Source organism: Lolium perenne, chromosome 1 (assembly GCF_019359855.2).
Source record: "Lolium perenne isolate Kyuss_39 chromosome 1, Kyuss_2.0, whole genome shotgun sequence".
Lineage (NCBI taxonomy): Eukaryota > Viridiplantae > Streptophyta > Magnoliopsida > Poales > Poaceae > Lolium > Lolium perenne.
In genome coordinates, this window is record NC_067244.2 from 218,480,943 (window position 1) to 218,553,031 (window position 72,089).

General features: G+C 43.9%; 3 long non-coding RNA genes across 4 annotated transcripts; all 3 read right to left on the reverse strand.

The window, feature by feature from the left end:
• Window positions 1–1,404: 1,404 nt before the first annotated feature.
• Window positions 1,405–35,916, reverse strand: LOC127327367 (uncharacterized). Of its 2 annotated transcripts, none has more exons than XR_011749004.1 (2): window positions 35,819–35,916; window positions 1,405–2,129 (listed from the first exon to the last, which is right to left on the reverse strand). It is a non-coding gene; the product is annotated as an uncharacterized lncRNA (long non-coding RNA). The 2 variants fall into 2 exon arrangements; XR_011749003.1 differs by having other exon boundaries at window positions 35,400–35,910.
• Window positions 35,917–54,300: 18,384 nt separating this feature from the next.
• On the reverse strand, window positions 54,301–60,385 carry LOC139835137 (uncharacterized). Its single transcript, XR_011750849.1, has 2 exons — window positions 60,192–60,385; window positions 54,301–54,789 (listed from the first exon to the last, which is right to left on the reverse strand). It is a non-coding gene; the product is annotated as an uncharacterized lncRNA (long non-coding RNA).
• Window positions 60,386–61,093: 708 nt separating this feature from the next.
• LOC127327369 (uncharacterized) lies at window positions 61,094–62,522 on the reverse strand. Its single transcript, XR_011749011.1, has 2 exons — window positions 62,001–62,522; window positions 61,094–61,890 (listed from the first exon to the last, which is right to left on the reverse strand). It is a non-coding gene; the product is annotated as an uncharacterized lncRNA (long non-coding RNA).
• Window positions 62,523–72,089: the final 9,567 nt, after the last annotated feature.

Sequence of the window (72,089 nt, forward strand, 5' to 3'; positions counted from 1 at the left end):
GCTACCACAAGACCGCAAGACTCGGGAGCCTGCGCCGCCGCCAGGGAACATGCCACTTGGGGCGAAGCTGGCTATGGATCCTTTGCCGAGGTTGATGAAAATCCTCCGCATCGGCACATTGGCCTGGAGGAAGAAAAAGCTCGGGCCGCCTCCGCACCCGAGCTCGAAGTGGCTCCCTTCGTCATGGATAGCGGTCTGGCTATTCCGCGACCGCTTGGGATCTCCGAGAAACGCAGCACACATAGCACCGCCCGCATGCCGGCACCCTATCCCTACCGAGAAGAAGCAGCAGACCACTCGCTGCATCGGCTCCTCCCCTCGCCTTCACGGCTGGCCAGAGGAGATTCCGCAACACAACGACTCCACTCTTCAAGAAGGCTACGAACCACAAATTTATTCGAGGAAGCATCGTTTGTCTCCTCCCTGAGCTGCTCCGACCAGAGGAAGAAGATGAACCCTAAAGTGCTCCAGATCCGGCCGCCAAGATCCGGAGACCCACTCCACCAACCGGGCATGAAGCCCACTACCTGGAGAGTCCTAGCCGAAATACAAGATGCCTAACTACGAAATATTACATTGCCTTGCATGTTAAGGATCCACCTTTCCTTATGCACCGTACTGGATCTGGATACTTCATGGACCTTCATGGATCCGACTATCTGCATAGGTCAGTTCAGATCCGGCTCCTGTTCCTAGACTGGACTTCATCCATCTTCTATCAACATCAACTGGACCGCCCGACGGGCCATATGCCACCATCACCATCTATGGGTCACCCGGGCTTGCCGGATCTATACCACGTCGTTGATATACCCATAAAGTATACCCACAACAGTAACCCCCGAAGTTCTTCAAGATTCATCATTCCTCCGCCTATCTTTGTCCGGATCCGAAGAGAATCTCGAAGAGCTTCCAAAACTTCATCGTTTCCGACTTTATTCATCCGGAAATCATTTGTTTCTTCTCTAACGGTAACTTACAGATTTATTGCCCGTGTTGTACGTAACTTCCTCTTTTCCTGCGTTAAATTTTAGGATCTGCGAATCTTCAGCTGGAAATTTCGGAGACATTCAGTTTGGTCACCACTGCGTCCATTTCACCGCTTTTGACTTAGGACACGTGGCGATCATCCAACGGTGTGATCGTTCCGTTTCCACTGTAGGTTCTGACTCACGAATTCAAATGGATGTCTGCAAAAACATAGAATTACCACCAAGGCAGAGAAATTTTTGTATGGGAAATAAAATAGTTGTGGAGTTCGAAAAGATGTTGAGGTCACGAAACGGAAAACCAGAAATTCCGCCCAGACGCACATAATATTCCAATTCTGGAGAACAACCGATGAACCAAATCAGACTAAGTGTGCACTAAAATTGAACTGTGCAGACAAAAAAATGAGGAGAGTGGATTGTCCAAACAGCGATTTTCTGATACAAATTATCACATATCCAATGCAGCTTCAACCACATAACTTCAGATCAAGAGTATCTGACCAAACCAAAATAACCATAGAACCATAACAAACAAAATTAGCCATTGAGCAGCAAGCAAACCTCCATCCTCCAATTCATCTATCAACAACCATTGTCCTCCTGTGCATCTCAAGGAGCACAAACAAATACCAGAAGCGAGATCAGCTGTTACAATAATATAATCAACGCAGGGCCTCGAATCAACCTCAGATCAAGGGACATGGCCACCAGAAGAGAATGCCAGGGAGTCCAGAGCATTACACTGCTAATCTATATTCATCTGTAATCACCGAAAAATAAGTAACACAACCAACGAACTGATCTGATGGAGCACGGGAAACTGACCTCCTCATGTTCTCTTTGCCATGTGATGACTAATATCTAGTTCCAGATAAGATCACACTCCTGCAACCAATGCATGGTCGAGGCGAACACTAATGAACCGAACAGACTGCCCACGGAACACTAACCTTACTCCACTTACAAAACCCAGGTAGGTCCAACTTCCGACTTATATCCTGCAGCCAAGCATAGCAGACTAATAGACCGGGCGTACATACAACGAATAAAACTACAAAGAGATAGATACCAAACCAAACGATTTAACAGATTTGATGCCACTACCAAGCTAGCAGGTATGTCCCGGGTGAAAAGGATCTGCAATATGTTGGGCAGAAACAATAAACCTTAATTAAAGCTATGAACAGAGGCAACTAACTAAAATAAACAAACAGATGGACTCTAAATAAGAGGGACATAAATTGAAATAGAGAGAACGGTGTTTTCTCAGTTGTTGGGTGACGTTAATTTGAAGCTCTAGATCATCTTCAGAGTGCAGATCAATCTGAATGTCCAAATATTGTTCTATAAGATAATTTTATCACCATAAAATTTATGATGAATTGAGAAGAGAAGTTGAGTAATTTAAAAAAAATCCTGAAACAGGTTGTACTCATCATCGGGTCAGACTTGAATTCGGCAACTAGAACCTGTAATAGCAAGAGACCGCCCTATGAATTTCTAGTTAAGGGCGCCAGAGCTTAAGAAAATAGAAAAAAGTATGCATCAAACGCTGAGGGTGATAGTGAATCAAGCATAGGCAGGGATCAGGCAGACGATGGCCGCTGTTTTAAACTGCAAATTACCTTCTGTGGCAATATCTGCAAGAGTTTAGTGTTACTGACGAAGGGAAAAAGCTGATGTATCATCGAAGAATTAATTAAGTTTGAAAAGTAAGATCCAATAAGGAACGCTGAACCAAAATAGACCTCCTGGGCTTCCACTAAGATGTATATTACTCCAATTTCTGAAGACCAGCAAAAATTGTCACAAGTTTGGGAACAAAAACAAACTACAGAGAAGGAAGTTGAGTTTGGGGGCTGGGTTATCCATAGGCAGAACGGAAGTTTCCGAATCCTACGATCACTGGTCCAATCTGTGTATTTTAATTTCTGGAGAGGCAGAGAAGTCCAAAATCAGAATTGATCAATCTTTGAAAGTACAGGGAATGAAGTTCAGTTTGAGAGGGGCTATCCAAAACGCAGAACAGAAGCTTCCCAATCCTACGGTGGTCTGATATTCTGATCCTTATAAATTTAGGCTCTGGAGAATCATTAATAGTCCCCATGTAAGGATCGACGGATATTAGTGCAAACCAAGAGAACTAAATTGAGGAGGGGAGGAGAGAATATCCAAACACAAATCCCAACCAGGGCTCCGATCCTATGATGAGCAATCCTATGCAACTTCAATCTAGCACCTCCTCTCGAAATCTGACCATGCCAAAATAGGTGAACAATAACCTCCACGCGCCGATTCATCTCTCCAGGACGATCACCATCCTGCTGCTGCATCTAAATAAGGAGCAGAGGAACACATCCCACAAACTCAGTTTTTACAATAAGAAACCGACAAGGGCGTTGAATCCACACCTCGGTTCAACGAACGACGGAATTCATGATCCATATAGGCAGGGAGCAGATTGGATGGAAATCTGAAATCCATAGACGCAGGGGGTGACGGAACCAATGAACCGATATCGCCGAGCAGGAGAAACTGACCTGCCTCGAGCACTCAATCTCCGTCCGACGTGGAGCTCCGATTCAGAAACTATATCTAGTCCTGCAACCGACGAACACGGGCGACCCAAATCGTAACTAGCGATGCGCAGAAATCAGTCTCAGGAGGGCAGAGTTCGCAAACCAGACAGGTCCATCGATCGAAACACCGATCGAGTCCGTATCCCTCGCCTTCCAATATCCATCGCCGACAGTCGCGACGACGACCGGGCCGAGGAATCTGCGATGCAGAGGCGACGAGGAGCAAACATCAATTCGACGCTAGGCGACTTGATCGAAAGGAACCGGAGGAACGGGAGAAGAGACGAGGAACAGCTCCGCAATCGCTAGGGAGGCGAGAGCGAGACGCATTTGCTTGGGATGGGCCGCGTCAACGCGACGTGACGCGGACGCATTTGCTTGGGATGGGCCGCGTGGGTGGAAACTTCTGGGCTGCTCGCCAGACGGGCGATGGCCGATACTCTGTGCGGCTGCCGTTGATTGCTGTCCTTGTCCGTGAGCCACGACCAACTCGTGAATGAGAAGATGGAAAGGCGGTGCGGAGGATCATTGTCTCTGGTGCACGAGGTCCGCGGAATCAGCTAACTAATGTGTTTACGCAATAGATTGGCTCACAAGCTATTTTTTTTGTAATCTAAAAAAAAAGCTATTTTTGTTGTTTTTTTCCGATCAGACGTCATACAATTGTTGGTGTTGGTTTCTCAGAAAGCTCATGCATACACCAACTTTTACGTACGCACGGCATCCTACCCTAAGAGTACATCTGAACGCTATTTAGGGTCATGATAACACGTCCCTCTACAATTTGGCGCCTAGTGACTAACCCTAATACCAAACAAAGTACTCCTCAACCAAATGGTAGTACACTTGACCCATGTAGTGCTACCTTTATGAACTGACGAAGAAAAACTTATGTATGTTTGATTAGGACGAGAATGCTATCATGTGTACAGACAATTTAGGTAAACACACTCACAAATCCCGATGCTTCTAACTCCTACGAATGTATTCGATCGGGTCTCAACAACACCACCGGAGCAATTCGAACCAAGTCCAAGACGATTGTACATTACGTATGGTGATGTGACTCCTAGCAACAACTACCTTCTACACATTTCTCAACCTTAGGTATGTAAGCATGGTGGTATTTTTTGTGAAGTAGGATCTCACTCCATCTACCTTCTCACGTTTTAATAGGAGCAAATGTGGGGCAAGGACCATGCAATTATGCTTTCACCCTACTATCAGAGGGAGCACATGGGCAATATCGTATAATTGTGAGCATCCCTTTCCTCATTGATGTAGCTCCCTCATAGATATATCGATATATTGTATTTCAATTATCTATATTGAGCTATAGTTAGGCTAGTGACTGTATTAATTTGCTTGTAAACTTATTTTACTTTAAAAAATTGATGTTATGCTAACACAGCTAGTTACCGCAAGCATCTTTTTATTTAATGGCATGACATGCCATCAAGATGTCTAGTTGGCACTACACATGGTTGCCATGTTATTACCTCCGTTCTAAAATATAAGCCTATTTAGAAAGTTAGTTTAGCTTTTAAATTGGTAATTTAGCTTTCTTAAAAATGTTATTTATTGGAATGGATGTACTAATATCAAAATTACTTCCACTATAGCTAGCCTTGAACTCTTGGTTTTATTCTAAAACAAAACTAGATTTATGCTCATCAGAATGATCTCAATTTTTCGTTTGGCACATATCCTGACCTAAATTGACTATTGGTTTCGGTAAAATAAAAGTTCATTTCGATCAGCATGATAATTTTCTCTCAATTGTGACACATCTACTTATTTAGAAAAGTTTGTTGATTTTTGTAGTTGGTCGAGAAGTTGCATGCCTTAGATGTTGTTTGTTGTTGTAATGGTTTCTTTCAAGATTTCCATTAATTAACTAGGCATATATCTTCTTAAGTAATAGATTAGGGAAAAGTGTTCCGCAATCGCGAGGAGGCGAGAGGACCCGGACCAGAACACGGGGTGGAGAGGGGCGCAACTGGGCGTCTTTTATAGCTGTGGACGGAGGCGGTGGGCGAGAGGTAGCGTGTATGGCCTGGCGCCAGCGAAATCCTTCCCGGACACGGCTGTGTCGTCGTCGCGCTGGCGTCGCCGCTGGATTAGGAAAGCCATTGTTGCGCGTGATGGGGCGGCGGAAACCAAATCAAATGCAGGTGGGATTGGTGATCTGGTCGGATCCGAACCGGTGGGCGGTTAGCAGGTCGGCAACGCAACGTGACGCGGACGCATTTGCGCGTCCGTGGGATGGGCATGGGAAAACGTCCTGGAAATTTTTGGGCTGCTCGGGGAGACGCGCGATGTGGCGGCCATATCATATACTCTGTGCGGCAGCTGTTGAGTGTTGACCTTGTTCTTCTCCATGAGCCACGAGGAACTCGTGGATCAGAACGTGGAAAAGGAGGTGTGGAGGATTATCGTCTCTGGTGCAGTGATACGTCTCCGGCGTATCGATAATTTCTTATGTTCCATGCTTGTTTTATGACATTACCTACATGTTTTATTCACACTTTATGATGATTTTATGCGTTTTTCGGAACTAACCTATTGACAAGATGCCGAAGTGCCAGTTCCTATTTTCTGCTGTTTTTGGTTTCAGAAATCCTAGTAAGGAAATATTCTCGGAATTGGACGAAATCAACGCCCAAGATCTTAAAATCCCACGAAGCTTCCAGGACACCCGAGAGCCGCCAGAGGGGGGCCACAGGCCCACCAAACAGTAGGCCGGCGCGGCCAGAGGGGGGGCCGCGCCCCCCTATTGTGTCGTCGCCTCGTCAGCCCTCCGACTCCGCCTCTTCGCCTATATAAAGGTCCCTGACCTAAATCTTCGATACGGAAAAGCCACGGTACGAGAAACATTACAGAGCCGCCGCCATCGCGAAGCCAAGATCTGGGGGACAGGAGTCTCTGTTCCGGCACGCCGCCAGGACAGGGAAGTGCCCCCGGAAGGCTTCTCCATCGACACCGCGGAGGGAGTAGTTCTCCATCGAGGCTAAGGGCTGTACCGGTAGCTATGTGGTTAATCTCTCTCCCTATGTACTTCAATACAATAATCTCATGAGCTGCCTTACATGATTGAGATTCATATGATGATGCTTGTAATCTAGATGTCATTATGCTAGTCAAGTGGATTTTACTTATGTGATCTCCGGAGATTCCTTGTCCCACGTGTGTAAAGGTGACAGTGTGTGCACCGTGTGGGTCTCTTAGGCTATATTTCACAGAATACTTATTCACTGTTATGAATGGCATAGTGAAGTGCTTATTTATATCCCTTTATGATTGCAATGTGTTTTGTATCACAATTTATCTGTGTGCTACTCTAGTAATGTTATTAAAGTACTCTATTCCTCCTGCACGGTGTAATGGTGACAGTGTGTGCATCGTGTAGTACTTGGCGTAGGTTATGATTGTGATCTCTTGTAGATTATGAAGTTAACTATTGCTATGATAAGTATTGATGTGATCTATTCCTCCTTCATAGTGTGATGGTGACAGTGTGCATGCTATGTTAGTACTTGGTTTAGTTGCGTTGATCTATCGTGCACTCTGATACGCGTACAGCACGCGTCCGTTGGGAACCCCAAGAGGAAGGTGTGATGCGTACAGCGGCAAGTTTTCCCTCAGTAAGAAACCAAGGTTTATCGAACCAGTAGGAGCCAAGAAGCACGTTGAAGGTTGATGGCGGAGAGATGTAGTGCGGCGCAACACCAGGGATTCCGGCGCCAACGTGGAACCTGCACAACACAACCAAAGTACTTTGCCCCAACGAAACAGTGAGGTTGTCAATCTCACCGGCTTGCTGTAACAAAGGATTAGATGTATAGTCTGGATGATGATTGTTTGCAGAAAATAGTAAAACAAGTATTGCAGTAGATTGTATTCGATGTAAAAGAATAGACCAGGGTCCACAGTTCACTAGAGGCGTCTCTCCGATAAGAATAAGCATGTTGGGTGAACAAATTACAGTTGGGCAATTGACAAATAGAGAGGGCATGACAATGCACATACATGATATGATGAGTATAGTGAGATTTAATTGGGCATTACGACAAAGTACATAGACCGCTATCCAGCATGCACCTATGCCTAAAAAGTCCACCTTCAGGTTATCATCCGAACCCCTTCCAGTATTAAGTTGCAAACAACAGAAAATTATATTAAGTATGGTGCGTAATGTAATCAATAACTACATCCTCGGACATAGCATCGATGTTTTATCCCTAGTGGCAACAGCACATCCACAACCTTAGAACTTTCTGTCACTGTCCCAGATTTAATGGAGGCATGAACCCACTATCGAACATAAATACTCCCTCTTGGAGTTACTAGCAAAAACTTGGCCAGAGCCTCTACTAATAACGGAGAGCATGCAAGATCATAAACAACACATAGATAATAGATTGATAATCAACATAACATAGTATTCTCTATCCATCGGATCCCAACAAACACAACATATATCATTACAGATAGATGATCTTGATCATGTTAGGCAGCTCACAAGACCCGACAATGAAGCACAATTAGGAGAAGACGACCATCTAGCTACTGCTATGGACCCATAGTCCAGGGGTGAACTACTCACTCATCACTCCGGAGGCGACCATGGCGGTGAAGAGTCCTCCGGGAGATGATTCCCCTCTCCGGCAGGGTGCCGGAGGCGATCTCCTGAATCCCCCGAGATGGGATTGGCGGCGGCGGCGTCTCTGGAAGGTTTTCTGTATCGTGGCTCTCGGTACTGGGGGTTTCGCGACGAAGACTATAAGTAGGCGGAGGAGATAGGTTAGGGGGCCTGACAGGGGGCCCACACACTAGGCCGGCGCGGCCAGGGCTTGGGCCGCGCCGCCCTAGTGTCTGGCCACCTCGTGGCCCCACTTCGTGACTCCTTCGGTCTTCTGGAAGCTTCGTGTGAAAATAGTCCCCTGGGCGTTGATTTCGTCCAATTCCGAGAATATTTCCTTACTAGGATTTCTGAAACCAAAAACAACAGAAAACAACAACTGGCTCTTCGGCATCTCGTTAATAGGTTAGTGCCCGAAAATGCATAAATATGACATAAAGTATGCATAAAACATGTAGATATCATCAATAATGTGGCATGGAACATAAGAAATTATCGATACGTCGGAGACGTATCAGCATCCCCAAGCTTAGTTCCTGCTCGTCCCGAGCAGGTAAACGATAACAAAGATAATTTCTGGAGTGACATGCCATCATAACCTTGATCATACTATTGTAAGCATATGTAATGAATGCATCGATCAAAAACAATGGTGAATGACATGAGTAAACAAATGAATCATATAGCAAAGACTTTTCATGAATAGTACTTTCAAGACAAGCATCAATAAGTCTTGCATAAGAGTTAACTCATAAAGCAATAATTCAAAGTAAAGGTATTGAAGCAACACAAAGGAAGATTAAGTTTCAGCGGTTGCTTTCAACTTGTAACATGTATATCTCATGGATAGTTGTCAATGTAAAGTAATATAACAAGTGCAATATGCAAGTATGTAGGAATCAATGCACAGTTCACACAAGTGTTTGCTTCTTGAGGTGGAGAGAGATAGGTGAACTGACTCAACATAAAAGTAAAAGAAAGGCCATTCGCAGAGGGAAGCATTGATTGCTATATTTGTGCTAGAGCTTTGGTTTTGAAAACATAAAGAGAGCATAAAAGTAAAGTTTTGAGAGGTGTTTGTTGTTGTCAACGAATGGTAGTGGGCACTCTAACCCCCTTGCCAGACAAACTTTCAAAGAGTGGCTCCCATGAATTATTTTATTTTTGGGTGGCACTCCTTCCAACCTTTCTTTCACAAACCATGGCTAACCGAATCCTTCGGGTGCCTGCCAACAATCTCATACCATGAAGGAGTGCCTTTTTGTTTTAGTTTTATTATGATGACACTCCTCCCCACCTTTGCTTTCTCAAGCCATGGCTAACCGAATCCTTCGGGTGCCGTCCAACAATCACATACCATGGAGGAGTGTCTATTTAGGTTAATTAATTTGGGACTGGGAATCCCATTGCCAGCTCTTTTTGCAAAATTATTGGATAAGCGGATGAAGCCACTAGTCCATTGGTGAAAGTTGCCCAACAAGATTGAAAGATAAACACCACATACTTCCTCATGAGCTATAAAACATTGACACAAATCAGAGGTGATAAATTTTGAATTGTTTAAAGGTAGCACTCAAGCAATTTACTTTGGAATGGCGGAGAAATACCATGTAGTAGGTAGGTATGGTGGACACAAATGGCATAGTGGTTGGCTCAAAGATTTTGGATGCATGAGAAGTATTCCCTCTCGATACAAGGTTTTAGGCTAGCAAGGTTATTTGAAACAAACACAAGGATTAACCGGTGCAGCAAAACTCACATAAAAGACATATTGTAAACATTATAAGACTCTACACCGTCTTCCTTGTTGTTCAAACTCTTTACTAGAAATTATCTAGACCTTAGAGAGACCAATTATGCAAACCAAATTTTAGCAAGCTCTATGTATTTCTTCATTAATAGGTGCAAAGTATATGATGCAAGAGCTTAAACATGAGCACAACAATTGCCAAGTATCAAATTATCCAAGACATTTTAGAATTAATACATGTATCATTTTCCGATTCCAACCATATAACAATTTAACGAAGAAGATTCAACTTTCGCCATGAATACTATGAGTAAAGCCTAAGTACATATTTGTCCATATGCAACAGCGGAGCGTGTCTCTCTCCCACACAAAGAATGCTAGGATCCATTTTATTCAAAACAAAACAAAAAACAAAAACAAACTGACGCTCCAAGCAAAGTACATAAGATGTAACGGAATAAAAATATAGTTTCACTAGAGGAACCTGATAATGTTGTCGATGAAGAAGGGGATGCCTTGGGCATCCCCAAGCTTAGACGCTTGAGTCTTCTTGAAATATGCAGGGGTGAACCACCGGGGCATCCCCAAGCTTAGAGCTTTCACTCTCCTTGATCATATTGTATCATCCTCCTCTCTTGATCCTTGAAAACTTCCTCCACACCAAACTCAAAACAACTCATTAGAGGGTTAGTGCACAATTAAAATTTACATGTTCAGAGGTGATATAATCATTCTTAACACTTCTGGACATTGCACAAAGCTACTGAAAGTTAATGGAATAGAAAAATCCATCAAGCATAGCAAAACAGGCAATGCGAAATAAAAGGCAGAATCTGTCAAAACAGAACAGTTCGTAAAGACGAATTTTATTGAGGCACCAGACTTGCTCAAATGAAAATGCTCAAATTGAATGAAAGTTGCGTACATATCTGAGGATCACTCACGTAAATTGGCATAATTTTCTGAGTTACCTACAGAGAATTAGGCCCAAATTCGTGATAGCAAAGAAATCTGTTTCTGCGCAGTAATTCAAATCTAGTATGAACCTTACTATCAACAACTTTATTTGGCACAACAATGCACAAAACTAAGATAAGGAGAGGTTGCTACAGTAGTAACAACTTCCAAGACTCAAATATAAAATAAAAGTGCAGTAGTAAAAACATGGGTTGTCTCCCATAAGCGCTTTTCTTTAACGCCTTTCAGCTAGGCGCAGAAAGTGTGTATCAAGTATTATCAAGAGACGAAGTATCAACATCATAATTTGTTCTAATAATAGAATCAAAAGGTAACTTCATTCTCTTTCTAGGGAAGTGTTCCTACCTTTCTTGAGAGGAAATTGATATTTAATATTACCTTCCTTCATATCAATGATAGCACCAACAGTTCGAAGAAAAGGTCTTCCCAATATAATGGGACAAGATGCATTGCATTCAATATCCAAGACAACAAAATCAACGGGGACAAGGTTATTGTTAACGATAATGCGAACATTATCAACTCTCCCCAAAGGTTTCTTTGTAGAGTTATCAGCAAGATTAACATCCAAATAACAATTTTTCAATGGTGGCAAGTCAAGCATATTATAGATTTTCTTAGGCATAACGGAAATACTTGCACCAAGATCACATAAAGCATTACAATCAAAGTCATTGACCTTCATCTTAATGATGGGCTCCCAATCATCCTCTAGCTTCCTAGGAATAGAAGTTTCGTGTTCTAGTTTCTCTTCTCTAGTTTTTATGAGAGCATTTGTAATATGTTTCATGAAAGCCAAGTTTATAGCACTAGCATTAGGACTCTTAGCAAGTTTTTGTAAGAACTTTATAACTTCAGAGATGTGGCAATCATCAAAATCCCAACCATTATAATCTAAAGCAATGGGATCATCATCCCCAATGTTGGAAAAAATTTCAGCAGTTTTATCACAAGCAGTTTAATGATTTTAGCGATTTCGAGCAGTTTTAGCGCTTTGCATTAGAAGTGGAAACATTGCCAACACCAATTCTTTTACCATTATTAGTAGGAGGTGCAGCAACATGTGGAGCATTAGCATTACTAGTGGTGGTAATAGTCCAAACTTTAGCTATATTATCTTCTTTAGCATTTTCTTCTTTCTCCCACCTAGCACGCAATTCGGCCAGCAATCTTATATTCTCATTAATTCTAACTTGGATGGCATTTGCTGTAGTAGCAATTTTATTATTATGATTTTCGATTTCAAAAGATCAACATCAGTAGCAAGACTTTCGACTTTAGAAGCAAGTATATCTATTTTCCAAAGCTTTTCTTCAACAGATTTGTTAAAAGCAGTTTGTGTACTAATAAATTCTTTAAGCATAGCTTCAAGTCCAGGGGGTATGTTCCTATTATTGTTGTAAGAATTCTCATAAGAATTACCATAGCCGTTGCCATTATTATAAGGATATGGCCTATAGTTGTTACTAGAATTGTTCCGGTAAGCATTGTTGTTGAAATTATTATTTTTAATGAAGTTTACATCAACATGTTCTTCTTGGGCAACCAATGAAGCTAACGGAACATTATTAGGATCAATATTTGTCCTACCATTCACAAGCATAGACATAATAGCATCAATCTTATCACTCAAGGAAGAGGTTTCTTCGACAGAATTTACCTTCTTACCTTGTGGAGCTCTTTCCGTGTGCCATTCAGAGTAATTAATCATCATATTATCAAGAAGCTTCGTTGCTTCGCCTAGAGTGATGGACATAAAGGTACCTCCAGCAGCTGAATCCAATAGGTTCCGCGAAGAAAAATTCAGTCTTGCATAAAAGGTTTGGATGATCATCCAAGTAGTCAGTCCATGGGTTGGGCAATTTTTAACCAAAGATTTCATTCTTTTCCAAGCTTGTGCAACATGCTCATTATCCAATTGTTTAAAATTCATTATGCTACTCCTCAAAGATATAATTTTAGCAGGGGGATAATATCTACCAATAAAAGCATCCTTGCATTTAGTCCATGAATCAATACTATTCTTAGGCAGAGACAGCAACCAATCTTTAGCTCTTCCTCTTAATGAGAAAGGAAACAATTTTAATTTTATAATGTCACCATCTACATCCTTATACTTTTGCATTTCACATAATTCAACAAAATTATTGAGATGGGCAGCAGCATCATCAGAACTAACACCAGAAAATTGCTCTCTCATAACAAGATTCAGTAAAGCAGGTTTAATTTCAAAGAATTCTGCTGTAGTAGCAGGTGGAGCAATAGGTGTGCATAAGAAATCATTATTATTTGTGTTTGTGAAGTTACACAACTTAGTATTTTCAGGAGTACCCATTTTAGCAACAGTAAATAAAGCAAACTAGATAAAGTAAATGCAAGTAACTAATTTTTTTGTGTTTTTGATATAGGGTGCAAAACAGTAAATAAAGTAAAGCTAGCAACTAATTTTTTTGTATTTTGATATAATGCAGCAAACAAGAAAGTAAATAAAATAAAAGCAAGACAAAAACAAAGTAAAGAGATTGGAAGTGGAGACTCCCCTTGCAGCGTGTTTTGATCTCCCCGGCAACGGCGCCATAAAATCAGCTTGATACGCGTACAGCACGCGTCCGTTGGGAACCCCAAGAGGAAGGTGTGATGCGTACAGCGGCAAGTTTTCCCTCAGTAAGAAATCAAGGTTTATCGAACCAGTAGGAGCCAAGAAGCACGTTGAAGGTTGATGGCGGCGAGATGTAGTGCGGCGCAACACCAGGGATTCCGGCGCAAACGTGGAACCTGCACAACACAACCAAAGTACTTTGCCCCAACGAAACAGTGAGGTTGTCAATCTCACCGGCTTGCTGTAACAAAGGATTAGATGTATAGTGTGGATGATGATTATTTGCAGAAAACAGTAAAACAAGTATTGCAGTAGATTGTATTCGATGTAAAAGAATGGACCGGGGTCAACAGTTCACTAGAGGCGTCTCTCCGATAAGAATAAGCATGTTGGGTGAACAAATTACAGTTGGGCAATTGACAAATAGAGAGGGCATGACAATGCACATACATGATATGATGAGTATAGTGAGATTTAATTGGGCATTACGACAAAGTACATAGACCGCTATCCAGCATGCATCTATGCCTAAAAAGTCCACCTTCAGGTTATCATCCGAACCCCTTCTAGTATTAAGTTGCAAACAACAGACAATTGCATTAAGTATGGTGCGTAATGTAATCAATAACTACATCCTCGGACATAGCATCGATGTTTTATCCCTAGTGGCAACAACACATCCACAACCTTAGAACTTTCTGTCACTGTCCCAGATTTAATGGAGGCATGAACCCACTATCGAACATAAATACTTCCTCTTGGAGTTACTAGCAAAAACTTGGCCAGAGCCTCTACTAATAACGGAGAGCATGAAAGATCATAAACAACACATAGATAATAGATTGATAATCAACATAACATAGTATTCTCTATCCATTGGATCCCAACAAACACAACATATAGCATTACAGATAGATGATCTTGATCATGTTAGGCAGCTCACAAGACCCGACAATGAAGCACAATTAGGAGAAGACGACCATCTAGCTACTGCTATGGACCCATAGTACAGGGGTGAACTACTCACTCATCACTCCGGAGGCGACCATGGCGGTGAAGAGTCCTCCGGGAGATGATTCCCCTCTCCGGCAGGGTGCTGGAGGCGATCTCCTGAATCCCCCGAGATGGGATTGGCGGCGGCGGCGTCTCTGGAAGGTTTTCCGTATCGTGGCTCTTGGTACTGGGGGTTTCGCGACGAAGGCTATAAGTAGGCGGAGGAGATAGGTCAGGAGGCCTGACAGGGGGCCAACACACTAGGCCGGCGCGGCCAGGGCTTGGGCCGCGCCGCCCTAGTGTCTGGCCACCTCGTGGCCCCACTTCGTGACTCCTTCGGTCTTCTGGAAGATTCGTGTGAAAATAGGCCCCTGGGCGTTGATTTCGTCCAATTCCGAGAATATTTCCTTACTAGGATTTCTGAAACCAAAAACAGCAGAAAACAACAACTGGCTCTTCGGCATCTCGTTAATAGGTTAGTGCCGGAAAATGCATAAATATGACATAAAGTATGCATAAAACATGTAGATATCATCAATAATGTGGCATGGAACATAAGAAATTATCGATACGTCGAAGACGTATCACACTCTAAGATTATTTAAACATGAATGTCGAATATTGTGGAGCTTGTTAACTCCGGCATTGAGGGTTCGTGTAATCCTACGCAATTAGTTGTGTTCATCATCCAACAAGAGAGTGTAGAGTATAGCATTTATCTATTTATTCTGTTATGTGATCAATGTTGAGAGTGTCCACTAGTGAAAGTATTATCCCTAGGCCCTTGTTCCCAAATACTGAAATCACTGCTTGTTTACTGTTTTACTGCATCCATACTGCCTACAATATTACCACCATTGACTGCATGCCAGTTGTAGCGTCAAGCTATTTTCTGGTGCCGTTACTACTGCTCATATATATTCATACCACCTGTATTTCACTATCTATTCGCCGAACTAGTGCACCTATTAGGTGTGTTGGGGACACAAGAGACTTCTTACTTTGTGGTTGCAGGGTTGCATGAGAGGGATATCTTTGACCTCTTCCTCCCTGAGTTCGATAAACCTTGGGTGATCCACTTAAGGGAAAACTTGCTGCTGTTCTACAAACCTCTGCTCTTGGAGGCCCAACACTGTCTACAGGAAAAGGAGTGTGCGTAGACATCATGCAGGTCTACGGAATCAGCTAACTAACGTGTTTACGCAATAGATTGGCTCACAAGCTATTTCTTGTTATCTCTGATCAGACGTCATATAATTGTTGGTGTTGGTTTCTCAGACAGCTCATGCATACACTTACTTTTAAGTACGCACGGCATCCTACCCTAAGAGTACATCTGAACGATATTTGGGGCCATGATAACACGTCCATCTACAACTTGCGCCTAGTGACTAACCCTAACATGAAACAAAGTACTCCTCGGCCAAATGGTAGTACACTCTACCCAAGTGGTGCTACCTTTATGAAGTGATGAAGGAAATTTTTTGTATGTCTGATTAGGACGAGAGTGCTACTATGTGTACAGACAACTTAGGTAAACACACTCACAAATCCCGATGCTTCTAACTCCTACGAATATTCGATCCGGTCTCAACAACACCACCGGAGCAATTCGAACCAAGTTCAAGACGATTATACATTGCGTATGGTGATGTGACCCCTAGCAACAACTACCTTCTACCTATTTCTCAACCTTAGGGTATGTATAAGCATGGTGGTATTTTTTTGTGAAGTAGGATCTCTCGCTCCATCTCCCTTCTCCCGTTTAAATAGGAGCAAATGTGGGGCAAGAACCATGCAATTATGCCTTCACCCAATACATTACTATCAGAGGGCCGGAGCACATGGGCAATATCGTATTATTGTGAGCATCCCTTTCCTCATTGATGTAGCTCCCCCATAGATATATCGATACATTGTAATTCAATTATCTATATTGTTGAGCTATAGTTAGGCTAGTGACTGCATTAGTTAGCTTGTAAACTTATTTTACTTTAAAATATTCATGTTATGCTAACATAGCTAGTTACCGCAAGCATTTGTTTATTTAATAACATGCCACGCCATCAAGATGTCTAGTTAGCACTACACATGGTTGCCATGTTATTTCCCCGTTCTAAAATATAAGCCTTGCCATTTTTAGAAAGCTTGTTTAGCTTTTAAATTGCTAATTTATCTTTCTTAAAAAAGTTATTTATTGAAACGGATGTACTAATATCAAAATTACTTCCACTATAGCTAGTCTTGAACTCTTGATTTTATTCTAAAACAAATCTAGCTTTATGGTCATCAGAACGATCTCGATTGTTTGTTTGGTACACATATCCTGACCTGAATTGACTATTGGTTTCGATAAGGAAACTAAATCCGATCCTGCAACCGACGAGGGAACACGAGCGATCCAAATCGAAACTAGATATGCAGGAACCACTCTCAGGAAAACAAGAGGTCGCAAACCAGATTAACTTGGTCGATCCAGAGATGCCGATCGAATCTGATTCTTGTCCATGATGATCGAATCCGATCCTTCGCCGCGGGGTGACGGACGAGACAGGCCGAGGAATCTGCAAGGGCAGGAAGGCAAAGGCGACGAAGAGCAAACATCAAATCGAGGCATAGCGCGATTCGATCGAAAGGAATCGAAGAACGGGAGAAGAAACGGGGAACAGTTCCGCAATCGCGACGAAGGAGAGGGCGAGGCGCAAGGCCATCAAGACCCCTGACTCCCTGAGGAAAAGGAGCGGACCAGAGCGCGGGGTGGAGGAGAGGCGCGCACTTGGGGGCCTTTTATAGCCAGAGTAGAGGCGGTGGGCAAGCTGGAGCCAGCGGAATTCTTACCGGACACGGCTGCGTCGTCGTTGCACTAGCGTCGCCGCTGGATTAGGCAAGGCATTGTTGCGCGTGATGGGGACGGCACCGGGAACTGGAATGGGTGGACGGCAGAAACCAAATCAAACACAGTGGGATTGGTGATCTGGTCGGATCCGGACCGGATCGGTCGTTGCCGGTGGCCGTGGGGCAACGCAGACGCAATTGCGCGTCCGTGGGATGGGCCGGGTCCTGGAAACTTCTCAGCTGCTCGGGAGACGCGCGATGGGGTACTTTGTGCGGCTGCTGTTAATTGCTGGCCTTTTTCTTGTTCATGAGCCACGACTAACTCGTGGATGACAACGTGGAAAAGGCGGTGCGGAGGATCATCGTCTCTGCAGCTAACGTGTTCACGTAATAGATTACTACTCACAAGTTATTTCTTGTTATTTCTGATCAGACATCATACAATTATCCGTGTTGGTTTTTCAGATAGATCATGCATACACTTACTTTTACGAACGCACGCATGTACATCCTACCCTACCCTATGAGTACATTTAAATGCTATTTGAGCCATCATAACACATCCGTCTTTTATCATCCATCTACAATTTGACACTGAGTGACTAACCCCGACATGAAAAAAAGTACTCCTCAGCCAAATGGTACTACGCTTATCCCAGGTGGTGCTACCTTTATGAACCGATGAAGGAAGATTTCTCTATGTTTGATTAGGACGACAATGATACTAGGTGTATAGGCAACTTTGGTAAGCACACTCACAAATCCCGATGCTTCCAACTCCTATGAATGTATTTGATCGGGTCTCAACAACATTACCGGAGCAATTCGAACCAAGTCCAAGACGATTATACATTATGTATGGTGATGTGACCCTAGCACAACTACCTTCTACCCATTTCTCGACCTTAGGTATGTAAGCATGGTGGTATTTTTTATGAAGTAAGATCTCGCTCCATCCCCATTCTTGCGTTTAAATAAGAGCAAATATGGGGCAAGGACCATGCAATTATGCTTTCACCCTACTATCAGACGGAGCACATGGGCAATATCGTATAATTGTGAGCATCCCTTTCCTCATTGATGTAGCTCACCCATAGATGTATCGATACAATTTATTTCAATTATATATATTGTTGAGCTATAGTTAGACTAGTGACTGCAACTGACATGCTTTCTCTATAACTTTTATACGCAATTATTACAAAACTAAGGAACATATACAACATCTCTATGAAAAAAAAGTATCCATGACTAAAACAATTACCCCAAAAATCACAAATAGTTACAACAAAAGAGCCATGCGTTTACAACATATTAAGAAACACACATTTTTTGTAACATATCACTTAGAAAAATCTTACAAAATAGATCGTGTAATTTTACAACAAATTTTTATCTAATTGTTACCAATATGAACACAATATTGTAGATTTATTTTAAAAAGACAACACTCTTCAGTTTTGGGCCGAAAAAAGAAGGCCCATGTAGGACCGTGGGAGCGAGCCAGCACGACCGATCGCTGGCCAGCGATCGGTCGGCAGATCCGAAGCATTTTCCAAAACTAATCGAGCGAGGGGACAAGAAAGGGCGAAGGAGGCGCGGGCCATCGGCGAAACGAAGAGGACCGGAATAGAGCGCGGGGTGGAGGAGAGGGGCGCACCTTGGGGGCCTTTTATAGCCGTGGACGGAGGCGGGCTGGCTCCAGCGGAATCCTTAGCGGACACGGCTTCGTCGTAGTCGCGCTGGCTGGCGTGGCCGCTGGTTTAGGCAACGCATTGTTGCGCCTTGCGCGTGATGGGGACGAAACGGGTGGGATTGGTGATATGGTTGCATCCGGAACGGTTCAGTGCGGGTGGGCGGCGCGGCTGGCAGGTCGGCAACGCGACGTGACGCTGACGTATCTGCGCGTCCGTGGGCTGGGATGGAAATTTCGGGGCTGCTCGGGAGACGCGATGCGGCGGCGGCTATAGGATATGATAGCCTGTGCGGCTGCCGTTGATTGCTGACCTTGTCCCTGAGCCACGACCAACTCGTGGATGATAACGTGGAAAACGCGGTGCGGATGATCATCGTCTCTACTGCACAACGAGATCTGCGGAATCAGCTAACTAACGTGTTTACGCAATAGATTGCTCACAAGCTATTTCTTGTTATTTCTGATTGGACGTCATACAATTGTCGGTGTTGGTTTTTCGGATAGGTCATGCATACACTTACTTTAACGAACGCACGCATGTAGATCCTACCCTATGAGTACATTTAAACGCTATTTGAGCCATAATAACACATCCATCTTTTATCATCCACCTACAATTTGACGCCGAGTGACTAACCCGGACATGAAAAAAAGTACTCCTCAGCCAAATGGTACTACGCTTGTCCCAAGTGGTGCTACCGTTATGAGCTGACCAAGGAAAATTTCTGTATGTTTGATTAGGACGAGAATGCTACTTGGTGTATAGACAACTTGGGTAAGCACACCCACAAATCCCGATGCTTCCAACTTCTACGAATGTATTTGATCGGGTCTCAACAACACAACCGGAGAAATTCAAACCAAGTCCAAGACGATTATACATTACGTATGGTGATGTGACCCTAGCGACAACTACCTTCTACCCATTTCTCGACCTTAGGTATGTAAGCATGGTGGTATCTTTTTGTGAAGTAAGATCTCGCTCCATCTCCCTTATTGTGTTTAAATAGGAGCAAATGTGGGGCAAGGACCATACAATTATGCTTTCACCCAATTCACTATCAGAGGGAGCACGTGGGCAATATCGTATAATTGTGAGCATCCCTTTCCTCATTGATGTAGCTCCCCCATAGATATATCGATACATTGTATTTTAATTATCTATATTGTTGAGCTATAGTTAGGCTAGTGACTGCATTAGTTAGCTTGTAAACTTATTTTACTTTAAAATATTGATGTTATGCTAACATAGCTAGTTACCGCAAGCATTTATTTATTTAATGACATGCCACGTCATGAAGATGTCTAGTTATCACTACACATGGTTGCCATGTTATTACCACCGTTCTAAAATATAAGCCTTTTTAGAAAGCTTGTTTAGATTTTAAATTGCTAATTTATCTTTCTTTAAAAAGTTATTTATTGGAACGGATGTACTAATATCAAAATTACTTCCACTATAGCTAGTCTTGAACTCTTGATTTTATTCTAAAACAAATCTAGCTTTATGATAATCAGAACGATCTCGACTTTTTGTTTGGCACACATATCCTGACCTGAATTGACTATTGGTTTCGATAAAATAAAAGTTCATTTTGATATGCACACTAATTTTCTCTCAATTGTGACACATCTACTTATTAAGAAAAGTTTGTTGATTTTTTAGTTGGTCTATAAGTTGCATGTGTTAGATGTTGTTTGTTGGTGGTTTTGTTGTAATGGTTTTTGTCGAGATTTCCGTTAATTAACCAGTCATATCTCTTCTTCTTAATTAACAGATTAGGGAAAGTTTTTGCCTCCATTTAAAAAAGAGAGATCTATACGAGGACATAGTTCGCAAACCAGACAACCCGATCGATCGAGAGACACCGGTCTAATCCGCCTAGGAATATATCCATAGCCGAGAGTCGCGACGATAGACGGGCCGAGGATTCTACGAGGCGGAGACGAGGAGGAGGAAACATCAATTCGACGCTACGCGTATCGATCCAAAGGAATCAGAGGAGTGGGAGGAGAAATGAGGAGCAGCTCCGCAATCACGAGGAGGCGAGAGTGAAGGCGCGGGCCACCGAGACGGAGCGGACCCAGAGCGGGGGAGGAGAGGGGAGCACCGCGAACCTGGGGGCCTTTTATAGCCGGAGCAAAGGCGGTGGGCGAGCTGGTGTGACGCCCCGAAACCGGTACCCTGAGGATTCCAGCGATCCCGCCGAAATCCACACGATGTCGATTCAGAGATGCCCTCCGATACGACGTGCGCGACGAATCACACATGTGATGCCAGAGGAATTAACACAAGCGGTAACATTATAACATGATTACAATAGAGCCCACAAGAAACATATATATTACAACAACGACAACTCCAACAAGCCAAGGTACAAATATACAAGATCCGAATCATACATAAATGTCGAAGGCATCCGAGTACGGACAAGATACATTTCTCGTGGATGAGAATGTGGAAAAGGCGGTGCGGAGGATCATCGTCTCTGGTGCACAACGAGGTCTGCGGAATCAGCTAACGTGTTCACGCAATAGATTGGCTCACAAGCTATTTCTTATTATTTCTGGGGGTGTTGTTTCCTCGGATAGCTCATACACTTACTTTTACGAACTCGCACGCATGTGCATCCTACACTACGAGTACATTTGAACGCTATTTGGGGCCATAAAAACACGTCCATCTACAACTTGACTCCCAGTGACTAACCCCAACATAAAACAAAGTACTCCTCCGCCAAATGGTACTACACTCGATCTAAGTGGTGCTACCTTTATGATCTGATGAAGGAAAATTTATGTATGTTTGAATAGGACGATAATGATACTTTGTGTATAAACAACTTAGGTACGCACACCCACAAATCCCAATGCTTCTAACTCCTACGAATGAATTTGATCGGATCTCAACAACACAACCAGAACAATTCGAACCAAGTCCAAGACGATTAAACATTACGTATGGTGATGTGACCCTAGCAACAACTACTTTCTACCCATTTCTCGACCTTAGGTATGTAAGCATGGTGTTATTTTTTTGTGAGGTAAGATCTCGCTTCTTCCCCTTTCTTGCGTTTAAATAGGAGCAAATGCGGGGCAAGAACCATGCAATTATGCCTTCACCCAATTCACTACTATCAGAGGGAGCACATAGGCAATATCGTATTATTGTGAGCATCCATTTCCTCATTGATGTAGCTCCCCCATAGATGTATCGATACATTGTATTTCAATTATATATATTGTTGAGCTATAGTTAGGCTAGTGACTGCATTAATTAGCTTGTAAACTTATTTTATTTGATGGTATGCTAACATAGCTAGTTATCGCAAGCATATTTTTATTTAATGGCATGCCATGCCATCAAGATGTCTAGTTGGCACTACACATGGTTGCCATGTTATTACCTCCGTTCTAAAATATAAGCTTTTCTTAGATAGTTGCTTTAGCTTTTAAATAGCTAATTTAGCTTTCTAAAAATGTTATTTATTGGAATGGATATAGTAATATCAAAATTACTTCCACTGTAGCTACTCTTGAAGTCTTGGTTTTATTCAAAAACAAAACTAGCTTTATGGTCACCTCTAGATTTTTTGTTTGGAACATATCCGGACCTGAATTGACTGTTTGTTTCGGTAAAATAAAAGTTCATTTAGATCTGCACAATAATGTTCTCTCAATTGTGACACATCTACTTATTTTGAAAAGTTTGTTGATTTTTGTAGTAGGTCAAGAAGTTGCATGCGTTAGGAATATTCATGCGGTCAGTGGCTGCGACTGGGGATATTCAGCCACCGGGGACCAATCTATGTGGATACTATGTTTGTGAGATGATCCGGAGATACGCCTCTGAGCGGGTTCCGTGTGATAACAATGAGAAAAGGAATGACCTACGGAAGATGCTTAGTCCAGAAGCTCGCTTCCGACCACTTCAAGAGGAACTAGCTGGATGGTTCACGAGGGAAGTCATCGATCCTAAAGGAGAACACTATGTAGAGGACGTAGAACTTCATATGCATTAAATTATGTATGGAAACTTGTTCAAAACTGTATATGGTCATCCGATGATATTGAATATATATTGTATATTCCTCTTGAATTCTTTTTGGTTCTAATTTAAAATTTGTTTGAAATTGTACATTCATATGCATGTATGTAGTACCGTAGAATATGTGAAACTCCTTCAAAACTAAAATAAAACACAAAAGAAATAAAATAATACAAATTAAAAAGAAACCAGGTTTAGGGAGGGGGGCTAAAACCCTAAACCTGCGGCGGCCTTTAGTCGCGGTTGGCCAGAAGAACCGCGACTAAAGGTCCTCCGCCCCGACGGCCGCCTGGCGCCCACGTGGACGGGTCTTTAGTCGTGGTTCGTAAGCAACCGCGACTAAAGGGGGGGGCTTTAGTCGCGCTTATTTAATCCCGGTTGCGCAACCGGTATTAATGGAGGTTGCAAACCGCGACCAATGGACCTTTTTTCCACCAGTGGGTGTTGTTTGTTGGTGGTTTTGTTGTAATGGTTTCTATCCAGATTTGCGTTAATTCCCCTGAACTTTTCATTAAAAAACGGTTAAGGCATGCATCATTGCATCAAATGATAATTATGAGTGGGTAAAGGGTAAGCCTGCCCCCGGTTGGTAATGTTCAGCTACCCAACACCGCCTCCAAATTGCAATTCATCACTTTTGAGTTAGTATCTGCAACAGCTGAGGATTTATCGAGTAAAGGCAGAGAAAACTAGTGTCTGCAAAGTTCAAGTGTAACAGAAGGTAAAGACGGTAGGGTGACTAAACAAGGAACCATCATGCCAGGAAAACAGGAGCACCCGCCAATAGCAATTTCTGGAAATCACCAAATAACTCCAAATCAGAAATGTGGAATGTGGGAGCCTAAAATTTAACTGAGATGGAAAATTTTAATTTAGGGAGGTTGATTATCCAAACGTAGATCAGCAAGAAGGTAAGTCCGCAAGGTGGAGTCCTCCCGTCCCGCTAAGCAGTATAATTCTGAATTCTGGAAACCACCAACAAAACGAAATCAGACAGAGACTAACTGTACTGAATAGCTAGTATAAATTAATGGAGTGGGGTCGATTATCCAAATATCCGAGGGGTAGGGGTAAGCCTCGCTCAGCTTAGACTGAGAGAAACCAGGTACATCAGTTTGAAACGTTCAAATGGATGTCTGCAAAATCATAGAATTACCACCGAAGGCAGACAAATTTTGTATGAAAAATAAAATAGTTGTGGAGTGCGAAAAGGGGTTGAGTTCACGAAAAGGAAAACCAGAAATTCCACCCAGCCGCAGATAATATTCCAATTCTGGAGAACAACCGATGATCCAAATCAGACTTAGTGTGCACTAAAATTGAACTGTGCAAACAAAAAAAAAATTGAGGAGAGTTGATTGTCCAAACAGAGATCAAAAGTTTTCTGATACGAATTATCACAATCCCGCTTCAACCACGTAACTTCAGATCAAGAGTATCTGACCAAACCAAAATAACCATTGAACCATAACAAACCAAATTAGCCATTGAGCAGCAAGCAAACCTCCATCCTCCAATTCATCTATCAACAACCATTGTTCTCCTGTGCATCTCAAGGAGCACAAACAAATACCAGAAGCGAGATCAGCTGTTACAATAATATAATCAACGCAGGGCCTTGAATCAACCTCAGATCAAGGGACATGGCTAGCCAGTAGCCACCAGAAGAGAATGTCAGGGAGTCCAAAGCATTACACTGCTAATCTATATTCATCTGTAATCACCGAAAGCAAGTAACACAACCAACAAACTGATCTGACGGAGCATGGAAACTAACCTCCTCATGTTCTCTTTGCCATGTGATGACTAATCTCTAGTTCCAGATAAGATAACACTCCTGCAACCAATGCATGGTCGAGGCGAACACAAATGAATAGAACAGACTGCCCACGGAACACTAACCTTACTCCACTTACAAAACCCAGGGAGGTCCAACTCCCCACTTATATCCTGCAGCCAAGCATAGGAGACTAATAGATCGGGCGTACGTACAACGAATAAAACTACAAAGAGATAGATACCAAACCAAACGATTTAACAGATTTGAGGCCACTACCAAGCTTGCAGGTATGTCCTGGGTGAAAAGGATCTGCAATATGTTGGGCAGAAACAATAAACCTTAACTAAAGCTATGAACAGAGGCAACTAACTAAAATGAACAAACAGACGGATTCTAAATAAGAGGGAATGAAATTGAAAGAGAGAGAACGGTGTTTTCTCAGTTGTTGGGTCGCGTTAATTTGAAGCTCCAGATCATCTTCAGAGTGCAGACCAATCTGAATGTTCAAATATTGTTCTATAAGATAATTTTATCACCATGAAATTTATGATGAATTGAGAAGACAAGTTGAGTAATTTAAAAAAATCCTCAAACAGGTTGTACTCAGCATAGGGTCAGACTTGAATTCGGCAACTAGAACCTGCAACGACAAGAGGCCGTCCTATGAATTTCTAGTTAAGGGCGCTAGAGCTTAAGAAAATAAAAAGAAGTATGCATCAAACGCTGAGGGTGATTAGTGAATCAGGCATAGGCAGCGATCAGGCAGACGATGACCGCTGTTTCAAACTGCAAATTATCTTCCGTGGCAATATCTGCAAGAGCTTGGTGTTACTGATGAAGGGACAAAGCTGATGTATCATCGAAGAATTAATTTAAGTTTGGAAAGTAAGATCCAAGAAGGAAGCGCCGCATCATGCTGAACCAAAATAGACCTCCGGGCTCCCACTAAGATGTATTACTCCAAATTTCTGAAGACCAGCAAAAATCCAAATCAGAATAGCAAGGAACAAAATTAAACTACAGAGGAAGAAGTTGAGTTTGGGGGCTGATTATCCATAGGCAGAACGGAAGTTCCCGAATCCTACTATCACCGGTCCAATCCGTATATTTCAATAGCTGGAGAGTCAGAGAAGTCCCAAGTCAGAATTGGCAGATTTTTCAAACTACAGGAAGGGAGGTGAGTTCGAGAGGGGCTGATTATCCAAACACAAACACATAACAGAAGCTTCGCCTACGGTCACCGGTCTGATCCGTAGAAAATTCAATCTCTAGAGAATCATCAACAGTCCCCAAGTAAAAATAGACGGATATTAGCGCAAACCAAGAAAACTAAATCGAGGAGGGAAGGAGAGAATATCCAAACACAAATCCCAATCATGGCTCCGATCCTCCGATGAGCAATCCTATCTATCTTCAATCTAGCACCACCTCGGGAAATCTGACCATACCAAAATAGTTGAACAATAACCAATCAACATTGTAGACACTGTCTATATATGATATGGAATGCTATTACAGAAACCACCTGTCTAGACCATTGTACATGTCCTAACAGAGCAAACCTCCACATCCCGATTCATCTCTCCAGGATGATCACCCTCCTGCTGGGTCATCTAAGGAAGAAGCAGAGGAACACATCCCACAAACCGAGGTCAGCTGACACAATAGAGAAATCGACCAAGGGCGCCGAATCCACACCTCGGTTAATTCGTGGGGGAGCCGATTGGATGGGAATCTGAAATCCATAGGGGCAGGGGGTGACGGAACCACTGAACCGATATCGCCGGGCACGAGGAACTGACCTGCCTCAGCCTCCTTTGCGGGGCTCTCCGCGCGCGCGGAGGTCCAATTCATCAGAAACTATATCCAGTCCTGCAACCGACGAACACCGGCGACCCGAATCGAAACTAGAGATGCGCGACCGAATCAGACTCAGGAGGACAGAGTTGGCAAACCAGATAGGTCCATCAATCCAGAGAAGACCGACCGAATCCGTATCCCTCGCCTTGGAATATCCATCGCCGAGAATCGCGACGACGGACGGGCCGAGTAATTTGCGAGGCAGAGAAGACGAGGAGCAGACATCGATTCGACGCTACGCGAATCGATCGAAAGGAATCGGGGAAGAAACGAGCAACAGCTCCGCAAACGCGAGGAAGGCGAGCGCGAGAGCGAGGCGCAGGCCGAGACGGAGAGAAACGACCGGACCGAGAGCGCGGGAGGAGAGGGGCGCACCCGGGAGCCTTTTATAGCCGGAGCGGAGGCGGTGGGCGAGCAGGCGCCAGCGGAATCCTCACCGGACACAGCTGCGTCGTCGTCGCGCTGGCGTGTTGGGGCGGCGGAAATCAAATCCGGATTGATGATCTGGTCGGATCCGGACCGGGTCAGTCGGTGCCGGTCGGGCGTCGGCAACGCGACGCGACGCGGATGCATTTGCCCGTCCGTGAGATGGGCCGGGTCCTGGAAACTTGTGGGCCGCTCGGGAAACGCGATGGAGCGGCCGTATCATACTCTGTGCGGCTGCTGTTGATTGCTGACCTTGCCCGTGAAGCACGACAAACACGTGGAAAAGTCAGTGTTTATGCAATAGATTGGCTCACAAGCTATTTCTTCTTGTTTATGATCAAACATCATATATTTCTCGGTGTAAGTTTTTCCGATAGCTTAGCCGTCATGGTTGTATTTTAGTTAGTTATACACATAAAAAATCATCAGTTTTTTTCTCGAAGCACGGTACACATGCTCATAAATACGTACGTTTACTTTTACGAACGCACACATCCTACCGCTATGAGTACACCCAAACAGTATCGGAGAGATATCAAATACAAAACACTCGTCCATCCATGACTTGACGTCCATAGGCTAACCCAACAAAAAGTACTCCACAGTCAATTCATACTATACTCGTCCTAACTGTTGGTACCACGACGAACCAGTGAAGGAAAATTTCTCTATGTTAGATTAGGACGAGAATGCTACTTGGTGTGTAGACAACGTACACTATCACACTCACAAATTCCGATGCTTCCAATTCCTACGAATGTATTCGATCGGGTCTCAACAACACTACCGGAGCAATTCGAACCAAGTCCAAGACGATTATACATTACATATGGTGATATGACCATAGCGACAACTACCTTTTACCCATTTCTCAACCTTAGGTATGTAAGGATGGTGGTATTTTTTTGGTGAAGTAACATCTTGCTCCATCTCCCTTCTGACGTTTAAATAGGAGCAATTGTGGGGTACGAACCATGCAATTATGCTTTCACCCAATTCTGTACTGCCAGAGGGAGCACATTGGCAATATCGTATTATTGTGAGCATTCACTCATTGATGTAGCTCCCCCCATAGATGTATCCATACATTGTATTTGAATTATCTATATTGTTGAGCTATAGTTAGGCTAGTGACTGCATTAATTAGCTTGTAAAATTATTTTACTTTAAAATTTTGATGTTATGCTAACATAGCTAGTTACCGCAAGCATCTTTTTATTTAATGGCATGCTATGCCATCAAGATGTCTAGTTGGCACTACACATGGTTGCCATGTTATTACCTCCATTCTAAAATATAAGCCTTTTTAGAAAGTTGGTTTAGCTTTTAAGGAGCAAACACCCGGAAACCCTCCATCCCTCCCGCGACCCGCGCCGCCCTTGCGGCGGCCGGGCCGCGCCTCTTCTCCAAGCCCCCCAGTATTCCTCCCCCGTCCTCCCCTGCCGTCGCCGTCGGCGTGTGCCGCCGGGCGTTGCCCGCGCGGTGCCAGTGGCGGCGGGGTGGCCTCTACCCGCCGCGAAGATGGGGGCGCGGGGTCCTCGGGCTAGCGGCGATGCAAATCGATGGGCGTCGGTCCGATGGAGCAGCGTGGAACCTACACGTCGAGGTGGGAGGAGGGCGGCGGCGCGGCCGTTGGCGGCGGAGCTGCGCAGGCGGCACCATGGCAGGGCCCGCTCGACCCAGATCTGGGCCCATGCGGGGCCCGGAGGGGCTCGGCGGTTGTTCTGCGCTTGGCACGCCGGCGGCGCTCCCTGGAGGAAGAGGAGGCAGGGCGGCGGTGGGTGGGCGGCGGCGGCACTTCGGCCGGCCAGCTGCAGCGTAGCAGCGGGGCTTTGAGGGCCCTTTTGCGTCCGGCCGGGCCAGTTCGGGCCTAGTTTGCCTCGTAGCCTCGTCCGGTCGGCTACCGCGAAGGCGGTGGAGGCAGTTCCCTCCCGCGTGGTTGCGGTGCTGTTACCCCCGTCCCCGCTGCATCCCTTTTCTTCCTCTAGGCCCTGCTCCGGTGACCACAGTTAGGCGGCGAGGATGGCTACAAGACCGTGGTGGCGTGTGCTGGTGGGCGACATGTTAGGTGGAGCACATCGGAGCGTCTGGGGTGGTCGGTTTGGGGGTCGGGAGAAATCCTTGTCGGCATGCTCGACACCGACGCGGTGACGCCTGCGGGTGTCACCTTGCCTTCCTGAAGGGCGTTGGGTGTACCTCCTCCTCAACCCCTCCGCATACCGGGGGAAACCCTAGGACTAGTTCGGGCAGCAGCGGCGTCATCGTCGTCTCCTTGGTGAAGGTGTTGCTTGGTATGCGGCGCCTCGGCGTGCTAAGAGCGTGGTGGTACTTCTCCGGAGGACGCAGCGGTTGCGGGTCGTCTTCGTTTTCGTCGATCTGCCGGTGTCGACATTAGTTTTTCTTTCCTTTCTTTTCTTTTCTTTTGGGCTTGATTGTTCTGCGGCCCCAGCGCGTTCGTTGTATCAGGTCATTTGCTATATTAATATAGCGGGGCGAAAGCCTATTTCGAGGAGGTCTAGCTTTTAAATAGCTAATTTAGCTTTCTAAAAAATGGTATTTATTGTAATGGATGTAGTAATATCAAAATTACTTCCACTACAGCTAGTCTTGAAGTATTGGTTTTATTCTAAAACAAAACTAGATTTATGGTCACCAGAATGATCTAGATTTTTTGTTTGGCACATATCCCGACCTGAATTGACTATTGGTTTCCGAACAATAAAAGTTCATTTCGATCTGCACAATAATGTTCTCTTGATTGTGACATATCTACTTATTTAGAAAAGTTTTTGATTTTTGTAGTTGGTCGAGAAGTTGCACATACCCACCACCAAATCACAAGGTCAATCTTTGAAGTTCCCCACCAATGTCATCGTCATCACTCCTCCATGAGCCAGAGACTCCGACTTCATCGAACAACGACCACCTAAGAGGTCCCCGCTGTGGTGGGCTCGTGAGGCTCACGTTTTGTCCATGCCAAACAGTTGACCCTTCGCGCAGAAAACTGGCAGCTCCGATTTTGATGACGAGCTCTAGAGAAGAAATGTGCAGAATCCGCGTCGACGAAGATCTTCACGCCTAGATCACCGGTCATCGGCGCCACTCGCCACTGAGATAGCAACTCCGTCTTAATTGCATGGGAATCCCAAGAGGAAGATGAGTCGAACATTCCGGAAGATGAGCCGACTAACAAGATCTTGCCGCAACCACACCATCGCTCATCACCGTCATCGTTGCCGCGCTAGCCAGTGTGGGGAACCCTGCACTCACCACCGAATCCATCCACTGGTCCCTTTGGCTGATGCACATCTCTAAAGATGATTCCCCAAGAGGGGAACGATGCAAGAGCGCCGCCATCACCAGATCCACTGATCTAGAGTATCCCTCGGATAAAGCGGAAGGAAGTGAGGAAATTTCACCTCGACGACGCATTCAAGATGGAGACGGTGCCCAAAGCACCACCATCGCCGGCTCCAGCCACAAGATGGAGAAAAGTCTTCACCCGTAACTGCTTCCGAAGACCATCGTGTGCATCAGACTAGCCACTAAGGGCATCTCCAACGGGGCGACGTATTTTGGACGCCCAAATTATCCGTGAGCGTCCGTTTGCGTCGCCCCGCGGACGCGAAAATAACCGTTATTGTCCGCGCATCCGTTTGCGTCTGGGGGTGGCTCCAGCGGGGCGACTCATTTTTTCTACTTGTTTTTTTCTCTTCTCCATTTAAACATAGTTCCAAACATTACATATTGGGAACACGTTTTTACACAAACTAATACATAATTTGGAACATGGTTTACACAAACTAATACATAGTTTGAACCATGGTTGATAAAAATTAAAATATTAGAAAATGAGGAAAGCCGGTAGTGTTGGTTCCATATGTTCGCTGCCAAGAAAGAACACTCTCGGGCACACTCAATCACCCATATTGAAAATCCAGCTGACAATGATGACCCTGTTGTTCCCATCAAGGAAGAACGTACAGAAACCGCCACTACTGGCTTCAATTGGCTCGTGGCCATATTCGCTGCAAAGAAAGAACACTCTTACAGTTTTAACTGTCGGTGTCCGAGCCGGACTCGCTGGTGTGGTAGAGCCTGCTGCAGGTTGTGTCGTCGAACACCTTGACGATCATCTCGTCGTCCCCCTCGTAGAGGAAGGTGAGCTGGCAGCCGGGCTTGAGCGCGAGGTCGCGAGCGAACTTGTCCCACCCCATGTGCAGGTACATCTTGCCCTGTCCATTGAACAAGACCTCGACAGGCAACAGGCAGAAGTTGCAGCTGGCCTCCCGTAGCTGCATCTGGGCTGGCTCGACTCCATCGACGAACTCGGCGAACTTGTCCGGGAGCCGCTTGATGCCGAGTGGGCCATCGTCGATGCGGAGGAGGAACTCGAAGCAGCGGTCCTCCTGCGAAGACGAGGAAGGCGCGGGCGACGGCGACCGTGGGGCCGTAGCTGCTCCACCACGGTGGCCCCTGCCCCTGCCCCGGCCCCGGGGGCGCCCAGGCCCGCGGCCTCGGCCGCCTCGCCGGCCACTAGGACTCGCCATGGACTTCCTCACGGGCCTGGCTGCGTCATAGGAAGAGCTAGGCGGTGCTACGGTGGAGTTTGTGGCGGCTAGGTTTTGTGTGGACGAGTGGATGAGGAAGAAGAGCGCGTGCCCTCTTTATATAGGCCGGAGGCAGGCGACGGTCGCGGGACACGTGGCATCGCCATTACTGCCTTGGCGGAGGTGGGTGGCGCCCGCCCGCTCGGTAGGCGAGGCATCGCCATTAACGTGGCGCAGACAGCCGAAGCGACGCCTCAACGCTAGTCGCTGGCACGCCTGAGAAGACGCATCGACGCAGGGTCGCTGCCAGGTGGGCCCGATGAAACATCCGCCAGACGCGAACGGACACTTTGCGTGTCCGCGCAGCGTCCGCAGAGACGCATCCGAGACTCATATTTGAGTCAGGTTTGCGTCACCACGGATGGCCAGATCACTTTGCGTCGCTCCGCTGGAGTAGGGACCTGATGCATTTTTCGGCCCGGCGGACGGATGCTCGCCGTTGGAGATGCCCTAAGCACAACATGGTTTCTCAAAAAAAAAAGCGCAACATGGCCACCGCGGACAACTTCATGCTCCGCTGCATCCTTGTGCAACCTCTCCCCGCGTGGGCAACAACGCCGGCAGCAGCGCCCGCGCCAGATCCTCGCAGCAGCTGCCACCGCCTCCACGTCACTGCACCACAGGCCTGCGACGGACCACCTCCTCTCGCTATGATGTGCCACCCGCACAGGAGCAACAACGATATATCCCACACGCCCTGCAACCCTCCCCGCTGCAGCGCAACCACACCGCCGTTGGACGTGTGGCCCTCGTCGCACTACACCCTACAGGCCACCATCAGAGCCCAGAGCCGATTCCCTGATTTGCCGCCCCAACCCGACGATGATCCGTCGATCTGGACCTCAAGAGCACCCCCTCTCCACCTTCGGCATTGAGGCGCCCACCGCCACCATGGTGACGACCGACGGCAGCAGGGAGGGGCAGCCGGAGGGAGGGACCCTGGTGGCGCTACGGTGAGTTCCCTCGGGCCGCGCTGATGAGAGCGACACGAGGGTCATTTTGTCCTTTTACATCTACTGTCTGGCCAATGTACATCTTGTGCAAAAGGTCAAAAAAAAAACATGCACATCTTGTGCAAGCGGCTCCCTGGTAGTCATCACAAATTTTGACAGGAAGGACTCCTTGGCGGTTTTATTTCCATGCCCTTAAAACTTGCAACAGATATTGGATTATGTCTTCGTGCATGTGCTTTAACCGTATGGCTTGTCATTGCAAAAGCTTCTAGCTTAGATACTTAGGGGGCTTATTATCTAGAGGCAGGGAAGTTGCCTAATATTTAATTCTCTGCCAAGATCGGCCCACCATTATATTGTTCTTACAGTTGCGACACATCTACCGACCTAGTATCCAACATACATTTTCGGAGTGACCATCGGTTACCTGGAAACGTGTCTTAACAAAATAAACCTAGAGTGTCGTGACACCAAAGTTCCAGAAAGTAATCATGTACTTAAGTCATCACTGATGCTGGTACCGCGATGAAACGTCGAAGAATACTTCCTCTCTATACCATCACGGTAATACTACTTTCTGCAGAGACAACTTAGGTCAGCACACTCACAAATCCCGATGCTTCTAACTCCTAGGATGTATTCGGGTTTCAACAGCAATTCCAACAATGTCCAGGACGTGTATACATTACGCATATGATGTATGTTGATATGTGAATCTAGCGATGATTAGATTCTATCCATTGCTCAATCTTAGGTACGCAAGGGTGATGGTTTCTTTGTGAAGTATGATCTCGCTCAATCCCCCTCTTGTGCTTAAATAGGAACACATGTGGGGCAACAACCATGCAATTATGCTTTTACCCAATTCAGTACTGTTGTAAGAGGCACATGTGCAATACTGTACTATTGTAAGCATCCCTTCCCTAGCTCTCCGATAGATGTACCGATATATTACAATAATTCAAGTTAACACTGTAGGTTATCTGTAGTTCCAGATAAGATCACACTCCTGCAACCAATGCATGGTCGAGGCAAACACAAATGAACCGAACAGACTGCCCACGGAACACTTACTCCACTTACAAAACCCAGGTAGGTCCAACTCCCCACTTATATCCTGCAGCCAAGCATAGCAAACTAATAGATCGGGCGTACGTACAATGAATAAAACTACAAATAGATAGATACCAAACCAAACGATTTAATAGATTTGAGGCCACTACCAAGCTAGCAGGCATGTCCCGGGTGAAAAGGATCTGCAATATGTTGGGCAGAAACAATAAACCTTAATCAAAGCTATGAAGAGAGGCAACTAACTAAAATAAATAAACAGATGGACTCTAAATAAGAGGGAAAGAAATTGAAATAGAGAGAACGGTGTTTTCTCAGTTGTTGCGTGGCGTTAATTTGAAGCTCCAGATCATCTTCAGAGTGCAGATCAATCTGAATGTCCAAATATTGTTCTATAAGATAATTTTATCACCATAAAATTTATGATGAATTGAGAAGAGAAGTTGAGTAATTTAAAAAAATCCTGAAACAGGTTGTACTCAGCATCGGGTCAGACTTGAATTCGGCAACTAGAACCTGTAACAGCAAGAGACCGCCCTATGAATTTCTAGTTAAGGGCGCCAGAGCTTAAGAAAATAGAAAAAAGTATGCATCAAACGCTGAGGGTGATAGTGAATCAAGCATAGGCAGGGATCAGGCAGACGATGGCCGCTGTTTTAAACTGCAAATTACCTTCTGTGGCAACATCTGCAAGAGTTTAGTGTTACCGACGAAGGGAGAAAGCTGATGTATCATCGAAGAATTAATTAAGTTTGAAAAGTAAGATCCAATAAGGAACGCTGAACCAAAACAGACCTCCTGGGCTCCCACTAAGATGTATATTACTCCAATTTCTGAAGACCAGCAAAAATCGTCACAAGTTTGGGAACAAAAACAAACTACAGAGAAGGAAGTTGAGTTTGGGGGCTGGGTTATCCATAGGCAGAACGGAAGTTTCCGAATCCTACGATCACTGGTCCAATCTGTGTATTTTAATTTCTGGAGAGCCAGAGAAGTCCAAAATCGGAATTGATCAATCTTTCAAAGTACAGGGAATGAAGTTCAGTTTGAGAGGGGCTATCCAAAACGCAGAACAGAAGCTTCCCAATCCTACGGTGGTCTGATATTCTGATCCTTATAAATTTAGGCTCTGGAGAATTATTAATAGTCCCCATGTAAGGATCGACGGATATTAGTGAAAACCAAGAGAACTAAATTGAGGAGGGGAGGAGAGAATATCCAAACACAAATCCCAACCAGGGCTCCGATCCTATGATGAGCAATCCTATGCAACTTCAATCTAGCACCACCTCTGGAAATCTGACCATGCCAAAATAGGTGAACAATAACCTCCACGCGCCGATTCATCTCTCCAGGACGATCACCATCCTGCTGTTGCATCTAAATAAGGAGCAGAGGAACACATTCCACAAACTCAGTTTTTACAATAAGAAACCGACAAGGGCGTTGAATCCACACCTCGGTTCAACGGACGACGGAGTTCATGATCCATATAGGCAGGGAGCAGATTGGATGGAAATCTGAAATCCATAGACGCAGGGGGTGACGGAACCAATGAACCGATATGGCCGAGCACGAGAAACTGACCTGTCTCAACCTCCGTCGCAGGCCTCGCTACGCGGAGTCGGAAACTATATCCAGTCCTGCAACCGACGAACACGGGCGACCCAAATCGAAACTAGCGATGCGCAGAAATCAGTCTCGGGAGGCAGAGTTCGCAAACCAGACAGGTCCATCGATCGAAACACCGATCGAATCCGTATCCCTCGCCTTCCAACATCCATCGCCGAGAGTCGCAAGGACGGACGGGCCGAGGAATCTGCGATGCAGAGGCGAGGAGGAGCAAACATCAATTCGATGCTAGGCGACTCGATGGAAAGGGACCGGAGGAACGGGAGAATAGACGAGGAATCCTCCGCAATCGCTAGGGAGGCGAGAGCGAGAGCGAGGCGCAGGCCACCGAGACGGACCGGACCCAGAGCGCGGGGTGGAGGAGAGGGGAGCACCTTGGTGGAGTTTTATAGCCGGAGCAGAGGCGGCGCCAGCGGAATCCTCACCGGACACGGCTGCGCTGGCGTCGCCGCTGGATTAGGCAAGCGATCGTTCAAAAAAAAGATTGGGAGTCTTTAACGCTCAGTCGACTTATGTCTCAGTCAAATGACATAATCTTATTTGTTATTTGTATTTTTTTGTCTTGGGCTGTCCAGTTAACTTTGTTGGACCAGTTTTTGTTATTGGGCTTCTTCAGAAACAAAAGCCCAACTTGAAGCGTACGAAATCAACAACTCCCAGATCTCTCTCGATCATCAGAAAGCACGATAAAAATTATAAAAATGCCCCTGACGATTACCAGAAGCAGTAAATAACGCAACGCAACACAACCACTCCCAGATTCGTTTTCCTTTCTTCCACCTCCAGCTAAACTACAGGAAGAACAATGGATCAAGGGATCTGACAGAGGGGAAGAGTTCTTGAAGAAATTGGAACAATGGATCAAGGGAATCAGGCTTACCATGGTAAATCTCTCTCGGTCTGTCTTTCTGGCCAAACTCTGACGACCTGATGCATTGTCTTACCAAGGTTTTAACCTTGCTCAGCCCCTTTCCCCCAAAAATCTTGCTAAAACCTGATTCATCCTTGGTCAGTTCTTGAAGAAAACGAACCAAACTTGATAAAACCTGATGCATCAAGAACAAAAAGAGGGCAAAAACCTTGCTCAGCCCTTTCCCCAAAAAAAATTGCTAAAACATGATGCATCATTGGTCAGTTCTTCAAATTTCATTAACTGCTAATAGCTGACATCTTAAATTTCATTTGCAACAGATTCAAATTTGGAGGTTGATTTCATAATAGGAACCCAGGTAAACAGCACAAAAATGGCTTCGATTTTTATAAAAACAAATTTGTATCAAATATCATATACTGAGTTCAAAAAATCCAACACTGCATACATTTTCAGATACCCAAGTACACATACCTGGAGGATGGAGGAAGCAGTAGCAAGAATTATAGCAATTTCTGCCCGAATCAGGTACCTCTTCTCCGAATGAACTTATGCATGTACCTGCATCATACCTGCAAAATATACAGTATCAAAGATCATATAATCGAGTACGTGCATTCAAAATCTGATATCATGTAATCTAATAGTTCAGACTCGATGGTCGTGAGTATGCAAAATCTACATGTTCGTCCTGAGCATACCTCCTTGCCCAAAAACCAGTCTTGCTAAAACTACATATGTCTGACCAAATGCAAGCATGTACATATCCAAAAAAATATCCTCTATAGGCTACTATGGTTATGATGAAATAATTATACCTCACAATAGCATGTTGTACACTTATTACAAGCGAAAAAAATGCCCGTATATATATCTCCCACCAAATGCAAGCATCTACTTATCCACCCAAAAAATGCATTTGCACTTCTTCATACGGAAGTATTTGCACATAGCAAAATATACTGAGCCTTACCAGGAGTATAAAAACAAAGAAAAGCATGCAAATGTGAGGTATTTATTCCAAGACTATATAAGTTGTTTACTTATATAAGCATGCAAATATCTGAAAAACACAAAAAAAATGTTTACTTCTGGTATTTATTCCAAGACTATATAAGTTGTTTACTTCTGCATTAATTATCAAGACTATAATGGAAGTATATGACTGTTATTTTTCCATGCAGAATAAAATTGAAGCTCACACAGCAAGCTATACTTTGAACAACAACTATGTTAATATGCAGGTAAGTTTGATTTACTTTCTGACCTATATATCAAAACATGAATTAAAAATCAAACATTGTCAACTTACTGTTGCTTACATATGTTTTAATGAACTTGATGTTTAGACTAAGACACCAGCATGGACATATGACTACAACTCAAAGGAAGCTGAACAAGGTGACCTTGAAGATCGGTATGATGTAAGTTGTTCCATACTAATTTTAGTACATAATTATGTGATCATAAAAAATTGAAATATGGGATAATGGGATGACAGATGGATTAATGACTTATCTGAAACTAAAAATGCAGATATCCTTGTCACAAGGTAATGGTATGTCCTTCACGGAAATGTTATTGTCTGTCGAAGCACCATCAACATCACAGGTAAGAAGCAACATACATAGCGCATCGAAAATGTTGTTATAAGAAAGTTCCTGGTTGTTTAAACTGACTATTATTGTAAAAATATAAATTTGCAGAGCTATTTACAAAGCAATTTCAATGGAATGGAAGAGGGAATGGGTTCAGAGGTAAAAAAGATAATTGTGACTACAAATTAGCTGTGGATTATCTTTAGCTGCATATTATAGATAACACAAAATTGAAACATTGTGCAGAACAAGACATTTATGATAACTGGCAGATATGCAAGTTCCCAGTCTACGCTCCTAGATGTACAAGAAGAAGAAGAAGCTTATGAGCAACCAGTATTTTGTGATGAAGATGAAGAATTAGCTGAAGATGAGACAAATATTGGAAATGAAGATTTGCCGAATTATGGTTCAGATAGCTGCTACAATTGGCAATTCAATGACAATGAAAATCAGAATAATGATCCAGTACATAATGAGCAGCATATTCCAGAGGAAAATAATAGTTTCGACAAAGAAACTCACAATAATGAAGATGGTGAAGAAGCAGCTATGGAGATGCCTGAAGGAGTGGAGCAGCTAACGCAAGAAGATATCCGTATTTTCCTTGAAAATGAAAGTGTTGTTGCAGCATTACAAGCTAGTCAGGAAGTTACTGGGCATCATGCTCCACACTTAAACATGGTATTTAACACTGAAGAGGAAGCCTACAAATTTTACAATGAATATGCTTCAATTTGTGTATTCTCTGTGAAGAAAGCGGGAAACTACAAAGGCAAAAATATTGGAAATGCTATTGGCACGAGAAGAACTTACACATGCAGTAAGTTTGGCAAAGTAGTTGCACCTGAGGTAATTGAGGAAAGGAAGAAGAAGAGACAAGAGAGAAAACAACAGAAAGCTGGTTCTGGACCGCCACCTAAAACAAGAAAAAGAAGAAGAAATGTAAATCCTGTTTCAGGTTGCAAAGCTAAAATGGTGGTTACACTAAAAGGAGACAAGTGGGTTGTGACAAACCTAGAGTTGCACCACAACCATGAGTTAAGCCACCCTGATGAGAGCAAATTCCTGGCATCCCATAGACATATGACCGATCAAGAGAAGCTCTTCATTCGCACTTTCACTTCTGTGAAGCTTCCAAAGACGAAAGATAATGGCAATACTCACATACCTGCGAGGAGGAAAGCCAAAGAATGTTCCTTACAACAAGAAATATGTGAGCAATGTCATGACTGCAATCAGATTAGAAGACAGCACAAATGATATGATGAAAGTTCTATCTTATTTTAGGCAGAGGCAAGAAGAAGATCCAAGGTTCTACTATAATTTTGATCTTGGAGAAGGGAACAAGGTCAAATGCATTTTTTGGTCTGATGGATTTTCTCGACACATGTATGACTTATACGGAGATTGCCTTAGCTTCGACACAACATTCAAGACTAACAAGTATAACCTCCCATTTGCTCCTTTTGTCGGAGTGACATGACATGGCCACAACTGCCTATTTGCTTGTGCAATAATCAATAATGAACAAGCAAGTACCTTTGAGTGGTTATTCGAGGAATTCCTCATATGTATGGGAGGGAAGCATCCTGCAACAATTATCACAGATCAAGATGTTGCAATGGCAAAAGCAATAAATGAAGTTTTCAAACAATCTTGTCATAGAAACTGCTTCTTCCATATCAAGAGACAGTCGGAAGAGAAGTGTGGAGGAAGCTTTAGTAAAATACCAAACCTTCATGCAGATTTCTCTGATATTCTGCGCAACTTACTGACTATAGCTGAATTTGAGCATTTGTGGCCAGAAATGATTTCCAGATACAATGTTGGACACCTGAAATACTTGAAAATTATGTGGGAAAACAGAAAGAAGTTTGTCCCCGTTTACTTCAAGCATAACTTCTTACCTTTCATTCACTCAACTGCAAGAAGTGAGGGCACTAATGCAATCTTCAAAGACAATGCAGGGTCTACATATAGTGTTATCAGCTTCTTGGGTGAGTACCAGAAAATATCTGAAAACATAGAGGAATTGGAAAGAGAACAAGATTCAGTAACAAGGATAACAGAGCCGGACTATTGGGTGCGTAGCGAGATAGAACTTCAAGCTGGTCGCATGTACAACCGGAAGATATTCTATCGGTTCCAAAAACAAATAATGTTCACAACAAAATTGCATGTTCAGGAGGTTCAAAAGTTTGTCACGTATGAGGTCTACAAGACACCTATGCTACAACTGCAAGATTTCAGGTCCAGAAGTACCTTGTTTCTGTAAACCTACAAGCACAAGAATTCGTCTGCATATGCTGCAAGTTTGAGAAGGATGGCATAATATGTGCACATATATTGAGGGTCCTCATCCACCTTAACTTGTCAGAGCTTCCCGAAAAGTATTACATCAGTAGGTGGAGCCCAAAAGATAGAAAATACATGAGAGATAAGCAGTCCATCCCAATAGATCTAACAACAAGTAACAAACATCTGAGATACTGCGTGCTATCTAGGAAATTTTGCAATATTGCCTCGGAAGGAGCTGTGACTGAAAGGAAATACTTGTTCTTGCTGGATGAAATCAAAAGGATAGAGGACAGACTAGATGAAATGACTCAAGAAGATGAAACTGCGGAATTCCAGAAAAGAGGAAAGGGCAAACAACCATGTGCAACCAAAGTGAATGAACAGCAAAAAACAAGTGAACAACAACATAAAGATGGTTTCCCTGATAACCTACAAGATCCTGATGTTGTTCCTTCGAAAGGACGTCCAGAAACTTCTAAACGACAAAGGACATTCGTTGAAGAATTGATGTCAAAAAATCAAATTACATGCAGCAACTGTGGTTCGCATCAACATAACATTGCTACATGTACAATGAGGCACATACCCAAGTCATTTTTTGAGAAAAGTGTGAAAACCAGCAACAAGAAGACATCGGGTAAAAACAAAACATTAGCTAAAAAACAGCAATTATAAAGTATTTCCTATGTTTATAATGTTTAGAAACTAATTCCTAGAGAATTTTCATTTTGTTGCAGGTAAAGATGATGGTGAGAATACAACAAAGAAGCAAACAAAAAAGAGAAACCAAGTGAAATCAACAAGCAACATGAAGAAGACATCGTCAAAAAGCCAGGGGAAAACATGCCTCTAAAACAGCAAGCTGGAGATTTGTGTGAAAAAGATTCTAGCTATTTATTGATGTTGTGAAGTAGATTCTAAACAATGAATCTGAGATATTGGAGCAAATAAATGTAATAGTACTAGTCATACCTGGAAAAAAGCTTCTGCATTTCTTCTCTGTGTCAGATTCTGATATGTCTTCTGCATTTCTTAACAAAAGCTTGTCATACATGTCTTTAGTTATGAAAAGTGAAAATATGCAGTTTTCATGGTACTTATAGAAAAAGACAGTAAAGCAACCAGAGGCTGTTTCCGCATTTCCAGAAAAAATTGAAACAACACTCAAAAGGTGTGAGATAACATGCCATGTTCTTCGATAACAGGGCAACAGTAAAACATTGTTCTCCGATAACACTCAAAAGGTCTGAGATAACATGCCATGTTCTCCGATAACAGGGCGACAGTAAAACGTTGTTCTCCGACAACACTCAAAAGGTCTGAGATAACATGCCATGTTTTCCGATAACAAGGCGACAATACTTATATACATATCTCTTTGAATTTACATAAGAGAAAGAACAAACAACAAATCATTAACTATTTCGAGCACTGTGGTAGTCACTTTGGGAGTATATTCACAGCTTATGCAGCAATTTTGTTTGAAGTTCACCATTTCCATGTCTTCTTTTGATATTCTTCTCCTGACAATAACAAAAACACAATAAATTTAGTTCTAAGAAAAATCATTAGCAAACAATTGTAATATATTGACCTAAAAATATAACACTATACCTATGAAGAAAACTGAATGGCTAAATTTTTTGCATCATTCTCAACATTGTAGTCGCACATAAAGATGTCATGAGCATATTTCATACGAAACGCCGTGATGTCCAAATGAGAAAATGAGCACTGAGGAGGATTCCTAGCAGTAAAGAGTTCCAGATACTTCATGCTGAAAATTCCACAATCATTCCTGCGGCGAAGACAGACAAAAAGAAAGGCAAGATGAATAGAAGCACAACATCTAAAAATGCATAAAGGAATCAAAGAAAGTGCCACAAGAAAAAACAATGCATACCCATTCCTTTGCTTAGGTACATTTGGATATGCTACTCCAAAACTGTTGAAGTCCAACTTCTTTAGCCCGGCCTCGTTCCAGGTTGCCTTGAAGTTTTTAATCTGTTTCATGCACAAAAACAATGATAGCTAGTATTACTAGCAAGAGGCAAAATTCAAGAAAGGATTACGAAAAAGAAACTACAGAAGAAATTTGTTATTACCAGCAAGTTTGCAACTTTCTTCTGATAACTAGTTTCTTGAGAATAATATGAATCTAGGAATATGAAGTTGCGATATTTGATGTCAACCATGAACACGAACCAATGATCATCAAACACACTAGGAAAATACAGCTGGAGCATATAAAATACAAAATTAGATAAGCTAGAATAATAGAAACAACAGATAATGAAATTTGGGATCATAGAAGAACAAAAAATACCCCATCTGACAAGTGCAATGATCTGGCTTTATTTGATAAGGTGAATGATTCTACTGCTGTCTGTTTCCAAATTATCCTAGTTTCTTCATTTTTCCATTTTTCAAGAAGATAATCCTGTTTGAGAGATACAAAACTGAAACATAAATGATTTACCCTTGTACAAGTAACCTGAACACCAGATACTAGTTTCAGCAAAAAGACTTACCGAAGTAGTATTGAAGAAGAAATGCTTGTTAGAATTTCTAGGATGCTTGTCTCTGAATAATTTGCGACAGAATGCATTCATTAGCCAAGCCTCAACCCAACCGTTCACTTTCATTGAGTTTCCTAACTGCAACATGGATACTCTAATATTATCAATGTTAATTGCCCATATCCTGCAAGACACTAAAAATCAAAGTAACTTGTTTAGAGAATGCAAACTGAATAAAAAAATAAATAAATATTACAGAAATAAACTTACAATCTATCAAGTTCTACATCACACAGAGAAGTGACAGCTTCCCAATTTTTTTGCTGAAAAGGTTGTACTGCCACTGCGGGGCTTGGGTTGACATCAAAAGGTGAACATATGTACTTGCTGCATTGTGGTATTCGTTGCAGAAGCACATTTTCTTTCCCATGCCATGAGGAACTCCCAAGTGACAAGCTAGTATTATACAACTTTTCTGCTTCATCATTCATAGTATTGCAGTTCTCTTTGAATGATTTTTCACCCAAAATCTGAACCTCTGGTGATGATGACTCCTGAATTACAAAATTAAACAACATAATTACATACTAAATTGCAAAAAGTGCAACTACGAAAAGCTATAGACATGACTCAGTTGCAAGTGTTGTTGCAACTCGAGAATTCATAGGTTGCGAGTCATTTTGAAACTTAACAAAGATAATAGGGAGTTGGAAGTAATTTTGAAACTGACATAACACTCATTTTTGAATTCCTACTGGAAAAAGTATTGGAACTTGAGTTCAACCAGTATTCTAACTTGGTATGCAAAAATGATAAAAAGGACTTGCAACTATGCTTGAAACTGGCATATTATTTGACTAAGGTTGCCAATCCGAGTTGTGACTAAGGTTGCAAGTAATGTATAAAAGATAGACAGTTGCGACAGGAGTTGCAATTAAGATAAGTTTTACAGATGCCAATCCGAGTTGCGACTAAAGTTGCAAGTAATATATAAAGATGGACAGTTGCGACAGTAGTTGCAATTGAGATAAGTTTTACAGATGCCAATCCGAGTTGCGACTAGGGTTAAAGACGGACAGTTGCGACAAGAGTTGCAATTGAGATAATTTTTACAGATGCCAATCTGAATTGCGACTAGAGTTAAAGACGGACAGTTGCGACATGAGTTGCAATTGAGATAAGTTTTACAAATGCCAATCTGAATTGCGACTAGGGTTGCAAAAACTATCAGTTGCAACATGGGTTGCAAACTCGCTTTATTTTGGCATTTGCTACTCAGGTTGTAACTATGCAACCTGAGATAGATATCAATCCAAGTGGTGACTAAGGTTGCAAATTAAATGTTTACAGTTGCGACTGTGATATATAAACCTAACAAGGCTATATGCGATATATAAAATCAGTCAGTTGCGACATGGGCTGCAAACTGGGTTATTTTTGAAGTTGCGACTCAGGTTGCAACTACGCAGATTAGTCTTGCACTTTCAACTGAAGTTGGAAAATAATGGTGTTACTAAAAAATGGCAATGATAATAAAAATAGAAGACATGTATTTGATCATGTGCATACCTTGCCAAAGTTGTTCAACATTTGCTTGACAGTACTCTTGCTCATTGAGCTGGAATCATAATTCTGATTCCCTTCAAAAAGCCTACGGCCAACAATTGAAGCTCTGTTGTAGCTCTGCATTATTATAGCAGGGAAAGAAAGGAAAAAAAGGAAGAATATATCAAAAATCACTATTATCTTTTAAAAAAGAAATAAAATTAGAATAGTTAGAATAAAAGAAAATACAATAATCTCACAGGTGTTGATTTATATGAAGTGTCATGTTGATCCACGGAATCTATATATCTGTCATGTGTTTCTGGCGAAACCTAGAAACAAGAGAAAAAGAGCAAAAGTAAATACTTAGAAAAACAAAATTTGCTCCACCCAAAACTAATATTTAAAAGAACAAAAGTAAAAAACAACTTACAAGATCTATAAAATCATGACCCAATTTCGATGGCCATCTTGGGGAGTTGGTAAGACCAGTAACACTAGGCTGATTTAAAACAACATAAATAGGAGACAACACCTGTAACACTAGTGTCACATTCGGAAGTGTCAATTCTATGATGACAAAAATAATATAATTTAAAACAACATAAATAGAAGACAACAATTAATACAAGTTAACTGAGAAAATCTGGAAGTAGATTGGCACCTCTGGTGTACTATCTATCTTGGTAACAGAATGAGAGACAGTTTGTTTGATTGAACATGTGCTGCTCAAATCCTTCTTGCAGTTCAATATAGCTAACTGTGGATTTGCAGAATGATGAGAAAAAATATATTACAAAACAGATAAAAATTTAAGAAAAACAGACTTAAAAATAATAAAAATGGCTATACAAATTTACCTCAATCTGCTTATTATATGCGTAATCATTCATACCAATTGGACGAAACAATTCAGGCTCTTGAATTGATTTGCCCATGTCATCCTCATCTTCTAACAACCTAAATGATATTCCAGTGTCATTCCAATAGTACTTGTGTCGTGCAATCTCTAGATATTCTCCTCTATTCTCTGCAAAATATGTGTTTCGGTATAAGCATTCAGAGCAATGATAAAAACCTAATGATATATGAAGTAAAATCAATTAAACAAATGGTTTTTAGCTAATAAAAAACAAGAATAAATCAAAAAAACAGTACCAAAGTTCTGAATATTGAGAGCATCAACATCCATTGATCTGCTTGCCTCTTTTTGATCCTTGTTTTCTTGAAGGATGACACAATGTTTTAGTTGGTGTGAAGTATGCTGTAATTATAATAAAAGAAGTATGCTGTTAATGACGCCACACAAATTTCATAGACAAAAATAAAGTACAAATCCAATTCTGGAACACTTATTTAATAATAAAAACATTAATACTGAGTGTTCAGATGGTATGAATGGCATAGTAATGTCCTGCTATGGGAAAGCAACAACAACATGGGACAAAAAACAAAGTGAAAAAGAGCCAGCACGGGGAAAGAGTATTTCCACGGGAGCTTGAATTGAATATTACACAAACAAGTTGATACTGAAACGGGTGTAGAAACTACTAAATTTTAGTATAAAATAAGTTGTGGGACTGTATAATTTTACCTGGTCAGTATTAGTTGTGTTGAATCCATTGAATTCTTCTTGTTCTTGTTCAATACATTTTTTATTCAAATCCATCTTTACTGACGTTACTGAACAAAAACAAAGAAAACAGTGGATTAAGAGAAACTTCATGAAAAAAACAAAATGATATTATCAGTAACTGATTAAAAAATAAATTGAAAGTAACTATTGATGATTTGCAATCTACCTTCTTTTACACCAACTTTTTGAGTGGGTCTGTTAACTTGTCGAGAAGATAAATCATCATCAATTGATGCTCTCTCTGAATTAATATTTGCGGGCAGCATATATCCAAGACTTGCTGAGTGGACAGGTTGGGACACAATATTTGCATTTCCAGGTATATCCTTCATAGATATAAGAGAAAACAATCAAAAAGTAGAGTATATAAGAGACACTCCAAAAAAAAATGCTTTGAACTAGTTTTCATTTGCCATTCTACCTTGAATGGTACATTGTGTTCCTCAAAACTCATGTTGGCTGTTTGGGAATTACTTGAATGCTGTGAAGTATTATTGAATACTATTCGTTTCCTTTTCCTATGATATAAAGCACCCTCCATACAGAACCAAAATAGATAAAAAATGATGTTACTCTTAACAGATAAAAATGAAGTTGTTATTTACAGGAATGAATGATCCAAAAAAGGAAAGAATACATGATAAAAAATGCTAATTAAAAATGACAAAAAATTTACCATCGCTAGCTATTTCTTGGTCACTAGATGGCAACTTTTCAGTAGTGCGAGAATCTATTGCAGTTTTGTCAGAACCATCATCAGAACAATTCAACTTCATAGTATCCTGGGATCCAAAGTTATTTGATTGAAAAGCTTGAACCACTTTAACAACTAGCTCTTGAGCTTTCATACAAAAAACTTTTTCCTTCATCTTTCATGATACTTATGAATGAAGAAGAAATATCTTCCTTCAACTGAAGAAAAGAAAAATGTACCAACAATTCAGAAAAGTTATAAAAAAGAAAAAGGATATTTATATAGTAATATAAACTACTGTGCTATGAGTACCTTGTTGTTAACAAGACCACCAAGAACTGCATGTAATGACTACTTCATAATTTCATTGGACCATGCAAACTCACTTGTAGTGTTGGTATTTGTTGAGTAACATGTTTCAGATATATCCTTGATCTAAGAAATGGTATAAAAGGTTATTATACCTGATAAAACATAAGCATTACTGATAAAAAAGAATGATAAGAAAAAAATAAAAGAGATAACTTACTGGATATGCGCCGTATTTTCCATTAGTGCCAATGAACATGTCACTGAAGACTTTAATTAAATTCCCTTTCCAGATTCTGATTCTTGGCAATGTTGACGGTATATGAATTGGACTGAAGTCCACGAAATCAAGACAACGAATCTGGAAAAACCAAACCAAAATTAGTTATGAAAAAAACTAACAAACTAAGTGGCTCATAGCAAACTATCAAACAAAATTAGAGAAGAATAATCATACCGCTAAAAGATAAATACATCCACCAAGAGTTCGATTCAGTCGTTTTGCATTAAGTGGCTCATTCTGGTACTTCCTGATGTAAATCATCATCCACTCATGAATAAACTTGGACCAGTTGCGATCTTTTATTCTATCAACAACTACTAGAGGTCCCATGTACTTGGTACTAATTTTTGTGTTTGAGTTTGGACAGAAGAGAGTTCCTAAACAAACCGCCATGAAACAATGGCAAAAAACATCATCAGGGAGAACCTCCTTAGACAGAATTTTTTTCCCAAAGAATTTGATTGAAGGAACATCAATAAGGCCAAAAGGAGCAAGAAAAGCAGCTTTTCCTAATTCTTCGTCACTATCAACAAGGATTTCACCAGAAGGAGTTCCAAAAGTATCAACAACTGCTTCAGGTGACAACTTGATTGATTTGGAGCCAAGTTGAATAGCCTCATCAGAACAAGAAACATTGTCTGCAACCCATTGAACAAATGCCCTTGGCACGCAACAATCATCCATATTCAGAACCTCGCCAAAACCCATCCAATTGACAAGACGCACATAGTTGCTATTAGATCGAACTGCTGTTAACACTTTGTTTAAGAACGAGATACTGCATCTGCTATAAGCTTTCAACTCATTATCTGCTTCACTGCCATTAACTTCAGATCTTGCAAAATTATACCTCTACCAAAATAAAGAAACATAAAAAGAAGTGAGAACTGATAGTGTAGAAAATTAAACAACAGAAGTACATACTAAATATATAGTCCTGACTCAGTTGCAAGTGTGGTTGCAACTTGCAACTCACACTATCAGTTGCAACTTTAGTTGCAACTCGAGAGCATTTTAAGTTCCTACTGAAAATATTGGAACTTGAGTTGCAACCAGTATTGAAACTTGGTATGCAATGCTGGTAGAAAATCAAAAAAGGATTTGCAACTACGCTTGAAACTGACATAAGAATTTCAATAAAAGGCAGTTGCGAGTAGGATTGTAACTAGGCAGCTTCGATTAATCTAACTAGTGATATAGTTGCGACTAAGGTTGCAATTAGCATAATTGACTATGTAAAAAGGCGCAATTCCAACTAAAGTTCCAACTAGACAAAAATTCAACTAGCAAACGCTCCAAGTTTAGCCATGCATCGGGCAAAATATTTACTCCGGCTCCGCCCCTGCTTCTGGTTAAAGGTCAATTGCAACTGTTGTTGCAACTGGCATATTAATTGACAAAAAATCCTTGATAAAAGCACTAAGATTATATATGTCAATCCGAGTTGCGACTAAGGTTGCAAAAAATATATAAATATGGACAGTTGCGACACGAGTTGCAAATTGAGATAATTACATACATGCCAATCCAAGTTGCGACTAAGGTTGCAAGTAATATATAAATATGGACAGTTGCGACACGAGTTGCAATTTGAGATAATTACATACATGCCAATCCAAGTTGGGACTAACCTTTCTCTTCTGCTTCTTAGCACTATTACGTCTCTCTTTCTTTTGAACACTATTGATAATCTATAAAAAAGTAAAAGAGAATGCTCAGATTGAAGCTCCAAATATAAGAGCAAAAGTAACAAAATTCAGTTTCAACAGCAGCAAAAAGCAAAAAAAGATCAAAGGATCATACCAACCTTATAATCTCCTGCAACAAATCATCATCACTCAGATATTCATAATGATTGGCTTCATTTTCTGCAACATTCTGATGGCCATCATTGATATAATACCCATCAAATGAATAATCCATTTGAACTTCAGTATCCATGATCGCTATCAAAGAATCAGATAAAAAAGATGAAAAACATGACCAAAGGGGTAGTACCTTGCAAATTAAATTTAGGATACAAGCATCCAAGCACTTTAAAACTATTTGTTCTCACAACTGATTTTACTTTCAATTACTAAAGACAACTACACAATTAAACATGACTATAGGCAGTTTGAAACTATGTTAACACAATCATTAAGCAACTTAAAAAAACAGGACCAGCTATTGTACTTTGAAAGCATGCAGTACAGCCAACCAATTTCACTTCTGAAAAATTATAGAACACTACCAGCCAGAGATCCACGAAAATCGCACCAACTAGACAACGAACCCACACAAGAGGACAACTACTTTCTCCCTATCATTCCAGGTTTCAAAATAGCAAGTGAAAAGGACATGAACAAACAACGAGGCAAATCTACCAGATCTCTCCATCCTGAAAAACGCACATGAACATACCACAAAAACCTACCAGATCTCTCCATGAACCAACAATAATGCTCAAAAAACAAGCATAATTGACTAGCACCAACATATAGACAAGATATTCAAAGGCTGGTTACATAGGGATTCGACGAATTGACACCCAGATTTGGTCCGCAACTAGCAAATACAGAGCAAAAAACCAGCAGATAGAGAACCTTCTCACCTTCCCCCGTCGATATCCTGACCGCCTCCAACGCAGGAGACGCCTCACTCCTCCGAGGCGGCGAACCCATCTCTCCTTCTTCGCCGGCGACACCTCCCTCCTGCGACGCTGTCGAGTCCTCCATCAGGCGACGCCGGCGACGCCTCCCTCCAGCGACGCCGGCGACGCCTCCCTCCTGCGACGCCGGCGACGGCTCCCTCCTGCGACGCCGGCGACGCCTCCCCACCGACGACACCAACGCCTCGCCCCCCGTCCCCTGCTTCTCCCTCTGCCGCTCCGTGGTTTGAACAGTGGAATGGATAGGAGAGACACAGACAAGCGGTGGATGATACGCTCACAACTACCAGACACAGACAAGCGGGACCCACACAGGCAACGGTAGGCAACAAAAAAAGCCCAACAACTACCAGACCACAACCCAAATAACAATCTGGGCCCAACTAGACAACATAACGGGCTGACTGGGCTGACACAAATCTTGATGCACATACAAATCCAACGGACACAAAAACGACTGAAACATAACATAAGTTTCAGCTGACTGAAACTTAGCAAATTCTAAAAAGATTAGGCAAGGCATTGTTGCGCGTGATGGGGGCGGATCGGGACCGGGAACGGGTGGGCGGCGGAAATCAAAAGAAGTTGAATTGGTGATCTGGTCGGATCCGGACCGGTTCGGTGCCGGTGTGGTCGGGCTCGGGCGGCGGCAACGCGACGTGATGCGGACGCAATTGCTTACGCAATAGATTGGCTCACAAGCTATTTCTTGTTATTTCTGATCGAACTGTCATACAATTGTCCGGTGTTGGTTTTTCGGATAGATCATGCATACGCTTATTTTTATGAACACACACATGTACATCCTACCCGATGAGTACATTTAAACGCTATTTGAGACATGATAACACATCTATCTTTTTTCATCCATCTACAATTTTACGAGGAGTGACTAACCCCGACATGAATAAAAGTACTCCTCAGCCAAATGGTACTACGCTTGTCCCAAGTGGTGCTACGGTTATGAGCTGACCAAGGAAAATTTCTGTATGTTTGATTAGGACGAGAATGCTACTTGGTGTATAGACAACTTGGGTAAGCACACCCACAAATCCCGATGCTTCCAACTCCTACGAATGTATTTGATCGGGTCTCAACAACACAACCGGAGAAATTCAAACCAAGTCCAAGACGATTATACATTACGTATGGTGATGTGACCCTAGCGACAACTACCTTCTACCCATTTCTCGACCTTAGGTATGTAAGCATGGTGGTATCTTTTTGTGAAGTAAGATCTCGCTCCATCTCCCTTATTGTGTTTAAATAGGAGCAAATGTGGGGCAAGGACCATACAATTATGATTTCACCCAATTCACTATCAGAGGGAGCACGTGGGCAATATCGTATTATTGTGAGCATCCCTTTCCTCATTGATGTAGCTCACCCATAGATGTATCGATACAATTTATTTCAATTATATATATTGTTGAGCTACAGTTAGGCTAGTGACTGCATTAGTTAGCTTGTAAACTTATTTTACTTTAAAATATTGATGTTATGCTAACGTAGCTAGTTACCGCAAGCATTTGTTTATTTAATGACATGCCACGTCATGAAGATGTCTAGTTAGCACTACACATGGTTACCATGTTATTACCCCCGTTCTAAAATATAAGCCTTTTTTAGAAAGCTTGTTTAGATTTTAAATTGCTAATTTATCTTTGTTTAAAAAGTTATTTATTGGAACGGATGTACTAATATCAAAATTACTTCCAGTATAGCTAGTCTTGAACTCTTGATTTTATTCTAAAACAAATCTAGCTTTATGATAATCAGAACGATCTCGACTTTTTGTTTGGCACACATATCCTGACCTGAATTGACTATTGGTTTCGATAAAATAAAAGTTCATTTTGATCTGCACACCAATTTTCTCTCAATTGTGACACATCTACTTATTTAGAAAAGTTTGTTGATTTTTTTAGTTGGTCGATACGTTGCATGTGTTAGATGTTGTTTGTTGGTGGTTTTGTTGTAATGGTTTAGTCAAATGTAAAGTCACTTCAACTTCTCCAGTTCTTCAAAAGTATGCCAACACATTACCGCAGCAACGTGCGAGGCATCATCTAGTTAGCATAAAAAATAGGACAAATGGTGCTATTTTGCTGGCGCAGGTACAAAAGCAAGCCTAAAAGGCTGAAACTATGGTGTTGTTATTTGGATTGTTTTGCAAGAAACTCCACGTAAGTACCTATTATGAATGATGCGATGACACAAACGCAACACTGGGATGCGGATGGTAAATTGAAATTGGAAAGTGGAGAAATATGTAAACTTAGGACCTGTTTGTTTGGGTTGTGGCTGGCTGGCTGTGCAGGAAAAACTGATGTGCAGGAAAAGCTACTGTGCAGAAGAAGCTGCTGTTTTGAGTTTCACTTGGCAACTCAACTGGCTATCTGGCTGTGAACACATGAATTATCTAGAATACCCCAAAGTTCCAAGAACATGTAAAATTAACATCACATACAGTACGACAAAGAAATCAAATAATTAGAATAATTTTATCGGCTGGATTGATGATAGTTGATTTAGCACATGTTTAAATATTCACCAAAGTTTACATTTGCTACAAAAAAAAAAGCACACTACGTGCTCAAGGCCCTATCTTAATTCATGCATACCTTTTTTTTTTCATTCATGCACACATTTGCAAGTCAGCATCGTGCTGCTACCAAATACCAAACTTTCACATGTACGTACTCCTACGTCTGCATCAACGCACACGGTACGTGGAATAAGAAAATCAATCGCGTGGCTCCTGCAGTTGGCTAGTTGCACACACGTTTACTTGACCTGATGCACTGAAACAAGCCGCCACGTGATCGATCGGTTCAGACGCAAGCAAAACTGGCAGGCTTGATGGCAGTTTCCTGTAAATAAGCAGAACAACAAGGGCAATACCGGTTGGATTTTAAGTGGGAAAGCTGCGGGAAGCAGCGGGAAGCACCTCCGAAGATGCTTTTCCGTGTATGCCTATTCCTTCTTCAGCTTTGCCAAAGCCCACATCACAGCCACCCCGTTTGGTTCGTATGGATGGCTTTTTTTACTGAAAAGCCAAAAAAAGTCCAAACAAACACCCCCTTAGACTTGCAGGGTAGCACATTTTGTTTTCTTTTCTTTTGTCGACTGTTATACATGGCAGTTTATAGTTCGAAAATAACCCTTGGTAAAACTGTGAAACGCGGTGTGATATATCTTGGAAAAGAATGGGAACGTGGAGAATAGCTTTCACTTTAACGATTGTCTTTAATGAGTAACATTTTGTTACCTGTTTGGCTGTTTCAGAGTTTGGAGTTTCAGGTTTTGGGATACCTGATTCCAGGAAACCTTGTCAGTAAAACCAGCCTTATTTTTTCTTATTCCAATTTTTGTTCCGTATGCGGCTGAGTAAAACGAGACAGTGCCTTCTCATCTTCAGAACTGCTCATCTTCTGAGGTCCAGCAAAGGTCATAACAATCTCAAATTGTTACTAGGTTGGAAGAGCGGAGGCATTCAGTAGCGAAGCTAGGACCAAGATGTATGATGCTGAGGCAGGCAGAAATATTTATTGAAACAGTGTTTACATGATATCTGATCTCATTTTGGTGTCTTGTAAAAATCTGTTTCTTGAGCTGTATAGCCTAGTGCTCACTTTTGGATGATGGTTCGCACAGGAAGCTTATTCTTGCATGCAGATTCTTCTATGTTGCATGTGTCTCTCTGTCTGTACATAGGAACTTTGCTTCGGCAGTTTAAGTGATGTTCAAGCTGTCAAATTCTGATACGAACCCCAAAATTACGAAGTACCACAGCCTTACAGCATGGTTGCATACCTGCACTGGACATAGCTCTGCAACTTTGACCAATCGTTTTAACCAAACAACGTGTCTTCTTTCAAGTTCAGAGTCAATTATCTGATTTTTCTGTTGCAATAGTGGAAAGCAGGCAGTTCATTCACACACAAAATGTCTTAAGATGCATCCTGGAACCATGAATCTGTTGTTAGATTAGCCTCTACGACATTGTATTTAGCACTGAATTATGAGTATGCTCTCCGATCTGGCCCAGGTGGGCATCAGGAGACGAAGGTTCGGATCCACCCCTCCCTAGAAGCCTCACTGGTCAGAATGGATCAGGCTTTCTCGGCGAGTTTCTTGCCACCCTTCCTGGCCATCGTGAACTGCTGAAAGATTGGCGATTAAAGTGAATTCAGAGTCATCATCACACGCGGGTTGGGGTTTACCATTAACCGATTAGTAAAACAAGAATATATAAAATCTTCTTCCAGTAAACATGCCAACCCGCCGCTTAGCTACCACAACGGAAGACACAATGAACTAATCAATCACAGGGCAGATAGCCAGATTGTATAGCAAGCCAACATACATAGGCTCAAAGCGTGCATCAGGTTCTTCGCATATATCACTATGAACTACCAAAATTTAATTTCAAGTGCCAGTATCAGGATCAGACATGAAACATCGCAATCCATAAAACCTGCTAGTCTACTACCATGGCATGTTTCATGTTCAAAATCGAAACATAAAGAGCAAGCTAGACTATTCAGAGATAATAAGACTAGCAATAGTCATCAGCAAATTTGTATAGTGTTCCATAATTGACTGCATTTCTTGCACTGATAGTCAAAATTCCCATTCCCTACTGTCACTACAGTCCAGCAAAATGGACAAAACTTCTTCTAGGAAACATTCACCTAGAGCAACATTTAAATCATATATTTCCAAAGAATTGTAGTTCTTGAACCTTACATGAGGCCTGCTCTATCTAATGTCTAATAATACCCCACAATGCTTTTGTCGATATTATCTCATGTCTTGCTTGGTTCTAGTTCCCTTTGGGGCTAGGAAGATGTTATATTACTTACTGCAACTACACTTGCCTAGATTTTGAAAATTCAACCCCGGCAAGGATGCATTTCAAAGTTTGAACCATATGCTACAACTGTTATGGTCGGTCTGACCTATACACGCAGGAAGCCCACTAGTGGCTAGTTGTGGGCTTAGCCCGAGTAAATTAGGGACTTAGCCCAAGTAAATTAGGGTTTCGAGGAGGCCGTCCTCCTATATAAATGCTTGTATCCCTTCGAGATTAATCAGACAATAATTCAGTATCATTATTGTCTCGTCTCCTGAAGGGAGACGGGAGAACCCTAGCCCCGCCGCACCAACCCTAGCCGCCGCCTCCTTCCTCCGCGACGGCGCCGAGCTCTCCAACCTCTCCGCCCTCACTTCCACCCTTACAACCTCCGCCCTAGACCCGTTAGAACCCTAGCCTCTACCACTTTGGTATCAGATTGCCTAGGTCTCATGGGCTCCAACAGCCCCCCCCCCCCCCCCCCGTCGACACCATCGCCGCCACGCCCACCGCCGCCACCAACACCACTCCCGCCGCCATGACCGGCGCCCACGCGCTGCAGGGGGCCGCCGCCGCCAACGGAGACCATGCCGCCGCCGTCCCCACGGGCCTCGACCTCCTGCCCGCTACTTTGGCGGACCTCGCCGACAGCCTCCGCGCCATCCGCTTCGAGCTCGCGGAGATCAAGGCCGGCCAGCACCCGCCGCCCCCACCGGCCGCTGTTCCGCCGCCGCCCCCACCGCCCGCCTCCGCCGCCAGCAATGGCCGGTCCGCGTGGTGGCCGCCATCGCCCTCGCCGATTCCCACATGGACAGACGCGGCGCCCGTCTACACTCATACTGCGGCGCGGACGACGGTTCAGCAGCCCGCCCACCGCCTTGGCGGTCCTGGTGGGTTTGCGGGCCCCTTCGCAGCGAGCACGTCCGTCAACCCGAGCCGCCAGGAGGGCGTTCCCGAGGCCCCGCCCGTGGCACAGCAGCCGCCCCGCTTCACTAAGCTGGAGTTCGCCACCTACGACGGCGCCACCGACCCCCAGAACTGGCTGAACCAGTGTGAGCAGTTTTTTCGGGGGCAGCGAACGCTCAGCACCGACCGCACATGGATCGCCTCCTATCACCTACGGGGCGCCGCGCAGACTTGGTACTACGCCCTCGAGCAGGACGAGGGCGGGATGCCGCCCCTGGGAGCGTTTCCGCGACCTGTGCCTCCAGCGGTTTGGGCCGACCCTCCGGCAGCCGCCTCGCCGAGCTGGGACGCCTCGCCTTCACCACCACGGTCCAGGACTTCGTCGACCGCTTTCAGGCGCTCGTGTGCCATGCCCTGGGCGTCTCGGCACGGCAGCGCGCCGATCTCTTCGTCGGCGGCCTCCCCGACTACATCCGCGTCGACGTCGAGATGCGCGAGCCGGCGGACCTGCAGACGGCCATGTACTACGCACGAGCCTACGAGCAGCGCGCCCTCGCCATGCAGCAGGTCTACGTGCAACATGGCAGCGCTTGCCCCGCGCCCCGACCCACCCCGACGCCCACCGCCCCGCCGCGCCCCGCACCGGCCGCTGCGCCCGCAGGCCCTCCTGCGCCGACTCGCCCCTTCAAGCGGCTGACGGCTGCGGAGCAGCTTGAGCGGCGCCGCCAGGGGCTGTGCTTCAACTGCGACGAGAAGTACGCGCCGGGCCACACGTGCGCCCGCCTCTTCTACCTGGAGATCGTCGACGACGCCGACGTTGAGGCCCTCACCGCCGAGCTCGCGGCCGCCACCGTCACTGAGGCCGGTGTCACGACCTACGCGCCAGTCGACGCGTCCGCCTTCGTCGTGTCTCTCCATGCTATGGCAGGCATCAAGACGGCGAAGACGATGCTGCTCCCGGTGACGATCAATGGGGAGCATCTCACTGCGCTGGTGGACACGGGCTCCACGCACAACTTCCTGTCCAACACCGCCATGCGCCGCCTCGCTCTCCAGACGGCGGGATCGGAGAAGTACAGCGTCACCGTCGCCAACGGGGATCGTCTTACGTGCCAGGGCGTGGCGCGACAGGTTCCCGTGCTCGTGGGCGATGAGCCGTTCTCCATCGACTGCGTCGGCATCGACTTGGGCTACTACGACTTCATCCTCGGCCTCGACTTCCTGAGCACCTTAGGCCCCATCCAGTGGGACCTCGACGTGCTGTCCCTCATCTTTTGGCGCGAGGGCGGCCGCCGTGTTCACTGGACGGGCGTGGGTAGCACTGGCACATCCCCGCAGCTACACCTAATGGCCGCCGCGCTAGACGAGGCGCGTCCGCTCCTGGCCGACCTACTGCAGCAGCACGGCGACCTCTTCGACGAGCCACAGGGCCTCCCTCCCTCGCGACCCTGTGACCACCGCATCCACCTGCTGCCCAACACGGCACCCGTAGCTGTGCGGCCGTACCGGTACCCCTAGCTGCAGAAGGACAAGCTCGAGCGCCAGGTGGCGGTCATGCTAGCACCGGGCATCATCCGGATCTCGACGTCACCGTTCTGCGCCCCCGTGCTCCTGGTGCGCAAGACCGACGGCACGTGGCGTTTCTGCATCGACTTCCGCGCCCTCAACACCGTCACGTCCAAGGACAAGTTCCCCATCCCCGTCGTGGATGAGCTCCTGGACGAGCTGCATGGCGCGCGCTTCTTCACCAAGCTCGACTTGCGCTCGGGCTATCATCAGGTGCGCATGCACCCGGACGACATCGCCAAGACGGCGTTCCGCACTCACCATGGCCACTACGAGTTTTTGGTGATGCCGTTCGGCCTCTCCAACGCACCGGCAACCTTCCAGGCTCTGATGAACGACGTGCTCAGCCCCTACTTACGCCGCTTTGTGCTTGTTTTCTTTGATGATATTTTGATCTACAGCGCATCCTGGGCGGAGCACCTGCAGCACGTGGCCATCATCTTCAACGAGCTTCGAGCGCATCGTCTTCACCTCAAGCGCTCGAAGTGCTCGTTTGGCACGACCTCCGTCGCATACTTGGGCCACGTCATCTCCGCCGACGGTGTCGCGATGGACGCGGACAAGGTCGCTGCCGTCGCCGCCTGGCCAACGCCCCAGTCGCCACGAGCTCTTCGCGGATTTTTGGGCCTCGCAGGATACTACCGGCGATACATCCAGGACTTCGGCCTCATCGCCGCGCCCCTCACGCGCCTGCTTCGCCGCGACACTTTCTCCTGGGACGAGGAGGCGGCCACGGCCTTCGCCGCCCTGCAGCGGGCACTCACGACGGGTCCCGTTCTTCAGATGCCGGACTTCGACGAGCCGTTCGTGGTGGACTGCGACGCCTCCGGCATTGGCTTCGGCGCCGTCCTTCACCAGGGCGAGGGTCCACTCGCCTTCTTCAGTCGCCCCTTCGCCGCGCGCCACCACAAGCTCGCCGCATATGAGCGCGAGCTGATCGGGCTGGTCCAGGCGGTGCGCCACTGGCGGGCGTATCTTTGGGGCCGGACATTCCGTGTGCGCACGGACCACTACAGCCTGAAGTTCTTGCTGGATCAGCGCCTCTCCACCGTGCCGCAACACCAGTGGATCAGCAAGCTCTTCGGCTTCGACTTCACCGTCGAGTACCGCCCCGGCCGCCCCAACACAGTCGCCGACGCCCTATCCCGCCGAGACGTTGACGACACTGCGGACGCGCCCACAGTCGGTGCAGCCCTCTGCATCCACTCCGGGCCATCTTTCGCCTTCATCGACGAGGTTCGCCGCGCTACTGCCACGGCTGCGGATGCGCAGCAGCTGCGCCAGCGCCTGGCCGACGGCGAGCTGGCCGCGCCATGGCGCCTGGACGAGGGACTACTCCTCCATGGACGCCGCATCTTCGTGCCGGATCATGGCGATCTGCGCCACCAGGCCTTGTCCTTGGCGCATTCTGCAGGTCACGAGGGCGCCCAGAAGACCCTGCACCGTCTCCGCGCTGATTTTTACATTCCAGGGGATGGCGCCCTGGTGCGAGACTGGGTGCGGGCGTGTGTCACATGCCAGCGGAACAAGACGGAGACGCTCCGTCCGGGCAGCTTGAGCCGCAGCCGCCGGAGCGTGCCGTCCTGTGTGGGCGGACATCTCCATGGACTTCATCGAGGGGCTGCCGAAGGTTGGCGGCAAGTCCTTCATCCTCACGGTGGTTGACCGCTTCTCCAAGTACGCGCACTTCATCGCCCTCGGCCATCCCTATACGGCGGCGTCCGTGGCCCGCGCTTTCTTCGACGGCATCGTTCGTCTCCACGGGTTTCCGTCCTCCATCGTCAGTGATCGTGATCCTATGTTCACGGGTCACGTCTGGAGGGACCTCTTTGGGTTGGCGGGCGTGAAGCTCCACATGAGTACGGCGTTTCATCCTCAGACAGACGGCCAGTCCGAGGTCGTCAACAAGATCATCGCCATGTACCTGCGCTGCATCACCGGGGATCGTCCACGAGCTTGGGTGGACTGGCTGGCGTGGGCCGAGTACTGCTACAACACGTCCTACCACTCCGCGCTGCATGCTACTCCCTTTGAGGTGGTCTACGGGAGGCCGCCACCGGCAATGCTTCCCTATGCGTCTGGCACGGCCCGTACTGAGACAGCGGATGACCTGCTGCGTACCCGCGACGAGATACTGGCTGAGGCGCGCCAGCGACTTCTTCAGGCTCAGCAGCTGGCCCGGAAGTACTATGATGCACACCATCGCGAGGCGGAGTTTGCGGTGGGCGATTGGGTCTGGCTACGTCTTCTTCACCGGACGACCCAGTCCTTGGACCCGCGCTCCAGGCGCAAGTTGGGACCTCGTTACGCCGGTCCTTTCCGTGTGCTGGAGCGCATCGGCAAGCTCGCCTACCGCCTTGAGTTGCCTGCGGGCTCGCGCCTCCACGACGTCTTCAACGTCGGCCTCCTGAAGGCCTACCGGGGCGACCCTCCTTCTGCACCACCAGCTCTTCCACCTACTTCGGATGGGCGTCTCGAGCCTGCCCCGGCGAGTGTGGCTCACGTGTTGAAGGCCCAGCAGCGCCGTGGTGTTTGGCACGTCTTGGTGCATTGGACCGGCCTGCCGGAGGACGAGGCGACTTGGGAGAAGCTTGAAGATCTCCGCCAGCAGTTTCCAGAATTTCAGCTCGAGGACGAGCTGTTTGAGAAGGCGGGGAGAGATGTTATGGTCGGTCTAACCTATACACGCAGGAAGCCCACTAGTGGCTAGTTGTGGGCTTAGCCCAAGTAAATTAGGGGCTTAGCCCAAGTAAATTAGGGTTTCGAGGAGGCCGTACTCCTATATAAACGCTTGTATCCCTTCGAGATTAATCAGACAATAATTCAGTATCATTACTGTCTCGTCTCCTGAAGGGAGACGGGAGAACCCTAGCCCCGCCGCACCAACCCTAGCCGCCGCCTCCTTCCTCCGCGACGGCGCCCAGCCGCCGGCGCCGAGCTCTCCAACCTCTCCGCCCTCACTTCCACCCTTACAACCTCCGCCCTAGACCCGGTAGAACCCTAGCCTCTACCAACAACACTGCCTGAAGTTTCACTTTCTGGCCAAGACAACCTGAACAGTTGCACTCCCAACTTCCGAATATGGTAACTTATTCTTTTCATTCACTGCTATTCTATTCAAAATATCTGGAGACCCCATGAGAATGCCCATACAAACTACGAGCTAATTGCAGTTCCCTCCACTTTTTCTCATCCGGGCTTGGGACCGGCAAAGGCAGTGTTAAACTACAAAACTACAAAACACAGGTTAGCAAAACACTACAATCAAACACTCGGCAAATCATACAAGCCACACAATCGATCAAAGCCAATACACAACGGAACTTTGCAGACAAGATCATAACACAAAAAATAGACATGGGGGCACAAAAATACATGTATGAGTTAGACGCCAACAATAATTTAGTTACATGGATTCTAATATTTGGTTTCGAAAATAAAGAATGTACCAACAGTTAAGAGGGTGTGCTATCTTCACCTCTAGGGCATACAGAAGCAGCAGTTAATTAATAGTCATCAAAAGGTTATGTGTTCATATCCAACAAAGCCAACCAAGTACGAAACAGAATGACAGAGAAATTTCTATTCTATATTCTGATTGAAGATGTAGAAACAGTGTGGAAAGCCAAGTTCTGTTGCTAAATTAATCATGTATCAATCAAACTGCCCAGCAAACCGACATACTTAGTCCAGATCTCACTGAAGCAGCACAAACAAGAACATCACTTCTGAAAATACAAATCAATAACCAACAAACAGAAAATCATATTCATCAAAGAAGCAACTAATCTGGAAGGAGAGGAAGTAGAGTGTTCACGGCAAACTACAGTCTGTCTAAGAATCCAAACTTTCACATCTGCCTTGTTTTAGTATATATGACTATGAGTAATTCCTAACCTCTCTCTGCATAACATTACCCACTTAAGTTAGGAGGGGTCTTTGAATTAATTGATATATTTTAATATACAAATGGAGATAGACAGCAGATTAGGTGGATCTTTGTTTGTCGAAATTCAATATCCACGCATACCAGAAATTGATTAGATGTGACTTGGCTTAATTGAACTGACCAGGAAAATAGTAAGTGGACAAACCAATTGTGATCACGAATAACAATAAAACTAGCAAATCCAGACATGATCTCAAAATAATTCAAATATATAAAACTGTAAGGATATTTTACTGCCTTCAGAGCCTCATGTACATGCATGTTCTACTTCCTATCAGGTCATAAATCTGCTACCTACTGCTAGATAAAACACATCTGAGTGCTTTGATAAAACTTAGACATTGTCATGAAACCCAACTTCCAGAAACGAACATGTAACATAGTAATCAAGACTTCTCGCATCCCCTATGTCCACAAAAAAAGGATGAGAACAGATTCCATCCAAACAAAGTTGGAACACAACAGAGACCAATAATAAGCTTCAAAATTACTCATCAGAAGATCCAGATGTGCACGCAACTAAAGACTGCAAGCTGTACCGAAGAGATGAGGCCACTGAATGCAAGTTGAAAGTTGAAACTGTAAGCTGCCGCACAAGACCAAATCAAGTAACAATACGCGTCAAGATTTTTTCATTAGAAGTCAGAACAGTTGGAAAAGAAGACACAGTTGATGGCTTGACTGAAGCTTCACAAAAATACCCCCATTAGCCAACGTTTTGCTAGACCTTCCAACACTCCTTGCACCAAGAATCTCCAACACTGCAAATCAATGAGAAGCCTAAATATATAACCCTATACCTCAAAAGTCAGATATATGAACTCTCAACTGGAATAAATGACATAAAGTGTGAAAAAACTGTTGGGCCTACCGTTCTTTCATACTGCATATCAGATCGACATCCACAAGTACCCTTCTATCATTTACTGTGAAATGTGCTTTAGGATGAAATCAAACATAAGAGCAATACGTATTAAAGAAAGGATCTTCAAAGGAAGAAAATATCCGAACAAAGCATTGCAGACTTCTTCCAGTTATGTGATCTACAGTCCTGCCAAGCTTCATGACACCTTCAAATCCTCAACTATGCAGGTCTGACTGACTATTCCGATCAGGGTAGACCCAAAACCAATAAATTAACATCATAAAATTATGACATTATCTAAAGAATGAGCATTAACTTATAACCAAACCTATACCCTTAAATGCAATCACCACCACCAGTCATATAGCTAGAGGAGCATATGCACATAACACAAACAATCCAGGGTTCCAAACGCACCTTGAATTACAATGATTTGTCATAGGAGAATGGACTAAAGCAAATTTTGCAGAGAGAAATTCAAATCTGGAAGATCACTGAAGCTGATGGGGTGAGCCAAACCAATAAAACAAACAGGACACTGACTCCACATACGGGGGATTTTAACTACAGCAGGCCCCAACAATCCAAAACATATACTGCAAATGACATGTTCAAGCACTGGGATGAAGCATACAGATAACAAATTCAACCATATCAAGATAGATTGCAAACCGAACAATATTACAGATTCCGAGCAACTATCAGCACAATCTGCAAACACGAGGAGGAAGCGAAACCCCCAATCAAAGCAAGAAGCAACTGAGAGAAAACATGAGTTTGCTCAAAATAAGAGTTCAAAAGATGTAAATAGAGAGCACCGAGTTTCTCTTGTAAGATGTGCCATCTAACTGAAGCTCCAAAGCATCCTCAGAATCAGTGTACCTCCACAAATCAATCTGAATGTCCAAATATTGCCTCTCCGTGAGATACTTGGATAATTTTATACGTTTAACAAGTTGTTGCGAATTGATAAGGTACTAGATTCAGAAGATCCAAACAAATGTAACACAGCATCAGATTTGTCCTAAGACATTACTGTAGATTTGCTGTTCATGCATCAAATATTGAATTAGGGGATATGATTAGCTTGCTCGGCTGGGAGATAGACAACAGCCCTTGGTTCCAGAATGATATACTCCTTTTCCATATCTGCGAGAGCACATAATTACGATGAAGGGAGGGAAAGCCATAACTAGGAAGTTAATTATCAAAGGAAGTCGATAAAGTTTATTCAAGTCACAAAAAGGAACCACCGATAACATGATGAAGCAAAATAGGGCATCTTCGCTAAGTTGTGCAAGTCCAATATCTGGAGAACCAACAATCCATTTCAGAACTGGAATTGGAGTACACTGAATTGAGAAGGAAATTAAATTCAGAAGGACTGATTATCCCAACGTAATATGTAACTTCTCTAGTTCCATCCCATGATCAGCAATCCAATCCAGCAGCTCACAAGTTCCAACCATATCAAATAAGCACCGAGTCATAACCAATAAAGATAACCACGAACAGAAAGCAAACCTCAACCGTTCTATTCATCTCATCACAACCATCACCTTCGCCATAGAGAGCATTGGAAACTGACCTTCGCAAGTCCCCTTTGCTGTACGGAGCTCAAGTTCTGGACCAGATCCAGTCCTGCAGCCAACTCACTGATGCGGACACAAAATGAACCTAACAGACCATCCATGAAACACTGACCTGGCTCCACGCAGAGAGTAATTTTTTTTCCTAGGGGCAATCCAACTCCTAGCTATATCCTGTAGTCAACACACGCAGACGACCAAAAGCACATGGAAAGACAGAAATGAATGTAACAGAAAGATGGACGATAGATTGCAAACCAAATGATTTAATACAATTCCAGTCACTACCTCAAATGTCAGATATATGAACTCTCAACTGGAATAAATGACATAAAGTGTGAAACAACTGTTGGGCCTACCGTTCTTTCATACTGCATATCAGATCGACATCCACAAGTACCCTTCTATCATTTACTGTGAAATGTGCTTTAGGATGAAATCAAACATAAGAGCAATACGTATTAAAGAAAGGATCTTCAAAGGAAGAAAATATCCGAACAAAGCATTGCAGACTTCTTCCAGTTATGTGATCTACAGTCCTGCCAAGCTTCATGACACCTTCAAATCCTCAACTATGCAGGTCTGACTGACTATTCCGATCAGGGTAGACCCAAAACCAATAAATTAACATCATAAAATTATGACATTATCTAAAGAATGAGCATTAACTTATAACCAAACCTATACCCTTAAATGCAATCACCACCACCAGTCATATAGCTAGAGGAGCATATGCACATAACACAAATAATCCAGGGTTCCAAACGCACCTTGAATTACAATGATTTGTCATAGGAGAATGGACTAAAGCAAATTTTGCAGAGAGAAATTCAAATCTGGAAGATCACTGAAGCTGATGGGGTGAGCCAAACCAATAAAACAAACAGACCTGACTCCACATACAGGGGGATTTTAACTACAGCAGGCCCCAACAATCCAAAACATATACTGCAAATGACATGTTCAAGCACTGGGATGAAGCATACAGATAACAAATTCAACCATATCAAGATAGATTGCAAACCGAACAATATTACAGATTCCGAGCAACTATCAGCACAATCTGCAAACACGAGGAGGAAGCGAAACCCCCAATCAAAGCAAGAAGCAACTGAGAGAAAACATGAGTTTGCTCAAAATAAGAGTTCAAAAGATGTAAATAGAGAGCACCGAGTTTCTCTTGTAAGATGTGCCATCTAACTGAAGCTCCAAAGCATCCTCAGAATCAGTGTACCTCCACAAATCAATCTGAATGTCCAAATATTGCCTCTCCGTGAGATACTTGGATAATTTTATACGTTTAACAAGTTGTTGCGAATTGATAAGGTACTAGATTCAGAAGATCCAAACAAATGTAACACAGCATCAGATTTGTCCTAAGACATTACTGTAGATTTGCTGTTCATGCATCAAATATTGAATTAGGGGATATGATTAGCTTGCTCGGCTGGGAGATAGACAACAGCCCTTGGTTCCAGAATGATATACTCCTTTTCCATATCTGCGAGAGCACATAATTACGATGAAGGGAGGGAAAGCCATAACTAGGAAGTTAATTATCAAAGGAAGTCGATAAAGTTTATTCAAGTCACAAAAAGGAACCACCGATAACATGATGAAGCAAAATAGGGCATCTTCGCTAAGTTGTGCAAGTCCAATATCTGGAGAACCAACAATCCATTTCAGAACTGGAATTGGAGTACACTGAATTGAGAAGGAAATTAAATTCAGAAGGACTGATTATCCCAACGTAATATGTAACTTCTCTAGTTCCATCCCATGATCAGCAATCCAATCCAGCAGCTCACAAGTTCCAACCATATCAAATAAGCACCGAGTCATAACCAATAAAGATAACCACGAACAGAAAGCAAACCTCAACCGTTCCATTCATCTCATCACAACCATCACCTTCGCCATAGAGAGCATTGGAAACTGACCTTCGCAAGTCCCCTTTGCTGTACGGAGCTCAAGTTCTGGACCAGATCCAGTCCTGCAGCCAACTCACTGATGCGGACACAAAATGAACCTAACAGACCATCCATGAAACACTGACCTGGCTCCACGCAGAGAGTAATTTTTTTTCCTAGGGGCAATCCAACTCCTAGCTATATCCTGTAGTCAACACACGCAGACGACCAAAAGCACATGGAAAGACAGAAATGAATGTAACAGAAAGATGGATGATAGATTGCAAACCAAATGATTTAATACAATTCCAGTCACTACCTCAAAAGTCAGATATATGAACTCTCAACTGGAATAAATGACATAAAGTGTGAAACAACTGTTGGGCCTACCGTTCTTTCATACTGCATATCAGATCGACATCCACAAGTACCCTTCTATCATTTACTGTGAAATGTGCTTTAGGATGAAATCAAACATAAGAGCAATACGTATTAAAGAAAGGATCTTCAAAGGAAGAAAATATCCGAACAAAGCATTGCAGACTTCTTCCAGTTATGTGATCTACAGTCCTGCCAAGCTTCATGACACCTTCAAATCCTCAACTATGCAGGTCTGACTGACTATTCCGATCAGGGTAGACCCAAAACCAATAAATTAACATCATAAAATTATGACATTATCTAAAGAATGAGCATTAACTTATAACCAAACCTATACCCTTAAATGCAATCACCACCACCAGTCATATAGCTAGAGGAGCATATGCACATAACACAAACAATCCAGGGTTCCAAACGCACCTTGAATTACAATGATTTGTCATAGGAGAATGGACTAAAGCAAATTTTGCAGAGAGAAATTCAAATCTGGAAGATCACTGAAGCTGATGGGGTGAGCCAAACCAATAAAACAAACAGGATTCGACTCCACATACGGGGGATTTTAACTACAGCAGGCCCCAACAATCCAAAACATATCTTGCAAATGACATGTTCAAGCAATCGGGATGAAGCATACAGATAACAAATTCAACCATATCAAGATAGATTGCAAACCGAACAATATTACAGATTCCGAGCAACTATCAGCACAATCTGCAAACACGAGGAGGAAGCGAAACCCCCAATCAAAGCAAGAAGCAACTGAGAGAAAACATGAGTTTGCTCAAAATAAGAGTTCAAAAGATGTAAATAGAGAGCACCGAGTTTCTCTTGTAAGATGTGCCATCTAACTGAAGCTCCAAAGCATCCTCAGAATCAGTGTACCTCCACAAATCAATCTGAATGTCCAAATATTGCCTCTCCGTGAGATACTTGGATAATTTTATACGTTTAACAAGTTGTTGCGAATTGATAAGGTACTAGATTCAGAAGATCCAAACAAATGTAACACAGCATCAGATTTGTCCTAAGACATTACTGTAGATTTGCTGTTCATGCATCAAATATTGAATTAGGGGATATGATTAGCTTGCTCGGCTGGGAGATAGACAACAGCCCTTGGTTCCAGAATGATATACTCCTTTTCCATATCTGCGAGAGCACATAATTACGATGAAGGGAGGGAAAGCCATAACTAGGAAGTTAATTATCAAAGGAAGTCGATAAAGTTTATTCAAGTCACAAAAAGGAACCACCGATAACATGATGAAGCAAAATAGGGCATCTTCGCTAAGTTGTGCAAGTCCAATATCTGGAGAACCAACAATCCATTTCAGAACTGGAATTGGAGTACACTGAATTGAGAAGGAAATTAAATTCAGAAGGACTGATTATCCCAACGTAATATGTAACTTCTCTAGTTCCATCCCATGATCAGCAATCCAATCCAGCAGCTCACAAGTTCCAACCATATCAAATAAGCACCGAGTCATAACCAATAAAGATAACCACGAACAGAAAGCAAACCTCAACCGTTCCATTCATCTCATCACAACCATCACCTTCGCCATAGAGAGCATTGGAAACTGACCTTCGCAAGTCCCCTTTGCTGTACGGAGCTCAAGTTCTGGACCAGATCCAGTCCTGCAGCCAACTCACTGATGCGGACACAAAATGAACCTAACAGACCATCCATGAAACACTGACCTGGCTCCACGCAGAGAGTAATTTTTTTTCCTAGGGGCAATCCAACTCCTAGCTATATCCTGTAGTCAACACACGCAGACGACCAAAAGCACATGGAAAGACAGAAATGAATGTAACAGAAAGATGGACGATAGATTGCAAACCAAATGATTTAATACAATTCCAGTCACTACCAGCATAGCCTTAACGAAAATAAATCTGCAACCATAGATAGGAAGGGTAGAAGCAAAACATAAATCAAAGATACAGATGGACAAGCAGTTAAATAACATAAAGACAGAAGAGTAAGTCACAGGGTTGAAATGAAATGAGGAGTGTAAGTCTTTAATCGGCTGTAGGATGTGCCACTCGTTTTAAGCTCAGATTATCTTTAGATTCGTGCACTTTGCAGACCAATCTGAATTTAGAATATTACACCATGTAAGATAAGTTATCTATGTTATGATGAACTGAAAAGATAGTAGATTAAGAAGCCCTCTGAACAGATTAAAACCTAGTAACATGTTGATTTGAACGGCTAAAGCATGCATCAAATGATGATTATGAGTGGGTAAAGGGTAAGCCTGTCTTGGTTGGTAAGGTTCAGCTACACAACACCAGCTCCAAATTGCAATTCATCACTTTTGAGTTAGTATCTGCAAGAGCTGGGATTTATCGAGTAAGGTAGAGAAAACTAGTGTCGGAAAAGTTCAATTATAAAAGAAGGAAAGACGGTAGAGTGACTAAACAAGGAACCATGCCAGGGAAAACAGGAGCACCCGCCAATAGCAATTTCTGGAAATCACCAAATAACTCTGAATCAGAATGTGGACTGTGGGAGACTAAATTTAACTGAGATGGAAAATTTTAATCTAGGGAGGTTGATTATCAGATCAGCACGAAGGTAAGTCCGCAAGGTGGAGTCCTCCCCCATCCCGCTAAGCGGTATAATTCTGAATTCTGGGAACCACCAACAAAACGAAATCAGACAGAATAGCTACTATAAATTAATGGAGTGGGTTGATTATCCAAACGTCCGAGGGGTAGGGGTAAGCGTCGCTCAGCTTAGACTGAGAAATCAGGTACACCGGTTTGAAAAATTCAAATGGATGTCTGCAAAAACATAGAATTACCACCGAAGGCAGAGAAAATTTTGTCTCGACAATAAAATAGTTGTGAGCTTGAAAAGATGTTGAGGTCACGAAAAGGAAAATCGGAAATCCCGCCCAGTCGCACATATATTATTCCAATTCTGGAGAACAACAAATGGTCGAAATCAGACTTAGTGTGCACTAAAATTGAACTGTACAGACAAATATATTAAATTGAGGAGAGTCGATTGTCCAAACAGAGATTAAAAGTTTTCTGATACGAATTATCACATATCCAATCCAGCTTCAACCACAGAACTTCAGCTCAAGAGTATCTGACCAAGCCAAAAATAACCATTGAACCAAACCAAATTAGCCATTGAGCAGCAAGCAAACCTCCATCCTCCAATTCATCTATCAACAACCATTGTCCTCCTGAGCACAGGGCCTCAAATCAACCTCAGATCAAGGGACATGGCCAGCCATCAGAAGAGAACAACAGGGAATCCAGAGCATTACACGGCTAATCTATATTCATCTGTGATCACCAAAAGCAAGTAAACCAACAAACTGGTCTGATGGAGCACGGGAAACTGACCTCCTCATGTTCTCTTTGCCATGTGATGACTAATCTGTAGTTCCAGATTAGATCACACTCCTGCAACCAATGCATAGTCGAACAGACTTCCCACAGAACACTGACCTTATTCCACTTACAAAACCCAGGTTGGTCCAACTCCCCACTTATATCCTGCAGCCATGCATAGCAGACTAATAGAGAACACGGGGTCGGGAGTATGTATATCGAATAAAACTACAAAGAGATAGATACCAAACCAAACGACTTAACAGATTTGAGACCACTACCAAGCTAGCAGGCATGTCTGGGGTAAAAAGGATCTGCAACATGTTGGGCAGAAACAATAATAAACCTTAATTAAAGGCAGCTAACTAAAATAAACAAACAGGTGGACTCTAAATAAGAGGGAAAGAAAGAGACCGGTGTTTTCTCAGTTGTTGGATGTTGTTAATTTGAAGCTCCAGGTCATCTTCAGAGTGCAGATCAATCTGAATGTTCAAATATTGTTCTATAAGATAATTTTATAACCATGAAATTTATGATGAATTGAGAAGTTGAGTAATTTTTAAAATAATATCCTCAAACAGGTTGTACTGAGCATCGGGTCAGACTTGAATTCGGCAACTAGAACCTGCAACGCCAAGAGACCAACCTATGAATTTCTAGTTAAGGGCACCAGAGCTTAAGAAAATCAAAAGGAGTATGCATCAAACGCTGAGGGTGATTAGTGAATCAGGCATAGGCAGACCGATGACCACTGTTTCAAACTGCAAATTATCTTCCGTGGCAATATCTGCAAGAGCTTAGTGTTACTGACGAAGGGAAAAAGCTGATGTATCATCAAAGAATTAATTAAGTTTGAAATTGAAAAATAATGTCCAATAAGGAAACGGCTTAGCATGCTGAACCAAAATAGACCTCCCGGGCTTCCAACCAAGATGTATATAGTTCCAATTTCTGGAGAGCAGCAAATATCCAAATCAGAATAGCGAGGAACAAAGTCAAACTAGAGAGAAAGAAGTTGAGTTTGGGGGCTGATTATCCATAGGCCGGCAGCTCCCGAATCCTACAATCACCGGTCCAATCCGTGTATTTTAATTTCTGGAGAGCCAGAGAAGTCCAAAGTCAGAGATCGATATTTCAAAGTACAGGGAAGGACGCTGAGTTTGAGAGGGGCTGATTATCCAAACGCTGAAGCCTCCCAATCCTACGGTCACCAGTGTGATACTCTGTTCCTTAAAATTCAATCTCTGGAGAATCACCAATAGTCCCCAAGTAAGAATTGACGGATATTAGTGCAAACCAAGAGAGGTAAATCGAGGAGGGAAGGATCCCAATCAGGGCTCCGATCCCTACGATGAGCAATCCTATCCAGCTTCAATCCAGAAGCAGCTCGGGAAATCTGACCATACCAAAATAGTTGAACAACAACCAATGGAAATCACCATGAACATAAAACAGAGCAAACCTCCACATCCCTATTCATCTCTCCAGGACGATCTTCACCCTCCTGATAGGTCATCTAAGGAAGGAGCAGAGGAACACGTCCAACAAACGAGGTCAGCTGATAAAATAAGGAAATCGACCAAGGGCGTCGAATGTCCACCTCGGGTCAAGGGGCGACGCAATTCGTGGTCCATAGGTGGCAGGGAGGCAGGGATGGGAATCTGAAATCCACAGGGGCAGGGGCCAGGGGTTGACGGACCCAATAAACCGACATCGCCGAGCACGAGGAACTGACCTGCCTCAGCCTCATTTGCGGGCCTCGCTACGCGGAGCTCCAATTCATTGAGAAAACTACATCCAGTCCTGCAACCGACGAACACCGGCGATCCGAATCGAAACTGGAGATGCGCAGCAACCGCTCTCAGGAGGACAGAGGTCGCAAACCAGACAGGTCGATCGATCCAGAGGCGCCGATCGAATCCGTATCCATCGCCGAGAGCCGCGACGACGGACGGGCCGAGGAATCTGCGAGAAGAGCAAGGCGGGGGCGACGAGGAGAAAGCATCAATTCGAGCCAATAGTGAGTGATTGGATCGAAAGGAATGGGAGGAACGGGAGAAGAAACGAGAGGAAGAGTTCCGCAAACGCGAGGAGGCAGGAGAGCGCGCGCGGGCCATCGTCGAGACGAAGAGAGAAGACCGGAGCAGAGCGCGCGCGGGAGGAGAGGGGCGCACCTTGGGGGCCTTTTATAGCCGGAGCGGAGGCGGTGGGCGCCAGCGGAATCCTCACCGGACACGGCTTCGTCGTCGCGCTGGCTGGCGTGGCCGCTGGTTTAGGCGAGCCGTGATGCGCAACGGGAACGGGTGGGCGGCGGAAATCAAAAGGGATTTTGGTGACCGGGTCGGATCCGGGCTGGTTCGCGGCGGGCGGGCGGCTGGCAGGTCGGCAACGCGTCGCGGAGGTATTCGCGCGTCTGTGGAAACCTCTGGGTTGCTCGGGAATCGCTGCCGTTGATTGCTGACCGTGTCCGTCGACCGTCGTGAGCTCGTGGATGAGAGCGTGGAAAAGCCTAAAAGGCGAGCCGGGTGGGGAGGAAAGAAAGTCTCTGGTCCAGAAACGTGGTATCTCGAATCAGCTGTTAAACGTCTTTACGCAATCGATTGGCTCACTACAGAATTTTACCTGTGATCCAACAACATACAGTACGATCGTTGATGTCGGTCTGGGATTAGCTTACCCGCCACGACTGTATTTCAGTTATTTAGCTTGTTTCAACTTATCTGTTTGTGAGTACCTTCGTCTACTATAATAAAGCGGAACGCAAAGCATGTTTCAAGAAACTTGTGATTACAGTTTTGGCTCGAAATAAAACTAGCTTTATGGTCACCGGAAGGATCTAGATTTATTTTGGG